This window comes from Pogona vitticeps, chromosome 2 (genome assembly GCF_051106095.1).
Source record: "Pogona vitticeps strain Pit_001003342236 chromosome 2, PviZW2.1, whole genome shotgun sequence".
Lineage (NCBI taxonomy): Eukaryota > Metazoa > Chordata > Lepidosauria > Squamata > Agamidae > Pogona > Pogona vitticeps.
In genome coordinates, this window is record NC_135784.1 from 213,335,388 (window position 1) to 213,407,476 (window position 72,089).

Sequence of the window (72,089 nt, forward strand, 5' to 3'; positions counted from 1 at the left end):
TTTAATATTCATTGAATTTTGCCTTTTCATGATGTCCCTTAATTGTGTCATTTTTATCTCCCAAGAAGGTTGAGGCTTGATTTGATCTAGGGATCCAGCTCTAGCTTAGGGCATATATGGGAGGCTAGGTAGCATGTATTGTTGTAGCCCTAAACTAATCTGTTGCCTTCAGGAATAATGGAATAAGATTACCCTGGTAGGAAAACAAATCCATATCCACCCTTTAAAACGCTAGTTATTTTAGAATATATTTTCTGTAATGGGTTAATAACACGTCTTCTTTCACCTGTAGAAATAGCATTAACATTCCCCACATTTAAGAGACATAATAAAGCATGTATCTTCTTCTCCTTCATAGCAGAGTAGACATTATTTCCCTTTTCATGCTGAAGAAGTGCTATAAAAATCTGTTTGGTAGGCAGAATCTATATTGGATTTCTCCAATATTCTTTTTAGTACTATGGAATATGAATCAATCAGATTTCTACCTGGAATGTGCCTTTTGTCACAGATGTATACTTTCTCCTTTTGTTGTATAACCTGTGGTATCTTGTTGATCTTTGCAAATCACAGAGCCAGTTCCAGCCAAGCCTAAGCACCTTCTTGACTGGGGTAACACTGATGAAAAGGTGGATATTGTGGAACTCCAAATCCCATTTGTCTCCACCTGGCCAGTGGAAAGACATTATAGGAACAGGAGTGACAAATGTCTGGAGAATGAAAGGTTTCCTACTGCTGTTCTAAACTTACAAAGACAGTTCTAGGCTTCAACATAAGCTATAGATTTCAGGAAATCTCACCCATGTCTAATTTATGATGTGGACAGGCTGTCTCAGCATGGCAAAATAGCATGATAAGGTTTTTGTCACCACCATGAGAGTTCTCACTTTTAGTGAGAGAATGAAAAGTCAAGCATTTTTTCCTAGAGATATGCACTAGCACAAAAATTCAGATTCAAAATACAGACGTTGAACTTGGAATTACAGGCTTTAAGATTTATAATTCGGAATTTTAAAATGTTTGAATTTCCAGATATCCAGAACTCTATTAGACTCAATGTGAATACTACGTACAGTCATTACTTTCCCCTTTAAAAAAAACGCAAAAAGGCAAAATATTTTAAAGGATATTTCTGCATCTTCTGACACTTTCTTAATGATGTTGCCAAACAAATGGAGTCCACACCAACAGTCAGCAGTGGTTAGGTATTAGGAAATCACTATAATGGATATACTGATTGAACCCTGAACAGTGGGAATGCCAGCAGGAAATGCCAGGAGCATTGGGGAAGCAGAAGACAGGTGGCATTGGGGAGTGGGCAAATACATTGGGCAGAACTGGAGGGCAGAATGGAGCAGCAGATAGCCTGTGGTGGAAGAGAACTGTGTCAACAGCATGGGGCACAGCACAGTTGAGATAGTGAAGACAATATTGAAGTAGCAGTTGGCAGAATGAAAAAGGTAGAAGAGGACATCAGACTGAAGCATGGCATACCTGCAAGCACCTTGATAACAATGCAGCAACAACCAGAAGCTGGCATGGATTTGTCGAGAACAAATCCTGCCAGACTAATCTTATCTCACTTTTTGATTGGGTAACCACCCTAGTAGGAAGTGAGAAACTGTAGATGTAATATATCTTGACTTCAGCAAAGCTTTTGACAAAGTGCCCAATGATAGTCTGATTAGCAATCCAACTAGGTATGGGCTGGACAGAGCAACTATCAGGTGGATACACAGTTGGTTTCAGAATCATACTCAGAGACTACTTGTCAATGGCTTCCTTTCAAACCGGGAGGAGCTAACAAGTGGAGTAGCGCAAGGCTCAATCCTGGGTCCTGTGTTCTTCAACATTTTTTTAACAACCTGGAAGAGAGGGTGCAAAGAATGTTTATGAAATATGTGGATGGCACAGAATTAGATGGAATAGCTAGTACCCTGGAAGACGGAAACAAAAATTGGAAAAAAAATTTGATAGACTCGAGCACTGAACTGAAAACAACAGAATGAAAATTAAGCCGTCTAAGTGCAAATTTCTATACCTAGGGAGGAAAAACAAATACCCAGTTACAAGATGAAGGGTATTTGGCTCAGTAACACCATGAGAGAGAATTTTTAAAAATTGTTCTGGATCACAAGTTGAATATGAGCCACCAGTGAAATATGACTGCAAAAAAAGACAAATGCAGTTACAGGTTAAATATAGGCTCCAAATCCTGTGAAGTACTAGTTCCCCTCTATTCAGTACTTGTTAGGCCTCATCTAGAGTATTGTGTTCAGTTCTGGACACCACACTTTAAGAAGGATGCTGACAAACTGGAACAAGTTCGGAAGAGTGCAACAAGGATGATCAGAAGACTGGAAACCAAGCTTTGTGAGGAAAAACTTAAAGAACTGGACATTAGCCTTGAGAAAAGAAGACTGGGGGGGAAATATGATAGCTTTTTTTCAAACACTTGAAATATTGTCATACAAAGAAGTGGCAGGATCTGTTCTTGATCATCCCAAAGTGCAGGACATGTAATCATGGCCCAAGTTACAAGAAGCCAAATTTTGGCTGAACATCAGGAAAAATGTCTGAAACACTACAGGAGTACAACAATGGGAACCAATTAACTCAGGAGCTAGTGAGTGCTCCAATGCTGATAGCATTTAATAAAAAATTAGACAATGATTTGTCAGATGTGTGTACTTTGATTTAGATCGTAAGTTCTTAATGTGTGCTCCATGCAGCCCGGTGGAAGGAATGTGACATTTCTTGCCATTGCACAGATAGTCAGAAGTGAGAGAGTCGGAGTCAGTAAGCCGCCTAGAGTGGTCTTAACCAACCAGATAGGCAGGATATAAAATAAATAAATAAATAAATAAATAAATAAATAAATAAATAAATAAATAAATAAATAAATAAATAAATAAATAAATAAATAAATAAATAAATAAATAAATGTCAGTGTGAGTTTTGACGGACTTCATGATTGTGCTGCTTCTTCAATTTCTGTTAATAAAACCAATTGGTTATTGTCAGATAAAATAACTTTTCAATATTATCGCAGTAAATTTCATAACAATACATTTTGGCTGAGCCTCAGAATGGATCGCTGGCTAAATCTGAAACATAAAAGAACTGATGCTGTTGATGAGGGTGGAACATATTCAAAGCAAAATGAAGCTTCTTCCAGTCATCTTCAAAATTGTTGCCATTATAGCAAGGAATATCTGTCGATGAGACCCTTCAAGAGAAACATTCAATAAATATTTGATGCACTTTTGGGTTTTAAATCATGAGTAAAGTCTTGGTGGCCCACAGCAACAAAATATATTTAAAGGAGGTCCATGGTAAAGAAAAGGTTTAGAACCACAGATTTAGATTCCTTTGTTGCGCAGGAATTGAACTCAATGGTATTAAGTGCTTGGTCATTATTCTATGATTATTGTGAACAGAGTATGTCATTCTGTCTTACTTAAAGGGGAGTTCAAGGAAGCCTGGAAATGGTTTCTTTTGTGGAGCTAGGCACATATATATACAGCAGACTGATTGCTCATAAAGATGTGAATAACGCAATAGATACTGGGATGTTGTTCCTGGGGACATTTTGTGGTTGGTTCCACCAGTCCCTTCTGAGGTGGATGAACTTGGTTAGGCTAGCCTACTTAGAAGCTGCTGTTCCAGGCAGTTTTTCACAATATTGATTTTTGGCCTGGAACAAGCAGTGGAATGTTGTTCCTGAGGGTATTTCATAGATCAGTGGTCCCCAACCTTGGGCCTCCAGATATTCTTGGGCTTCAACTCCCAGAAATCCTGGCCAGCAGAGGTGCTGGTGAAGGCTTCTGGGACTTGTGGTCCAAGAACATCTGGAGGCCCAAGGTTGGGGACCACTGTCACAGATGGTTGTATCAGTCCCTTCTAGCTGGATGGGTCTAGCCAATTTGGTTCAGCTGTTGTACTTGGAAGTCTCCATTTTGGGCTGCTTTTTGCAATATCCATTTTCTGTCTGGAATGAATACCTGCATGTTGTTCCTGTAGATGATGTGTGGCTTGCTGCATCTGTTTCATCTAGTGGCACATGTCTTGTGAATTTGGTTATGTTATCCTACTCAGAAGTTGCCATTCCAGGTCATTGTGTTCCATTCTGGCAGGTCTGGGAAGAATAAAGGGTTAATGAAACAGTAACATTAATTGGATTTGCTATCTAAAATATTCTTTGGATTTTTGTCCAGCACATCCCACTGTCCTTGTCATCAGTTTTTATTAAGAAGTCCTTATCCTGTCCCGTTCAACTCTGGCTTTCTTTCTTTCTTTCTTTCTTTCTTTCTTTCTTTCTTTCTTTCTTTCTTTCTTTCTTCATGCATTCATGCATTCATGCATGCATTCATTCATGCATTCATGCATTCATTCATTCATGCTCCACTGTTCTCCTTACAAAGGATCAAAAGCAGCTTACCTCATTAAAAAGACAACATTTAAAAGCTAAACAGTAAATATACAAATATTTAAAAGAAATTCAGGGAAAGTGCCTGAAGAGAAAATTCTTCGTCTGCTTGCAGAAAAACAAGATGAGCCCAGCCTGGCCTTCCATGGGAGAGAGTTCCAGAGTCTTAGAGCAGTGACAGAGAAGGCCCTCTCCCATGATCCTATCAAACACATTTGTGAGGGAGATGGAACAAAGAGAAAATATATTAAAAATCCATTTCCTGAAACAAGGTATTCAAGTAATTTACACAAAATAATTAACTACCTAACCTTGTATTCACAGACATGTGTTGCTTTTTATATTAGCACTGTAATGAACTGAAGTCTATAAGAAACTATGAAAGTGTATAGCTTGAAGAAAAGGACTTGACAGGAGTGTGATGTTATCAATCAGGGAGCCATGTTCCTTCTATTCAGTCTTGTTAAAATTCTTATTGTTCTTGGCTGTGACCTGCTGTGATCACCATTTTAGCTTAATGAAAATTAATCTCTTATTTAAAAGATCTAAGCATAAATCTCATGATGAAACTGCTTAAAGTGAATATTGATGCCATATTTATGAATTATAGATGGCTCAGAGAGTTAGATACCTGGCTGGGAGTTCAATTCCCCACTGTGTCTCCTGTGAGTAGATCCAGACTGTGTGTCCTTGGCCAAGCTGCACAGTCCTGGGGCGCCCCCAGAAGAAGGAAATGGCAAACCACTTCTGAATATTCTTTACCTAGAAAACCTTAGAAAGTGTTGCCATATGTCAGAATCGACTTGACAGCACATAATCATCATCATTGCAATTTATTCACTTACGTTAACAAGAATATTAAAAAAGAAAAAGAAACCTATATATAAGGATATAAACCTGATAACAGGCTTTCACCTGTTATCAGTTGAATCCCTCATTATGGATTTTAAATCTAGACTTGATGTAGATGAGGTTTATGCCAGCCAGTATTTTGGCCCAGCTGGGAATAGGGATGTAAATCTTCACTTGTCATGTCCTCACACATGGGGAAGAAGAACCGCTAAATTACCTCTTCACTCCACAAGACACCAAGGGATTTTATTAATCTCATGACAAGAGAAGAGAATGAGAACTAATTATGAGCAAATGAAGCAGATTTATGCAAATAACATAGACTGTCAGAAATGTAAGGCTAGAAGGGGCCCCAAGAGTCACTGCATCCAAGCCCCTGGATGAAGTAGAAAAAAAATCACTTTTGTGCAAATAATATAACTTGCACATAGTGAGGACGGTCATTACTTTGCCGTGTGCACTTTTAAGGAATGGATACCTCAGGATGGTTTACTCCATATAAATCAACCAGTCATTAGGAGTGTGATGTTTATGTGTGTGCTATGCTTCTCAAAAAAAAAGGACACTATTCTTCTGCAGAGACAGAGATGAGGAAAAAAGTGTTCCATGTCTCACTCTTGTGTTGAAGCAAGAAATCGCAAAGGACTTGAACATTCCTTGTAAGGATGTTTCTGTCAAATAGCGATAAACTAAAAGGTAAGCAGCCTGCTAAACAGGCGAAAACATAAAGCTCCCCCCACTCCCCACCAGCAATTTCCTCGTCAGAAGAGGAGGACTGGCTGGACTATAGGTCCTGGTGGGAAAAACTTAGTGTCCCTGAGAGGTAAAGGGCTCAAGTTAGAGGTGCTGATAGATCTGTTGTTAGGAGGTCATGTAGGGACTCTAAGGCCCAAAAGCTGGCAGAACATAAGAGGATGGGAGATGCTGTTTTGTCTCAAATTGCTATTTTAGAAGGAGAGCGGTCCAGCCCGGCTGGGGTCTCCTCAACAACAATCACCCCAGCTAGGCCAAGAAGTGGAATCCTGACTGCAATGCAACAGCAAGGGCGGCCCCGGATGGTGTCGTCTGGCACGCAGACCCTTGAGGATGATGCTGAGGGAGGAAGCAGTGTGTGCCAACCGGCTCAGAGGGCAGAAGCTCTGGCCAGAGAGTTATCAGTGGCATCTGCAAGAATGCAAGCAGGTGAGGGTATCATTGCACTGGGCATGACACAAACAAACTTGGCCGTGGGGTACCGGGAGCCAGATGGTGCTGGTCCTTTCAGCCTCTCCTTTGCAAGCACCACTGTCAGGGATGCCAGTAGCAACTGAGAATAGTGGGAATTTTACAACTGGTGTAAGTAAAGCTATGCAGGCTAGGGCAGTGGAGGCAGCTGGACCAGTAGTTCCAGAAACTGTTCCTGATACAGGATACAACTCTGTGGCATGGTGTACATTGCCTGAAAGTGATCAGTCACTGCCACTTGGTGATCACCTTTTGCCTGCTACAGTTGAAAAAATTTGTTGAGGAAAATGTGTAGATGTTTTCAAGCTTTTGAACAGAGAGAGAGGATAAGAAAAAGGATGAAGATGAAGAGAGAGAGAGAGAGAGAGAGAGAGAAGCTGTAACCATGTAAGCCAGGCCATTATTGGGTGAACTGGTTGCCCGGCTTCTTTATATATGCAGGAACAATAGGATGTGCCCAGCCGGAAAGGGCTCTGTCACTTATCTAATACATGGACATTATTAACAGGGCATATATAGACTTCTCAGGAGTTGCATGGTTGTTCTATGATGAGGGGTTTTGTATGTGCCTGGCGCTGTGCCCCAGCATGCCCTGGGATGTCCCCCATGATGCATTATGACTGCAGACCATGACACCTGAACTCCCGATATTAGGGGACAGATTTGACAGTGGACATTCGGTTCAATGGGCACGAATATATGCATCCTGCTCAGTAGCAGGCCAAGTGGCTCAGCCTCGCTTGGTTTGCTAGGATTACAACACCCAAGGGTCCTGCAGCCCAAAACAGTGTAGATTCAAGCATTACTGCTCCAGTTGTGGTGGACCCCATCCATCTGCAACCTCTTTTAAGAGGAAGCAAGGGAGAACGGGGGGATGGGAGCCCAGAAGTGGGTGCAAGCCTCTCCCTGGCCCTTCAAACACTCAAAAAAGGCCCCAGTCCAATTAAAATAGTGGTTTTGGATCAGTGGCTACAGGCTTACTCTAACAGAACAGCAGCTAAATTTTTGAGTGAGGGATTTAGGAATGGTTTTCACATTCCAGCCATGGGTGACTGGATAGCCATATGGTCAGAAAATCTGAGGTCTTTTAGAGGCTAAGAGGACATAGTGAGGGCAAAATTTACTAAGGAGGTTGCAGAGAGACAAGTATTAGGTCCTTTCAAGTCCCCACCAGTTGTGCATCTTTGGGTGTCCTCTCTAGGGGTTATTCCCAAGAAGGTAGCGGGTGAATTTAGGTTGATTCACCATTTGTCTTATCCAGCTGGAGAATCAGTAAATGATAGGATCCCCCAGGATCTGTGCACCATCTGTTATACATTGTTTGATGCGGCGGTGTGCATGGTTTGGAAGGAAGGAATTGGGGCCAAGTTGGGGAAATCCAACATAAAATCTGCTTTTCAGCTCCTCCCAGTGCAGCCTGATGACTTTGACCTTTTGGGTTTTGCTTTTCAAGGGAATTATTATATAGATAGGTCATTACCTATGGGATGCTCAATATCTTGTTCAGCTTTTGAGTGATTTAGCACATTTTTGCAATGGATAATCAGGTGGCAGATGAGCAGGGCAAGAGTCGTCCATTATTTGGATGATTTTTGTTTATTTTGTGGGAGGTGTTATGGCGGCATTTCAGAAATTGCCGCAAGAACTGGGCGTACCCATGGCTGAAGAGAAGACCTAGGGTCCCTGCCAGGTTCTAGCCTTTTGGGGCATTGAGTTAGATATTGTCTCATAAGCTAGTAGGCTTCCAACAGAGAAATTGGATGATTTGAAAGGGTGGTTGCACAGTATGCTAGCCTGGAAGGAAGTCACACTGCGACAATTACAGGAAGTGGTGGGCCATCTTAACTTTGTTTGCAAAGGTAGACCTTTCTTGCATAGCTTATGTGATGTTATGAAGGACCTCACAACACCCCCATCACAGGAGAAGATTGTCATTTGAAATGAAGGAGGATTTGAAGGTTTGGGTACAATTTTTGGAGAAGTTCAATGGAACCTCCTTCTGGACAGAAAAACTTTGCTTAGAGTCTGACCTACAGGTTCAGACTGATGCAGCAGGGTCACAGGGCTATGGTATATTCTTAAAGGGAAAGCGATGTGCTGGGACATGGCCTTCAGAGTGCCATGGAGCAGGCATCACCAAGGACCTTACTTTTTTGGAGCTGTTTCGAAGAGTAGGAACCTTGTGGCTATGGGCTGAGTGGGCTAATTCTGTGGTCACTTTCTGATGTGATAATCAGGCAGTGGTACACATTGTTAACTCATTGACATCTAGGTTGCAAAGAGTGATGGTGTTAGTTAGGCCCCTCATGTTGAGGTGCTTACAGTACAACATAGTTTTCCAAGCTTGGCAAGTCCCTGGGATTGATAATGCCATTGCTGATGCCCTGTCCCATCAACAGATGGACCAGTTCAGGGTGTTGGCACTGGGAGTGAGGGCCCATCAGGACGTCCTACCAGACGAGGTATGGAATCTTGGAGGGCTGAGGCTTACAGGGCCATGAGCTTATCGGTGGTACCGAGCACTCAACATAGCTATATGGTGGTGTCCAACTAGTATTTTGCCTTTTGTGAAAGGGAGGGCCTAGGACACGAGTGGCCAGCCTCAGACAACCAGCTGATAAAGTCTGCAATTCACTTCCACAGGAAGGGTTTAGCCCCTAGATCCATTCAGGGTAGGATGGTGGCTCTGGCCTTTTATGCTACGCCCAAGGCTGTAAAGGATTCTCAATTGACTTCCGTATTCAGAAGATGATTGAGGGGTGAAGTAGGGAGTGAGTTGAGCCCAGCAATAATCGTACACCAATATCACCTGCTATTCTTGCTAAGTTAGGGAAAATGTGGGGATGGGTGTGCAAGGACCAATTTGAGGCTTACCTCTTTAGAGCTGCGACTCATAGCTTTCTTCGGAGCTTTAAGAATAAGTGAGCTGGTGGCAGCATCCAGACATGACACATCTCTATTCTCTTTGCAGAGGAAGGATGTAGTATTGTTAGAGCACCAGGTTGCTAAACAGACCAAGATCAAAAACAGACCAATTAGGAAAAGGTCAAGTGTTATTAGGGAGATGTTCAGATTTTGAAATTTGTCCTGTAAGGGCTACACATGAGTACGTACAGCTTAGGGGTGAGAAAATAGGATCTTTTTTGATACACGGGGATGCATCACCATTAACAAAATACCAGTTTTGGAAAGTTACATCCCAAGCCTTATGCAAGGCCGGGATACAGGGCTATTGTTTTGGGACACATTCTTTTCAAATTTGTGCTGCATCCATGGCTGCAGCTCTTGGGTATACAGTAGAGGACATCAAGAAAGTTGGCAGATGGTCATCGCACAAATATCGGGCTTATGTTCACCCATTGCCGCAGTGTTAGGTTCTGCTGCGTTGCTTGTTCTTTTTGTTGTTGCAGATCTGGAGAAGCCCTTGGCTTGAGTTCAAGTTCCGTTGTGTGGGCACAGTTACATTTTTTGAACAGCCAGGTATGCCAGCTGGACCAGTTGGGGTCACAATCTGGGCTTTGGTGAGGTGGCAACTTTGGAATGGAAGGGATGGAGAGGCATGTTCTCAGAAGGACACCAGCAGAGGTTTAGTTGAGAGGAGGGGAAGCTGGGGACCCCAGAGGATGTGGAGCAGCTAGATTTTGGAGACCCGGATGGGGCAAGCTTGGGGTACCACAGCTATGGAATACACGGAGGCGTGCTGTACGGTAAGTCAGTGAACTTTCGTATAGGGATTTGATTGGTGGTCTGGGCCAGAAGGTCTAGGCTGACTCTGGTCATGGACCAGTCTCAGGCACTATGGTAGGCCCCCTTGTAAAAGCGGAAGTTTGGGTTATAAATAAGTTAATAAAGTTGTGGCCCTAATTATCCCAAATACACCCCATTCGTGAATCATTCCCTTGTTTAACAATGAAATGGTGTTACTAAGGGTTGGTTTAAGATGCAGTTAACTGCCACAATGTACTGCTACAACAAACTGAGACAAATTCTCTAGCAAGGTTTTTGAAAATAACACATTCACTATTCTTATAGTACAATGCCAGCCCATATTGTGACTTATTTCATGCATCCAATGAATTGAATCAGAAGTCAGCCACCTTAACTCAATGCACAAGCAAATTAAGTGGGCTATTTATTTTCTCCTTTCTTAATCTTTAAATTACAAGTTTATTTATCATTTATTGCTATATTCCATAGTTCTTTGTACCATTCTTCAATTTGCAATTCAGTTTTTAATTTCCATTGCCTAGCAATAATCAGTCTAGCTGCTGTTAATAAATTAGTTATCAATTCTTTAGTCATTTTGTCATATTCCACATTCTCATATATTGTTAACAAAGCAATCTCAGCATTACATTCTATATCTTTTCGACACATACAGCTTAATCCTTTAAAAATTTGTTTCCAAAATCTTTGCACTTTTTCACATTCCCACCACATATGAAAGTATGTACCAACTTCTTTCTTGCATTTCCAACAAACATTTGGATGATCGGCATTAATCTTGTTTAATTTTAATGGTGTTAAATACCATCTGAAACTGAGTTTTTTTTTTTTAAAAAAATCCCCTTATTCGCCCTGACATAAATCTTAAAACCTCATTTTCCATATCTTCCTCCATTCTTCTTCATTTATTCTTTTTCCAATGTATTGTTCCCACACTATTTTCAATCCCTCTTTCTCACTTTCTTCTTCCTCTAAATTAAGAAGTAAATTTTACTCACAGTACTGTACCTTTTACTGAGTCAGTCATCTGAATGTCCTCATATGACAATAGAAATTGTTCATACTTTGTATATTCTCTATCTTTATTATATTTATTTACCCATTCCTTAGTCCATCTTTCTAGTTGTATATAATTCAACCATGAAATACTCTTGTTCTGAAATGTTTGTTTCATTAGATCTATCGATCTCTTTTTTTTATACAACCAATCTTTCAATCTAATCACTTTTTTTCTCTAAATAAATCCATAAATCCACATACACTTTCATATTGGTAGGAAAGAGAAATTTGGAGAGGGAAGTTTCCTATTCCCATGTGAAATTTTAATGTCAGTGAAGACCCTGGAAGCACGATTTTCTTGCTTGGAAGTAGCAACTTCTTCTCTACATGTCCATAGCTTCCAACAAGGACAAAGTGTGCTAGTTCATAGCAGAGGGGCAAGGCCTCCTCCTCTTTGTATAGTAGACAACATTCCCTCTAAGCTGTGTGGCCGTGCCGTGCTGCATTGCTGCCATGCAGCTGATTCAGTGTTGCTACCCAATTGCTTCCAGTCACATCCAGAACCCCATGGGTGGGGCAGGACCCCTGCCCAGCACTATCAGAAAATTGGAAGGAACATTGGTGGTAGGTAGTGTCTGGATCGGCTTAGGGCAGGACACATTCTAGAACAGGGATAGGTAAGCTTAGTGGAATGGTTTTTTTTTCCAGCTCAAGGGCCATACTTGCCCCCTTGTCACCAAAAGTAACCAGAAGCTCATGCCCAGCTTGGAAAAACACCAATCTGTTTAAACAAGGCATTTTTAAAAAACCAAATATATATTATTTTTGTTGTTGCTATTTTTCTAAACGGCACTCCGACATGGCATGGAGCTGCCTGGGTGGGGACTCTTTTCCCACCCACCCGAACACAGACAGGCAGGGAGCCTTGTAAGAGGACAGGCAGGCTTGGCTCAATACCAGCCTTCAAAGGAATTCTGTTGCCTGCTCCATCCTCTTCCCTGTCTGACAACCCACCCTCCCACCCAGGGTAAGGATGAGAGTAGCTGGTCACTTCGGGGTGGGATGGGAATTTTTGACCTGCACCCAGTTGGCTCCATGGCTGCAGGTGGTTTTTTGCCCATTCCATTCTTATCCCAAAGGATCACAAGGGAGCTAAATAGGTCACTGGCTGTTTGGTCACGATGGCGGGTAGTGCGAAACAGGGTAGGTTCAGGTGAGTTTGAGAGTGAGCACGCACAGGGAGCAAGGGATCCCTCCTCTCAGAATTGCATTTACAGAGGTTTGGCTGAGAGGAGGGAAAACAAGGAGACCCCAGGGGATGCTGGACACTTATAGTCTAGACTCGGGTAGAGGGCAGCCCCGGATACTCCGGGTGGGTGGCCAAGAGGGTGCTGGACAGTTCAACAGCACCCTCTCAGGTAGGAATTCCTGTGGGCAGAGGTCTGGACTGATTGGTCAAGAATGATGAGGGTTCCATTTCTGTTACCACTATGGCTGGCCCCCTTGTAAAAAGGGTAGTTAAAATTTTAAATAAATACAGTTATGGCCCTAGATTTAACCCATATTACTGTTTCTTGTCTCGTTATTTCAGGTTGGGTGGGCAAAGGAGGCATAGGACACAAGACTTGTCTTAAGAGATACTTGCATCTCTGAAGGCATGTTTTCCCATTTTAAAATAGAATAAAATTGAGAGCTCCAGGATCCACAAAAACAGCAGCAGGGTACATATTCTTCCCACCTCTATACTTGACCTTCCTCTGACCTAGCACATCATTTTCTCAAATTATACCATATAATCAAAGAAATCAATGTCAAATTCTGACCTTAACAAAGGGTATGGTCTGTGGGGGAAACCTAGGTAATAGCTGTCACACTGCAGAAAAGTCTCTCACCAAATTTTAAACTCTGATAAATGAAGTCACTTCTGGAAGTTCCTACTTCCAAACTGGCACATACCATCCTCAGACTAAACTCTCCTATGGTACCAAGTCTTAGAGTGAGCCACATAACTGTTTTCCAAAGATAAGTGAGAGAATCTGCTCTCCCCTTGATTACCCGTTATAATGGTGAAATGCAATCTGTCTGACTCCCTTTTAACAAAGAATTGTGTCCACAGCCTTTTGTCATTTATCTGACAAGTCCCTCTGAAATCAGTAGGACTTAAATCTGAGTAAACATTTAGAGGACTGTATTGTTCAGCTATGAAATACTAACTATTACCATACGAAATCAATAACATATAGCAGCGATGGCGAACCTATGCACACGTGCCATAGCTGGCACACAGAGCTCTCTCTGTGGGCACATAAGCCATAAGTCACCATAGAGAAATACTTACCTGTCCTCTGATCCCGGATTTCAGCACTCCCCGCTGCTGGTGTAGTGGTGCAGCACAAGGGTGCAATGGCAACCATTACCGGTCTAGCCCAATGGGGGGAATTGGAGGACCAGTAAGTATTTATTTGTGAATACCGCACATAGAAAAAAAAGACAAGCATTTAACACTTGCAGTGCAGGAGCAGTTGTTTTTTCTAAACTAAAACCTTAGTATTTGGGTTTTAAGTGCAGTGTTGGCACTTTGAAATAAATAAGTTGATTTTGTGTTGCAGTTTGGGCACTCAGGCTCAAAAAGGTTCACCATCATTGACATATAGAGTCAAGTGCCTACTTAAATAGGCTTATTTCCTCTGAAAATATGTGTTTTCCATTTATCTTTTCTCTTACTACACTACATTTTCAAGTCTGAATTCTGCTGTGTGCCTAATACGTTGCCTTTGATAAACAAAATTAATAATTCACAAGGTAAGAAAATGCACGTGTAGTTTTTTTGTTAAAAAAATCTGACAGGTTGTGCTTATCCCTTGTTTTGGAAATGGTAAAACGCCTGGGACTGGAGGTAGATGAAATGATTAAATAAAGACGAGGTAAGGCTGCAGCAGAAACCTGTTTGCAGGTGTGTAGAAAATGCAAGCCTTGTCTCGTTTAAATAGGTTGTTTTCAAAATGTTCTGTAACAATTTAAACCCTTTTCTTAACTTTTTTTTACAGAAAATGAGCATGTACACAATTCTTGCAAAATTCATAAATGTATGAAGTAGATGCACTAATAGTTAAATGTGCCACATCTATGGAGTCTTCCTTCCCTTTATTTGAGGGGTAAAATCCTTGTCAGACAGTCCTCACCACAAATTCAGATTTTATAGGAAATCAGCCTGGAAGATGAGAAATGTTGTGTGTGTGTGTGGTATAAGGAAAGCAAAGAAAGAGAAGTGTGACAATAAAGCAAGGGGACAGCGGTAGAGATGTTCATCTTCCCTTATCTCACCTCACATATAAGCAGAAGGAATAGGAGTACATTTTCGCTGTAATGGTGAGGGTTAGCAAGTATACATTACTGAAACAACAATGTCTACATTGGCTCAGGACAAATAGTATAGTTGGTACATTTAACATTTATGTTGTTTTTGTGAGGTAACTGAATTGTTGTATGTCACATTTCATGATGCTCAAAATGTTCTATATCTTGGGGTAAAAAAAAGAAATCTCTATAAGTGAGGACCCATGGTGGAAATTCTACTATCTAGCTGTTATGGCTTCCCTCTAATTCATGCTCTATTCATGCCCAAATAGAGTAGTCCTAGAACAAGCTGGAATTTTTAACATGTATACATTACTGAAACAGTGACGTTTACATTGGCTCGGGCATGAGAATGGCTGATGGTCGGATTCCAAAAGATCTCCTATACGGAGAATTAGTGCCGGGAAAGCACTCCAGAGGGAGACCACAGTTGCGATACAAGGATATCCGCAAGCAGGATCTGAAGGCCTTAGGAATGGACCTCAACAGATGGAAAACCTTGACATCTGAGCATTCAGCCTGGAGGCAGGCAGTAGAGCATGGCTTCTCCCAATTTGAAGAGACCCTTATTCAGCAGGCCAAGGCAAAGGAGCAATCCTGAAATCAGCAGGGAGCTGGACAGGGGGGATATTGTATTTGTCTTCAGTGTGGAAGGAATTGTCACTCTCAAATTGGCCTTCTCAGCCACACTAGATGCTGTTCCAAGACCTCTATTCAGAGCACGTTACCATAGTCTCTTGAGACTGAAGGATGCCTACTATTAATGGTGAGGGATTGCCTGTCCCACTTGGTAGATAACTTGTATTGCTAAGAACAGTGTGTAGAAATTGGCCCAGTTCACTCAATTATGCAAATTGCACGGATGATCCAAATCAGGAAGACTGCTTCTTTGTTTAAAGGTTTAAAGCATTGGATGGTTTGTTTTCCTACTTTTAAATAATTAGTCAGTTATTTTCTGTTTGCTGTGTCTGTGCGTGCTTTATGTCTCAAAGAAGAAAGACACTAAAGTGCTATGAAAGGTACAAAGACATTATAGGAGGATATCTCTCTCCCTTCCCCCTCTTAAGTGGAGATGAAGAATCTCATAGGGCTTTAAAATTCCTCACGGAAGAGCAGTCTCATAATTTGAAGACTGCCTAGATCAGGGGTCTCAAACTCAATTTACCTGGGGGCCGCTGGAGGCAGAGTCTGGGTTAGGCTGGGCTGCATCAGATTTTCTGCTAAGTGGAGCAAGAGCCCGAGGAAGCTGCCCAGGAGTTTCCTTAGCCTGGCTGGGGCTCTGAAGAGGAGGAGGAGGGGGGGCGTGCGAGCCCTCATCACCAGCCACGACCCCCTCTGGCTCCTTCTCCACTACGACCACCACCACCACCAGCAGGACAAAGAAGCAGAGAAGGGAATCGCCTTGCCAAAGGAGAAAATCCCCCATCAGTACCCGTGAAATTAAACAGAACACACATACATACACACACACACACACACGAGGTCCGGCAACCTTCCTCTGAGGGCCCCCTCAAAAAAAGGCACACTCAGGAGGCGGAGCTTGACTGCAGTGAAGCCAGCAGCTCCTGGCAAACAGCTCCCAGGAGAAGTTGGAGCCACCCAGCCTGTCGTCCCTCTGGAAAGGGGGGGATGGAAGGGGAGGCCAGGAGAGGTCATCCCGAACCAGATGGTGAGCCCAGAAGGTAGAAGATTTGGCAGCAACCGGGTCTTTCTTCCCTCTGAAAATTCACCCATGCACAGACTGGAGACAGAAGGCCATCTTATGGCAGAAAGCTGCACAAAACTCCACCCCCAAATTTCCAAGGAAGAACAGAAATACAGCTGAAAATACACAACAGCAAAATAAGCCTTTGATTTATGAATAACCTCATTAAAATGTAAAAGAAACTAAAGGGAAAACACCTGACCGAAAGAAGAAAGAGGAAGCAGTGAGCCGTGCATGCCAGCTTGTTTTTTTTTTTTCAAAGCAAACTGACTGATAAACAGCAAGTTTATAATTAGCAAGCTGGCTCAAGGTCATTCAGATACACAGTGAGACGGAAAAATTTTGTGTTTCTGGAAAAAAATCCCAGAGGAAATACTACTCAATAGGGACTGAAATCTTGTCAATGCTGTATAATCTGGACTTTTTTCACTAGTTTGAGTGGGACTTTGAAAATAAAATCTTGTCTTTGGAGCAGGAGGTATAAGCTTTTGGGAATAAAAAACAGGCGATGAATCATCAGTGTGGCGACATAGATTGAAGAGTGGGAGAAGCCAGTCAAATGGGACTTTGATAATAGACGTGTCTTTGGTTTTGGAAGGAAGAATAAATCCCTGGGAGTAACGGACAGTAAATTATCAGCTTATCAGCGAGAGGAACTTAACAGAACAGACGGAGGACCTAAGAAAATCAGGTCTGGAGTTATTAAAGAACTACGACGGTTTTTCTTTTTAGGAGAGACTGTTTGATGCCTACTTTGGACTCTCTTTTGGCTGGACTGTGTGGATTTTGAGAATATTGCTATAATATCTGGACAAGGAGGGGGAGGATATACCTAGGGGAGGTTTTTGATGATGGGTGTGGTTTGTTGGTAAAATAGTGGAATCCAAAAAAAAATATTATTTATACAAACCATATGTATTGGAAAGATGGAAATGACCCCTGAAAATGTTAAATATCAACGGTTGGGAATGTTGCCAGACAAAGAATGGATGGTTACCATGCAAATGACAATAATAACAGGATTTCAGCAGGTAAATGAGCACCTTAACCAGGTAGAAGATCTGATGAAAGAGAAACCATCAGAGGTGAAACAACAACTGAATGAAACTGTAGTAACTCCAGAACAGTTTTTATTGAGAGCGATGCCAGGTAACATAGATGAGATTAAGAGTTACCATGTGAGCTACTCAGCTATAATAGTTAGAAAAGGTGATGTTAAAAATCAGACTACTGTCCTGGATTTAATTTTATCTCCCCCAAACTGGAAGAAAATAGAGGCACAGAAATGAGAGAAGGGTACTGAGAAAATATGGGAAGTGCCAGAAATGGATATCTTTCCAGACAGGCTGAATGAGTGTCCAAGGCAGAAGGAAAATGAAAGAGGGGATGTATTTTATAATTGGTCTCGATTTCTTGATAGAGTTGGAATAACTTAGATTTAAATTAAAACATGAATATAAGCTGATATGTAGAGGGTAACCAAACAGTATACAGATATATATATATGAGAATATAAAGTTGTTTTTGCATTGAATAATGAATAGATCAGAAGCATGTATACTTAATATGAATAGAGTGGATGATCGTATATTCTGTGTTCTCCTATCCTCAAAACCCTTTTCCCATCCCTCACATTTCCTTTTACCTTTTGTATTCCCTACCCTATTCCTAGTAGTTTAAAAATAAAAAAAAATATTAAAAGAAAAAGGCACACTCAGCAGCAGCAGCTACGCCCACCATAACAGAGGATCAAACTTTGCCAGGCAAGCCCAGGCAGCCTCCAGAGCCGAGGCGGCTGAAGCAGGACAAGGAGGAGGAGGAGGAGGAAGCACCGCCGGGTGCTGAGGCGGCCACTAGCTGGGCTGGTGCTGGAGGTACCAAGAGAGAAAGAGAGCCAGACAGCCGCTTCCCTGGAAGAGGCCCCAGCGGCTGCTGTTGGTGGCTTGGAGGTGCTCTTCAAGGATGGGCCGGGAGTGAGCTGCGCTCTCCGGCATCACTCAGTGGCAGCTCGGGCAATCAGGGAAAAGGGCCAGCAGCATGCCTCGCTCACCGGCTCTCCCCCAAAACAGCATCTCTTGCACCCTCCATCCAGAACTGCAGCCTGCCAGCCGGCAGACAGGCTGCAGTTCCAGATGGAGGGTGCAAGAGGCGCTGTCTTGGGAGAGAGCTGGCGAGTGAGGCGAGGCTTTTTTTGACTCTTGACAACAGAGGATGTGTGGGCACTTCAGGGGGGCAGGCAAGGCGGGGGCCCCAAACTATCATCCAGCAGACCACAAATGGCCACATATTTGAGACCCCTGGCCTAGATCAACAAGACAGAATTTCCAGAAGCATTTTTTCCATTCCATAATAGCACTCAAGAAAAAGAAGGAAAAAAAAATAGATACACATACTGTAGATACCTGCATGACTCCAATAGAAATCTGTAAAAAATGATGCTTTTTAGATTGCAATCAGTTCTGATTATTAGGTTAGAAGTGTTAAAAAGAAGCAAATAAAAGATAGCACAAGTAAAGGTAATAATACAGACAGATATAAGAACTGATAAAACAAAGAGGCAATGGACTCCACCTAACCAAGGCTGGTGATCACCTTTTTCTGGTCAGGAGAATATTGCCCACTGCTGCAGAGGTCTTTCTATTTTATCTAAGTTGAGCCCTGCTGTGTTTGATGTACCTAATCTTGTTCTTTTGTCCTAGTTTGTCTCCAGAACTTTTGGTGTACTCTATAGTCCTTGTGCTCTGATGTCTCTATGGCTGCATAATCAGTTTGAATGGGAGAATACTGCACATATGGTCCCGATCTATTAGACACTTGGGTCTGGTTTGGTCTAGGTGTCCTTATAAATTCAAATCTTTTATGGTCATTCTTGTGTGGCTGTCTCCCAGCATTCAAGTGTTGAATTAAAGCCCAATTTAGATATATCTCTGATGCTGAAACTTTCATTTTGTAGAGAAACTGTTGTCTTCTTTTTCCATATACTGTACCATGAATAGAGATGTAGGAATTTCATTTCAGTTTGATTATATAAGTTTTTTCCCAAAAATATATCTTAAACTACTTCATATTCAGAATAGAGACCCATCTTTTCAGGAGCAGAATTTTGAGCTCAACTCTTAAAGGTGGTTTTGAATTCCTGCACATTCAAACGTGTGACTGCTGAATTAGGTTTGACAACACTTTTCTCTGAGAAGCGATCCCTCTTGAACACATATGTACTGGGTACGTCCACTCAGGGCTGAGAACAGTTGTAGCTATAAAATTTGGCCAGTACAGGGGTGGGGAATCACCTCAGCTCTTTTTTATAGAGTTTGTTAAATTTTGCTAATCATCTATATAGGCCAATAGGAATAAATGACTCCCACTTGTTGAGATTACGGCTACAATCTAGTTACTTTCTACTGCACTAATAGCAATCCCAACATTTCTTTTAAAAACTACATGTGTAGGGACTATCCATCTTGTATGAAAGCAAAATTAAACTTCTGAGAGCTTCCTGGGAGCACCCTACACTTCAAAACACACCACATGTTAAAAGAAATTGCTGCAGTTTTGATGCCATGCTCTTGAAGTTCACCAGTATGGTGGCACATAGGTTTGCATGCTGTAGAAATAGGTAGGACGTCCCAGAGCTTATGCCTTTCCCCATGTTAGTATAGCTCACATTCCATCAAGCAGAGCCTCTACGGCTGACCTCAGTGGCCTATAGACGGCACAAACTGTAGACAGTGTCCCCTCACATCAGTCCAAACCTGGCAGGGATAGGGGCAGAAGCTATATTCAAGAAAACACTAGATGCACAATCATCTTGTAACTACAGTACTCATCAGGAATAATTGACACCTCTTATTACAAATGATTACCCCAAAATGGTAGGAGTTATTCTATAAAATACATGTTGGTCACTTGACAAACTGCAGCATCAAGTGTAAATGAGCCATCACAGAGTTAGCAGAATGGAATATCATTAAATATTGCCTGACATGATTTACTTTTTGATAGAACAGATCCACACATTCAGATACCAGTAACTAATTATACCAGAACTGTGTATCGAGCCACCTCTTCCCTGTGTGGAACCAGATTTTGGAGTATATTTAATTGGTCTCTTTCCCTTGTTTCTACTAGGAACGTTGTAAGAAAATATGAAACAGGGCTACATTTTGTATAAGTCATCCTCTGATAAAAAGCAAGGGGGAAAAGGAAAAAATAATACTCTTCTCTGATGAGACTTTTCCTGTTTCACTTACTCTCACTTTTATGATGTCCCACTGGGTTGCAGAGACAGGAGGTGATCTATGCTTTCCCTGTAACCTGACACATTCAATCCATTTGTTATAATGCTTCAGATTTACCACAGTCAGTAAGACACTGTCCAAAGAGAAAATGTAACTCATGCTACAAGCCACCCTCTTAATGTCTCACCATCTTGTTCATCTCTTTTGCTTGCTTTACTTTGGGAGCAAAATGATGCAATGCAGGAACATACTCTAGCTACATCTATACAAAAGGTCCTTTTTCCAAAGGGCCTATTATAGGAACCATGTTCGGGCTTCAGATTTATTAAGGATTTAAACAAGATTTTAAGTGCAATTAGTGTTGTAAGGATTTCATATGCCACAGTTTAGATGTTCCAAATTAACAACATTAAAATCTGTCAGTGCAAGGCAGGAGAGAGTGAAGGGTAAAGAGGTCAGTGAAAAGGGAGGGATTATTATTCATTTGAGTTGCAATGGAAGTTGAAAGAGATCATCATCGTCATCATCAACTGCAAAGCTGGAAGAGCCCATATGGATCATATGGTCCAGCCCGTGTAAGGGAGACACAGTGAGGAATCGAGCGCCCAATCTCGGGCTCTGCAGCCAGAGACCTAAACCACTGAGCTATCCAGTTTTGTGTATTAGGGATATCACTTTTGATTGGAGGTTAGGAATGTATATTGCTAAGGTTCAGGAGACAGAAACTTTGATTATATCCTTAGCAAAAGGGTTTTCAACTGTTTAGTTTAAGTCAATAAATCAACCAATAGGAACCCAACTGATTGGAAGAAAAGGTAAATATTTAATAAGAGAGAGCGAGAGAGTGGTGTAGTGGATAGAGTGATGGCCTAGGATTCAGGTGATTCAGGTTCAAATCCCTGTTTAGGTACAGGGGCATGTGGAGATGGCAGTGGCAAATCATTCCTTGAACATCTCACATACCTTGAACACCCTAAATCAGAAATGACTTGACAGCATATAACAACCACAACTTAGGAAGCTAGTGGCTAGTGCTAGTGCAGAAGGGAGAGAAGTACACCCCTTGTCTTGGTCCACAAATAGCTCACATCACTTTTGAAGTCAGTCTGAGGCCTAACTTATGCTTGAAAGAGAGTTTAGTCCTTCCAGGCCCATAACCACCTCAGTTTAAATATCCCCTGAGTCACCTCATGCAACATTCCATTAACCTAAGCATCAGTGTCCAAATTCACAAACATTATTCCATGTAGAGGAAACTACTAGAAAACTGTATTTTCTTTTCAGCAATCAGTTGTCAGAAAACGTTTCTGTAAGCTTCCTAATTCTAACCGTATGGGAAAGGGAAAGGCCACAGTTGCTCGGTGACATGACACAACTATCGTGTGTAAGGTACAATTGTCTTAGTTTTCACTCAAGCATTATTTAAGAATTTTTCATTATGGCTTCCCTCGACTGATTTTTGCCTAGTCACTTACTACTGTGCTTCAGTTGTGAGATAGGACCAGAATCCTCCAAAACACCAACTCTTCGCAGGGGCCCTATGACCCCCTGGGGAGGAGATCCTGGCACTTTTGAAAGGGGCCTCAGACTGGAAACAGTCCTTCACACACCATCCTGTAAGGTTTGTTACGTGACTTATACAATTCTGATTTGCCCTATATTGCTTTCATTTTATGTTTATGGCCATGACCAAAAAAGTGGTTAAGAATGGCTGCTCTAAAACATAATGATTTCAACATAAAGAAGGCATTCCATGTGTATTTGTATATCTGGTTACTTTCTTGTTCTATATGTCCACATCACTTTTGAGCCCGGGTGTTTTTGGCCTCACTGCATCTGCTCACTGTTCAGATACTAGCCTCTAATGCAAGCCTCCCCGCCCTTATTCATGCACAGGAGTATCCTTAATTTCATATTTTAAATGTTCAGAATATTACAGGAGCATAAAACAAGATCACTTTCTATGTTGGAAGAGACCATTTTGACTCAAATAGTACTGGGTACTTTGGAATGTTTGGAATTCAGGGCTCTGAGACTAATCTCACACTTTTCCTGGCAGGATGTTCCATGAAAGTCAATCAGACTTACATCTGAGTAGACATCTAGAGTCGTATACTACACTTCTGGCTAGGGACCACTAGTGTTTATTAATGCTATGGTAATCACTCTATTTCTTTTATGCTTATAAGCTTAATAATGTTGCCATATCACCTAATTCTGGCTAAATCCCCAGAGCAAAAGTGAAGTAAGAAAATGCTTAGAAAGATCAGAACCAGCAGAGAAGAAGGGAGAATTGATTCTGCTACATTCAATTTGATTCTCATCTACATGGAACAGATGGGGCAGCTTTGGGAGAGTTGTTTCATGTATCACACTCACACGGCATTTCCGACATTATCAGCGTGAATTAGCAATTCCCTAGTTTTCCACCTTGGCTTGCTCCCTTACTTGCATTTTGAACTGGTGAAGAAAGAAATCTAGTTTTCACAATTGCTCATGGTGTTTCTTCTCCAGTCTCTCTCACCAGAACATTGATCCATGTTCCTGCTACGGCAAAAGGGGAACTTTAGTGAGACAGATACAATTGGTTTGCCCAATCACCCATCTCGTGATCAAACCTCAGATTATTACTTTAGAATTATGTGCACCTGCTGTCACAACAAATCTAGGAAGGAGATTTGGAAAAGTCTCAGCTAATCATCACAAGAAAGTCAGTGTTTAAAAAAGAAAAGAAAGCTCTATTGGTGGAGAAAGGCAAACATTAGCAATAGCCAAAGGAAAACTGTAGATTTTGCTGTTTCATTGGGGTAGAAGGTGATTCCCACCGGATTTAGAAGATGGGAAAAGTTGCCCAAAAGTGACTGCCTCCATTCAGCCTATGGGAGAACCCACTGGGATAACCAATATACTCAAAGATTCTGCTGGAAGCAAAGGACAAGATGATCCATGCCATGTTTAAAAATGACTAAGTCACAAATGACTCTAATTTTGGAGGTGGAACATTAGTTCTAAGGAAGTAGACCAGCACAGAGGATAAACACTGCTCTGCCTCCCAGCTCCTCCCCACTACTATAAGGTGGCACAATTATATGTTCATCCCACATTGCAACAACTAGCTACTTTACTTAGAGCTATATTGAAAGATGAAAGCATCCTTAAAAGGACAAAGTTTCTTCATGTGAAGCAACTTACACAGTCCAACTTGACCAGGATGGTGGTGATTCCAGTTAAAATTAGACCAGGGGCTCAGCACTACAATACCAACTTGCAGGCAAATGTTTTCCGGTTCCATCTCTGGCATCTCCCGGTTGGACTGGGGAGTACCCTGTCTCAAACACTGAAAAGTGTCTGCCAGTTGGTGGGTCAACCAAAGGTGAGAAAAGTGTGGCCCTGGACAGTAGGTAAATGAGACAGTGAGCCAGGTTGCATGTAGGAAAAGGTATAGAAGTGGGAATTTCTCCTACCATGTGTGGGGCTTCTGACAGCAATACAGATCTTTTGTATAAAATATTTGTGGCAAAAACAGTACCAGAAAATTTGGAGACGTGAAGATCATAAGCTGTAACTGTGTTCTCAGTATGTTAGTCTAGGAGTTATGAATTGTCTGCCTTTCTTAAAAGACAAATTCTATTTTAAGCTGCATTGACAAAAATATAGTCTCCAAATCCCATGAGGTACTATTTCCCCTCTATTCAGCACTGGTTAGTCCTCATCTAAAGTACTGTGTCCAGGACACCACACTTTAAGAAGTTCAGAGGACGGCAATCAGGGAACTAGAAACTAGAGATGGGGGCAAACCGCCAAAATGGCGGTTCGTCATGGGTCGTCAACCTTGATGACCAACGAACTGCAAATTTCCCCCTGGCAAACCAACAAACCATTCCATTGGGTCTTTTTTTTCTTTTAGACAGCCCGTGGGACTATCTAAAAAAGAAATCTGAGACACTCTATCAGAAGCACTACGGGAACAGCCAAGAGACTATGTAAAACAAAGCTGGGGATTAATATATTCTTGGGCCCAGAAGAAGACAGGAGTTTAGGGTGAAACTTATGATATATGTATGAACTAATTAGTATACATTGCAAACTGATAGGGAGAATAGAGGGGTTAACGAGGCTGGAATCTTTGACTCCAAAGGGGGGTGGGGGGATCTCAAATAGAGGGGTCTACAAGTTTTTTCTTTCCGTAAAGGTAGTTGGTTCTTTCTTTTTGTTTTTGTCCTTTTTGTATCTTTTTTTCTTTCTTAGTGCTTTATGGTTTTTTGTATGTCAGAAATGAACAATAAAAAAATAAAAAAATTAAAATAAAAAAAATAAAAAAGAATGCTGAGCCTCCAGTACTCATAGCCTGCCCCTGCCTCTTTCCCACTGCCACTTACCCTGTCCTGCTTCCTCCTCCTGCTCCACTGCTGACAAAACCGAAGCTAGGCTGTCAGAATGGTTTCTTTTCCAGCAGCCTAGCTTCTATTCCATTGCAAACAACAGCGGGGAGGGCTTTCCTTTGGGCGAGCCTGACTGAAGCAATTCGCCATCACCACTGTTTGCAAAGACAGTGGGGGGGGGGCAGCAGAATTCCTTCAGTCAGGCTCCCCCTGTCTATGCTGCAGAGGCATAGAAAGACAAGGGAAGCCTGATCAAAGTATCTTTGTAAACAGAGGAGCGAGATTTCCTTTTGAGCACGCTGCCCAAAAGGGAAAAGCCCTCTCTGCCTATGCCCCTATGGAAAGCAGAGAGAGGAAGACAAAGAGACAAATATAAAAGGGTTATATTCATTGCCTTGTATTTCTCAGAGTCTCTGGACCACATGAATATGAAGCGACAAATATCTGACGAATCAGCAATATTCATTAAATGCATATTGCTGTTCTTTTTTATATTCATCCCCATGTCCGCTGGAAACCAAGACTGAATGAACTGGGCATGTTTAGCCTTGAGAAAAGACTGAGGGAAGATGGGATAATACTTTTCAAATACTTGAAATGTAGTCATACAGAGGAGTGGCAGGATCTGTTCTCAATCATCCCAGAGTGCAGGTCACATAAGAATGGGCTCAAGCTACAGGAAGCCAGATCTAGGCTGAATATTAGGAAAAACTTCTTAACTGTTAGAGCAGTACAACAATGGAACCAATTACGTTGGAAGGTGGTGAGGTGGACAACCATCTGCTTTGATTTGGATTCCTGCATTGTGCAAGGGATTGGACTCAAAGGCATTATAGGCCTATTCCAACTCAATTATTCTAGCCTGAATGGGAAAGCATATTGGGTGAACTTTAACAAAAGATTCTCAACGATCTGAAGTGCAACCTTTTGTTCATTTACTTGACAGACCAAGGAGGATCTGTCAGTCACAGGCACTCCAGCAGATGACCAAATTTATGCACCTTGGAGGGTGAGGGAACTACCCTGGAGTTGCATTCCATCATGTCCTTCCTGTACTATGCAGCTGCCTATTTTCATCCCTTTTTATGGAGGCTGATTGGAAAGAGCCCATTGCAGACTAGTGACTCACATAGAGATGCAACAAATCCCATCACTCATGTTGCAGCCATGGCACTATTACTTTCCCCAAATGGAATCTGACTGGAAGGAGGCAAAGCAAGAAACCCAGTTAGCCTCCAGTTCAGGTAGGTACTTTGGATCTGTTGTTTCTCCATTTTGTTTCTTAAGGCATATTATCCCTCTCTCTTGGCACAGTAAGGTGACTCACTGCTTTTATATGTGAATCAAGGCCTACTGAAATTCCTCAGGGTCATCTCCATACTGTCGTATCTAAGCTTGATAAGCTATGCTGCTGTTATAAAAGCTTGTGTCTTTGGCCTATTTTTCTTTTCTTGTTACTTGTTCCTGGCAGAGTTTCCCATTGTGTAAACTCCTCGACTATCAGCTGTTTGCACAATATAAAACCTACAGGGGGTATTTTTCACAGCAGGGAGTTCAGTTTTATCAAAGTTTTTAGTATCATGTTGGTTTGTTAAGGCTGCGACCACAATGAAGCTCCATTCTGTGTTAAGGAAACTTAACAATAGCTATTCACTGCTCACACCAGGACCTCTGGAGTTCAAGTGGCCTTAGAGGCTCAGAAACTTACTTGTTTCCTTCAAGCACTACAGAGAGCACTGCTCGGAAAGAACAGGCTTTCTGACCTTGATCCACTGTTAGAGTTCTTTCTTCTCTCCACCCCTAGTCTTCGATAATGTGGTGATGCCTCAGTGCTTGGATCTAAAGGTTACATACATTGAGCATAGACAAACCTTGCTGTCTGAATAGTTCCCACCACAATTTCCATTAGCCATGACCAGCCTGACACATGGTCAAGGATGATAGGAGGTGTTGTCCAACATATCTGGAGAACAGCAGATTGATGAAAGCTGGTGCAATGCTTGTAATCCAACAATTAGCCTGACATATCTGATTCATTGAGAAGAGTATACTCATGCAATACCACTCAGACCCACTCATTTCCTGAAGCAACACAAATAATGATATCATGGCCAACCACTTTCTGTTTTCTTGCTTCATCTACAAAGTGTACATTTCCTTGTAGTCAGTAAATTGTCCTGGGGACTATGGTGTAAGGTTGACATATACTAAATTCACAAGTTGGCACTAGGAGCAGAGACAAATAGCCAGTATGGAAGAATGAAGGTTCATTTGCAGTTTTACTTCAGCATTGTCTCATCCAGTAGTTCCCTGCGTTAGGTCCCCGTATGTTCTTGGACTGAAATTCCAAGAAACCTTCACTACTGGCTCTGCTGGCCAGGATTTCTGGGAGTTCGAGTCCAAGAATATATGGGGAACTAAGTTTGGGAACTACTTTTCTAGTCCCATTAAGGGACTATGTAGCAGGACTATCCATATGGTTAGAAAGGAACACTTAGTCCTGCACCCTTCTTCATTACCTCCATGTGATGAAGAAAAGAAGTCTTTATGCCATCTAAAGATGATTTGACACTGTTAGCAAAACTAGATACATCATTATTGTCCTGTTGGACTATCTTTGAACCATGGGCTAATAGTGAAAGGATCCAGAGTAGTCACTGCCATGTCAATGCAATGGGAGAATCTTAACAAAGTATACAAGGGGCATCAATTCTATACAAAATGAATGAGGGGGGAAACCACCTATGTAGTGACTGGAATTAAGCAAATCATTCCACCAGCAATTTAGAAGTTTTGACATCTGTATCAGTATGACAGCAAATTCACCTAACACTTCTGACCCCTGTCCCTCAAATTACCTTTGGCAGAAAATTGGTGCTGATCTTTCCTCCCTTGGTTATCAATCTTACCTGGTGTTTTCTGGATGTTTTAGACTCAAATTCCCATCAGTCAACAATCAGACATGCGGGGGGTTGTAGCTCCAAAGAACTGTTGGGCATCAGGGTTAGGATCAGCAGCTTGGAACATATAAAGGGAAATGTAAGACTTTGCATATAAAAAGATGTATGTGGGGAAACCATGGCAAATCACAAAGGCCTGTTCTGTGCAAGTCATCAAGTGATGACATGAGGATTATAAATGGAACTGCCACCTTAGAGCTGGAAAAGCAGAAGTTCCTGAAACACCTGAGTGGGAGGAAGTAGATGGAGAACAACTTGCCGTAGAATATCAGTGACTTGCTAAGGCTGCACCAGTTCTATCCAAGCATGCTAGCTGACTGATTCCATCAATGTTCAGTGAGGCTGCAAAGATGTATCTGAGAGAGTGGACAGGTGGGAGCCACTATCCATGTAATTTCCCACCAGGGACATACAGTGGGAGATTTCACCCCCTCCAAAAGGAGAGTAGGCTGTTGACTAGAAAACTTATTTGCAGGTTGCAGCTTAATCAAAGAAGTCATGGTGACAACAAAGGCAGACCTTACAGCTTTAAACTCCTCCTCTTTAGTGCCAGGTCAGTGGCAGGAGGAATATCACTCATGAAGGATTTGGTTCTGGATAAAGGCACTGACTTGACTTACATTATGGATAACTAGTTGAAAGAAGGGGGAGGAGCTCATCTCATCCAGCTCTGCCCACTAGGTTACTCTGTAGTACAACAAGCAAGGACTGAAAGGTGCAGAGAAGTGGTTGCATTGTATAAAACCTCACTCTTGCTAATCAGATACCCCATCCAAGTGTCTGCCAGTTTTGAAAGTACGTTCCTGGAGTCGGCTGGCTAGAACAATTGGTTTACTGTCCATCAGCACTCCACCTACCTTGCTATTGTTTCCTTTCCCAAGCTATGCCAGGCAATATCTGCTCTAGCCTATTCAGAGGAATGTCTGTCCATCCACAAATATCAGATGCAGAGCAACAGCACCTTTCCAAACTCTGCAATGCCTCCTACATGATGGTACTGGGGAAAGTATGCCAGATCCATCCACTGCTTGCTGTGAGCAATTTGCTATGTACTTTGCAGACAACGTGTGTGTGTTTTTTTCTTGGCGGGGACTCTAATGTCGTTGATCAGGCTGGTGTAACTGTTTTGGAATTCTTTTCAGCTTGTCAGTCACAAGGATGTGAACAGAGTATACGGAATGGATACTATCCGTTTACTCTGTCCTTGCCCCTTGTAGACAATTGGGACTAGTCAAGCTGACCTTTGTCCCTTGTAGTTAATAATAATTATAATAACTGTGTGGCCTCAAATCTGACATATGGTGACCCTTTTCAGGGTTTTCTAGGTAGAGAGTACTCAGAAGAGGTTTACCATTCCCTTCTTCTGAGAGCATCCTGGAAATGTGCAGCATGCCCAAAGTCACGCGGGCTGGCTTTTCTGGACTCATACCTGTAACGGCCTCCTTCTACCTCACAAAGGAAGGTCGCTACGTCACTCCACTGTTACACTTCTGGTAGTCTGCCACCAACCATTCCCTGCAATAAGTATCTTCAGGCCGGAATGGATTTCAAACAAAATAACTAAAGTTTATTGATTGGTACATTAAGATTGGTATAACAAATAAATCAGGTAATCACATAAAGAAAGGCTCTAGCTCACACAGACTCATATCTCCACACAATCTGATCACTATCTCATCTCAACACTCACAGATCCTGATCCGACCCTCACACACGTACACACCCCTATATATCCCAGCTCCTCCCCTGATGTCCCGCCTTCCGACCACCATTGGATGTTAACACTCCAGCCTAAACCTTGACGGACAGGTGACATCATAGCTGTTTGTAACAATACCCTCTGGCTCCACGGCCAGATACTTAAATCACTGAGCTATCCAGACAACTCTTGTGGTTAGGGAAGGTGATAAATGATTCCTTACAAGATGGAGCTCTCCCTTCCTCTCTAAGGGAAGTCATTGTAGAATCTCAGTTAAAGAAACCTGAGTTCATTCCAGAAGTTTTGATAAATTGCAGGCCAGTGTCAAATGTTCAATTTTTGACTGAGGTAGTAGAGAAGGAGGTAATTTTGCAACTCCAGTCACTCCTATACAGTGGTGCCCCGCATAGCGCCGATAATCCGTTCCGGATAAATCGTCGCTATCCGGAAACGTCGCTATACGGGGCAAAAAAACCCATAGGAATGCATTAAACTCCGTTTAATGCGTTCCTATGGGGGATAAACTCACCGCTAAGCGGGAATCCTCCATAGGGCCGCCATTTTCACCGCCTCGGTAAGCGAGGAATCGGCGCGAAAACGCTGCGGGTGGCCATTTTCTTGATCCGGCGGCCATTTTGGAACAGCCAATCAGCTGTTCTAAGACATCGCAATGCGAAGATCGGTAAGCGTTTCGCAATGTGATGTTTACCCTATTTAAACATTGCAATGTGATCGCAAAAGCAATCGCAAAAAACGCATCGCTATGCGGATTTGTCATTAAACAGTGTGCTCATTAAGCGAGGCACCACTGTATTATGTTGATTCTCTGGACCCATTCCATTGGGCTTTTGGCCATGATATGGGACTGAGACTGCTTTGGAAGTCACCTATACTGAGAACTGGGTGAAGGGACAGCAATCATATCAGCCCTCATGGACAGCTTGTGATACCATTGATCATCACGGTATCTTGTTAAACTGCCTCACTATCCTGGGCTTTAGGATCACATTATTAAGAAACATTCTAATCCTTCCTGTCACAACATACCGGTACTCAAAAAGTGATGCTGAAGGAGTACTATTCAACACCATGGACCTTTCCACATAATGTTTCTCAGGGCTCTTAGGCAGGTGAGGTTTATACCACGCTCACCCTTGCAGTGACAGGAGTGTTTGAATTAGCAATAAAGAAGAATTTTCATGCATTTTTAAAAAATTGTAGATTGGTGCCAAAATGGAATGGACTTTTCGTAGAATTATAGAATCATAGAATAATTGAGCTGGATGGGGCCTGTAAAGCAATCGAGTCCAACCCCCTGCTCAACGCTTGACTCAGTACTTCCAAAATGGATATGAACAAGAAACAAACTAATTTGTCTCAGCTCTAGTTCAGTTTTGTGCCTGTTCTACTTAATTTTGGAGTGTTTTACAATGACCCTCTCTGCTTCTGCATGAAATGTTTCCATCCATAAGAAGTCATACATCTATGCTGAGTATTACTGATAGGCTTCTGTGTAAGGCTTCAGTTTAAGTTTTTTTAAAAAATGCCCTATTCAAAAGAAAGCTTATGTGATCCTCAGCAGAAATGCTGCTGGAGGAAGCCTTAATATACGCTGCACATAACAAGCCTGCCTTAGCCCTTGAAAAGATACTCTTCATTATGAATCATTCAGTCCTGGAGCTAGCTAGTGGTGAATCATACCACAATACTTATGAAGTACATTATGAGGTTTGTTCAACATCTCTTTGCTTTTATAGGATGGTGTTAGAGAATGTCCTTTCCCTCTTTCAGTCTGAGAATAATTGAGGTCTAATTATTCTGATTTATTATTAATATGTGGCACTAGTATTCTTCAACTATACTATTACATTTCCCACATTTCACTTCTTACAATCTGGCTAGCAGTTCCCACTTCTCTCACTGAAATGGGGAAACTGTTATAAACAGCCAACATTTCAGGAAAACATATCTGCAGTGGCACCTACATCAATTCTGGTGTCATGATTAGAAGACCTTTCAAAATGGCATTTGATTTCTAAGGAGATCATGTTAAAATGCCTTTACAATGTTAAGTTCAGCACAGCTTGTATTATTCTGGCCCCCATCTCTTTCCTTTTGGCAGCTCATTCGTCATATGCTTTAGCCAAAGAGAGATTTTGCTATTCTTAAACAGCCCAAGCAGCACTGGTTTACAAGGAAAAACGGGAATGTTATAAACACTGAGTTGGAGGCAATTTCCCGCCTTCAATCATTTACTACCAAGGTTTTGGCTGGGTTTCTCTGTGTTTTATGTTTTGTGTGGAACCAGCCAAAGATCCCGTAAAACATCCCAAGGCTGCGCGAGGAGCTTTATATAATAACACAGTGTACCATTTATCTGAATTTACAAGATCACAATTTGACAAGGGACAGTGGATTCATTTCTGTGCACAAAAAGGACGGTTTTCTTTGTAGTTGTTTGTTCGATACAGAAGTACGCAGCGTACATTTATTAATTTAGATGAGGAAATGACACTCGGAATGGCACACTCTGTGGTCAAATGGTTCTAGAAATTTCAGCACCTACATGTCTCCTGCAAAACAGCACCAGAAATGTATAATGTCCAAGAGGTAAGTAGGAAGATTGATTGATAGATTGATTGATTTACAGCTGACTTAGAGTTCAACACTACTCTAAGTAGTTTACATACAAAAACAATAAACCAAACATAAATAACAACAACAAAACCCACACACACCAATTTTAAGAACACAAATACAGTAACTAAATTAACTCCAAGTGATGATAGACTACGAGAGTCCCAATAGAAACAACATATGATAGGATGCCCTTAAAAACGTACTGAAATATTGGAGTCTTAAGCATCCTTTTAAATGATGGAAGGGAGGAAGCCTGATGAACTTCCACCAAGAGCCCATTCATCATCTATCTGGGCAGCTCCACACCCTCTTACAACATTTCTTTCCCACTCTGTGGAACAAGGACACACCTGGGACAAAACCAAGCAAAAAAGAAACACTGCTGATCCTAGATATAGATGTATTTTTATACCCCTGTAATACACAAGGTAAAACAAGTTTGATGCAGGTCCTCTTTTTGTCTTCTTAGAGTTTCATGGCTGGTGCTCATCTCTGATTCTGTCGTTTGCTGCCTCTGTAATAGTACCATGTTGAAGGATGTGGCAAAAGCCTGGGGAGTGTGTACATTTCCAGCATATATGAACATGCATTTTGCTTTTTTCTCAAAAGTAAAAATACTGTGGATTGAGAACCATAGAACCCCTATAATACAAGAACCAAGCCTACTGGGCCTGACAGCCAGGTACTTCAGGCAGATACATGAGGTCTCTGAACTTTGCATTGCAGCAGAAGAAAGTGGTTGATAGAGACCAAGACATCAGACTTCACATGCCCTTAGAACAATTTGACTCTTTCCAGGTTTACAGTGTATGATTGTCCCCACATGTGCATGTTCCTGTGCATGTGTATACCACATCTATACCAAAGAGATCTGGTTGTTTCTATAAAAAAGCAACTCAGCTGTATGCTAGCCATGCATGGGTGTCTTCCACATGAGCTATAGGTCTTCAGTGCCCCATCCCAGTGGGCAATAGCAACATAAGAACAGGCATTTTCTAAATGGGCGGTGGGATAGATTTTATTTCCTCAACACATGCTGGTATCATCACAGCTATAGTTTTCAGTATAATATACATAGAGAAAACAAAAGTGCAAATTTCAGTTCAGGATGTGTTCTCTTTTCAGAATACCTTAGTGAGGGCTGAATTATTCTCCTGCTTATTTATGGCTGATGTTTTGACATTTGTGCACTGACAGCTGCCAAAACATCTTGAATATTTCATTTTTCCCAGATTTTTTTAAAAATAACAGTTTATTCTGATGATTGCATGTAATTACTCTAGACACAAACATTTATTTTAGCTCTGCCTAATTAGGCTAGCAAAATATCCTATGAATTGAACAAGAGCTAAATAAAGTTTGGCAGTAAAAGAGGTCTTTTAAAATGATTTTTAATGCAAACACACCACAGTTTTAAACCGAAACAATAAATATATATCCCAACACAGGTGATACCTCTATAGACCACTAAAAAAAATCATCCTACAATAAAGGAGCTTCTGTGGATTAAAACACCATTCATCAGATTTGTACCACTGTGAAGAAATTAAAGTCCAAAACCTAAGGTCTAAACATGCATGGCAAAATGGATTTAGCCAGGAAAGTTGCTCTTAGATGTTAAGTCCAGCAGTTCTTGGCAAAATGGGTTTCAGCAGGCTTGTCTCTTAGGTGTAAGTCAGGAGTCTGGTTGCTGTATTATGATTAGATCCAAGGTAGCTGTGGAATGAGTGTAACAACCCAGTTCTCCAAACAAATACTGCATTGTGGCTATATCCACTGATGGAAAAGGCTTCAGGAGTAAACCTCGAGGAAAAATCTGGACCCAGAGTCCTGGAGGTAGTTCGTGTCATTCTGGCAACTCCTGCGACGTCGCTGGAACCAGTTGTATTGGCTCTTGCGTTTCCATTGGACTATTTCAGCAACGTGGAGAGGGGGGATTTGCTGCTTGGGTAACAGCCTATCCTTCATATGATTTTACCCAGGCTTCATGCTCTGGAGAGGACACTCCAGCTCAGAGCACGTTACCATAGTCTCTCAAGACTGAAGGATGCCTAAGAAGAAGTTTTGGACAAAAATATATCATGACCTCCCCCCACCCACAGTCATGTTTTAAACTCAAACAAACAAAAAACTTGGTTTTGGCCGGAATTCTGTTGGTATTTGTGTAAGATTTTGTGCATCTTGTTGATAGATGAGGTATTGGGGCAACATTACATGCCTGGCCATATGTCAAAATGTGTAAGTGCCCTAAGAGCTTGTGATGGAGCTGAGAAGAACACAGCATATATCACATGGCTGACTAGCTCTTCTCCAACATCAACAAGCTCCCAGTGACAGGTGCCCCAGCAGAAGGACTGCCCACCACTGGTAATGAGGGAGACCAGAATAGAATTCAGGTTGGTGGGAGGTGGCCCACCAATAATGAGAGATGCCTGATGAGGAGGGAGACAGGAGTGGAGCTTAAGAAATAAAAGGTGGAGAGCCTTTTATTTCTTGGCGATAGCTTGGAGACAGCCATCAGTGGAGTAAGGGGACAAGTTGGATAAGGAGGATGAGTGGGTGGATGCCAGACCACCTCAGGGCCAGTAACACTGGAAGTTTTCATGCAATAACAGACTAGCCCCTACAAGCCTCAGCCTGACCACAGGACACCCCTCCCAGAGGGGTCTCCACAGGACACCCCTCCCAGAGATTCACCACCATGCCCCAGACTGACACAGAAACAAGGGTAGAGAAGGAAGAGGCAGGCTGAGCATCTCTGGCAACAGGTGAGCATGGCCCCAAGCCCCTAGGGTCAATTGGTGAGGGCTGAGGTGTGGACTCCAAAACACTGAGTGAATTGAAATCAGGTACAATTGTGGAAGGACACCACAAACCACTCCTGCACTAAACTTAAGGGGACTACAGGTATAAGACTGGGGAAGAGGAGGCCCCAAAGGAATGTGCGGCACATGGGACTCGAGTGCAGGTTTCACCCAGCAATATTTTATTTGTTTATTTCTTTTATTTATAGGTCTCCTTTCTCCCGATAAGACAGTAAGAGATCTGTGCCTTTCTGGATCAACCTAGACTAAGCAGGGAGTTCTTTGGCTATCTAGCAGCCATTCTCAACAGGAATTATATGGCCTCCTGGGAACCCCTGACACATTTGAAAGGGGCCACGGACCAGAAACAATACTTCACACACCACCTTATAAGGTTTACTTTATTATTATTACAGTCCATAACCAGCAAAAGACATGCAGATTGAATTTATAAGGCAGTCACAATGCTAATACAGAGGAAAAAGATAAAAGAAAGTTACAGCTTAAAATCATTACCCATTAAATCTTTATGTATCTTGCATGCAGCTGTGAGAAATTTTGCACAAGTAAATGTAGTCTGAGGATTAAGGCCTAAAAGTAGTTTGTGTAAGATCTCTGTTTCAGGACAGCCTGAAAACTGATTAAGCAGAGGGAGAATAAGCGTTAACAAGTGGCTCATGATAAAAACCAGTGGTGTAACATGATGTGTGTGGTTGATTCTACTCTGCTGTTACTGCAAGGACAAACCCTCCCTGCCATAGGGATATTTTTATACCTCCCACTGGTAACCTCTGAGAGAACAGCATGCCATCTACAAGTTAGTGAAAAGGCCCTGTGGTGGATCAGCAACTCCAGGAGAGAGAGGTAGGCAGACAGAACTGCAACGTATCTGGATGTTATCTGCTGTGAGAAAATTGGGGTATCTACTAATATTGCCTTATCTCTCTATGTCAAACACCTTCAGTTTGGCAAATGTACTTGCCTTTCCAGTCTCATTGTAAGAAGACACTGTGGGGAGAAGCCTATCGGCATCAACTTCTGATATACTGCTTTTAGCCAAAGAGAGCAGAAGTGGTCTTGAAGAATTAAATGTTAATTCTTGGGAGTAGAGATTTAACTTGAAATTGATGGAGGCAAGACTTACTCCAGCTTCTATTTTGAGTAGGCCAGATTCTTGGCATAAGCTGGTGTTTGAAACACATCTGGGCATTTGGAAGACTGCCACCTTATAAGGTTCATTATGTGACTTATACAACCCTGATTCGGCCTACATGTCTTTCATATTGTGTTTATGGCCGTAGCTGAAAAAGGTTGAGGATGGCTGCTCTGTAGCTCTAATGACTCTTCTTTTACACTTCTCAAAGCTTCACTGGGTAAGGTAGTGTGTGTATTGCCTTCAGCAAAATCTTGAATCTTTAACCAGATCAGCCTCAGCCTTAGAGGAACAGCAGCAGGATTCTGACTATCATATTTTAATCCATATTGCCTGTTTCAGTCATATTTTAATGAGCAAAGAACTATATTTAATTTCCAGTTCATTACATCTCCCCATTATTTCAACGTTTCCAATTCATTAGATCTCCTCATTATTTCAATGTCCCTGTTTTAATGCAACAGTTCCTATTTTATTATCATAGTATCTGATCATTGACTCAAATTAATCTGTTCAACCTAATCAATCATGAGACATTTCCACACAAAATACAGAAAGCCATCCTACACTTGAGCTGAGAGGAATGCAGACTAGTTTGCCTTCACAGGTAATAGTGGGAGTAAACCTACCCCTATTGTAAGAAGAGGCCCATTTGAGGATGAAAAGCAATCAGAAGGCAGCAGTGGCACCCTGGACAGAGTCTGAGAGAGAAGGCAGGCAATCGTGGTCACCACCACGAAAGAGGCAGAATCTTGTCCAGGACTACTTCCAGGCTGGAGAATATCCTAAGGCTGCCATCTGCCTTCACTGTAGGTATCAAATGAGGAAAAGCAAATAGCCATGAGATTGTTCAACCACCCTAGGCGATACTGGTCCCTGAAATGGGATGGGAGAACAGATTGGTACCTTATTTCAGGCTGAAAAAATATATTGGCTCTGAGTTCAGTTAGGAAAGTTTGCTCTGAGAAGTATGCTAAGGAAGTCAAAGAACTTGAGATACTAAAGAAAATGCGCCTGCCAGGCATTTGAATTCTGAAAGTTTTAAGGTGTCTGGCAAGACACCTTATGTACATATCTGCATAAAACTTCCTCGAATATCAAGCAAACTAAGTGAAAAAAGCATGATTACCATAGAGGATAATTTTGCTCTTGGGAGATATACCTTCTCTTTGCTTTTTAAGGGAATGATCAGACAGGGTCTTAGTCTGCTGTTTGGTCCACTACAGGAACCAGCTGGTACATTCTTGAAGATGGCAATCGGATAACATTTTGGTGGAGTGAATTAGCCTGCCCCCAGAGTGGTCCTTCTCGTACCTTTCTAGCCCCTGTCAAGAGGCTTCTATTTTTTTTATTTTTATGTTTTTGTGTGGGTAGCATCACTCTACTTTGGTTTCTCTCCAGAGGGTGCAATCACTGGGAAGGGACTGAAGGAAGCCTTCCTCCTTCAATCTGCCAATATCATAAAGTGGCTTAACACGAGAGCTGTCTCATGATAACAGGCACACTTCCTCAGCTATGTGGAAGTGTTTAATTTCCAAAGGCATTCTCTCCTCTCTCTCTCTCTCTCTCTCTCTCTCTCTGTGTGTGTGTGTGTGTCTGTCTGTCTGTCTGTCTGTCTGTCTATGTGTATGTGTGTGGTTTGGCTTTTGAAAAGGATCAAGTGGAGCAGTGGCTGCAGCAAGAGGAGACAGGAGGGAGATTTCCAAAGGCAGCAGAGGGAAGCTGCCCTTGGAAAGCAGAACCTTCCTGTGCTTGGCTTTTTAAAAGGGACAAGTGGAAGGAGGGAAAGTTTTGTTTGCTTTTCTTGACTGGCTCTTTGAGAGAAAAGCAAACAATTTAGCCCCCTCATTATCTCCTCCTCTCTCTTTTCACTTGCTGATAGTAAGCTGATGGAGACAAAATAGGGTCACTTCGGGTCTGTGTTCCATTTGGAAGTGAAGATTGCAGCAAATAGTATACGGGACCTCTTAGCAACCCATTTAGCCTGCTCCAGCCTGCTCCAAAATGCACATGTAGACAAGCCCTAAGTAGCCCAGAGTAGATCTTTAATCATAATGAATTCAAGGAAGAGCATAGGTCTTAATAGAAGGAGGAAATACTAAAAAGGTTCCTGAAGTATTGAGACTTGTAACAATAGCTGTCTGAGATTAAATGTTTGGTAAATGAAATCACAGTCCTCGATTAAGTGTTGGAGTGCTGATCTCTGATAGATTTTGATTAATGCTCGCTTTCGCCTCTTCTCTCCTAGGAGGAGCTAGAGAAGTGCAAAACAGTCCATTCCTGCAGCTGCGCAGCCAAACTATATTGCATTTGTTGTTTGAAAATATTGCTGTATGTAACATCTTCTTATAAATATTTCTGAACATTTGTTTATCCTGAAAGGTTTCCAAATTAGCAGTGTCTGTAACACAGTTCCCCCACCTGCCACAGATACTGCAGAGACCTCAGTTTTAATAACAGGATGAGTTACAACAGAATTGGCTACCCACAGTCCCAATTTAGTTCATTCTGAAATATCTACAAAATGGTAGCTAGAAACATGAAATGTCTGATTTCCCTACTTAAATAAATTGGTGGGTGGCATCTTGAAATTAGTTTCTTCACAGTCCCAAGAGTTAGTTGTGTGTTCCAAATGATCCCTGAAACACCAAGAGAAAAGGCAGAATTTTTCATGGATATTACAGGGTTCCTTTAAGAACTGGGTGAATTACGTTTGAAACTGTCTTTTGGGAGCCATTTATTTGCTTGTACCAAAATATCTCTAAGATGGTAAGAGGCAGGAATACAAAATTAAGCTCAGATACTACAAAGTCCTAGTTTAGGTAAATCAGTTCCCCTAAAACCCCTGAGTTTATTACTTGCCCCTACATTTCGCTGAAACATTAAGCACTAGAAGCACAATATTTTGAATAGATGTTATTGAATTCCTAACTCTAATAACTGGATTAGGTATATCTCAAAATTAGGTTCCTCAGACCCCCTTTTGTTCATTTGCTCCTGCTGCTTCTGTTTTCAAGGAACATGCCCAAAATGAGAGTTGTAAAATGGAAATTTGAACAGGCACTTCTATTTACTAATGGAAATAACTTGCTTATTTATATCTTGAAATCATTTCCCCCCAAACCCTAACTAGGTCCACTGACAATTTTCTTTTGGTAGCACCTGATCATAGGCATTTCCTACACTATTCTGAGAAGCTGGCACAAGCCACTGTGAAAGACAGAATTTGTGAGGTGGGAGACAAGGCAGCAGGTACTGAGGGATAGTGGGACCTCCCCTTTTTTAACACAGGGTGAGCGCTGGAATGAGTGAATACTAAGGATTTAAATCCTCACTTGTATTGTCCTTGCAGGCAAAGATGATGAATTAAAAACAATATTTTCCTCATGAGTGAGGATTGCAAGAAATTTCCAGACGTGCCCAGTACAGTCTTTGACAATAATGATATTTTGTGTAGAACTTCTAATTTTTGCACAGAATTGCCCATATTGTACAAATTGTCCAGAGGTTGGTTGCCTGCTATTTTTTTTTAAAATTGAAACATTGGATGGGCTATTGCTATCCTTCTTAACAATCATTCAGTTTATCCATGCTTGTTCTCTCTCTCCCACTTACTCACCCTCATTCACTCTATATGTGTCTGCATGTGCTCAACTGTGTGCATTTTGCCTCTGAAATGAAAAGGACACCAGGCCTCTGTAACTCAAATTGCAAAGATTATGTGGGTGGTGGGTGGGAGAGTCCTTTGTTTGGCTTTGGGAGGTGGTGAAAAATCTTGTAGGATTTAATATTCCTTGTTAGTGATTTTGTGGGTTTTTTTTCACAGTTGAAGCAGTCTAAATCAACAGAATTTTGTGATTCTCCCTCCCCCTCATCCCTAGGGAGTACTAGCCTGAATCAGCACAGGGAAGGAGGAGAAAAAAAGGACTCGGGTGTGTGTGTGTGTGAAGTAGTTAATAGAACACTAGGTTCTTAACTAAGGCAAAGCTGGGTACCTTTGCTAATCTTTATATGTGTGCGTGCATGTGCACATTATTGTATTTGAGTTTAAAACATCTCTGTCACATTTTCTGCCCTCATAGTGCCACTGAAGCCATTAGAATCTCATAATAACAGTAAAAAATTGTTCATCCTTTACAACCTAATAAAATTAAGCTAAAAACCAGAATGGTCCAAATGAAACACAACCAACAAAAAGCAGGAGAATGCCCAGCAGCGATGTATTTTTTAAAAGAAAAAAAAGCAACTAACTCCATGACTACTTCCAAAAGCATTCCAAGCAATACCAAAGACATTTTAAAAGTCCATATAAACTTTTATACTAAAAGAAAAGACAGCAAATAATATCTCTATCTTTGACCCTAGCCCATTCATCACTATACTGCATTCCCCTTTTCCGTCCCTTCGTAACTCAGTGCACATACCTACAACTATACCATACCATACCATACCCCAAAGGTAGAGAAGACAGTATCTCCCATAGTCCATAGACTCTAACTTCCATAATCCCTAACCATTTTCCATTCTGGCTGGAATTGATGGGACTGGAGAAGACGACACCAGGACAACACCAGTTTTATGGGAGGTTGTTTCTACACTAAGCCGAAGTCTGAATGAAAACTGCACTCCTGGGTGTTGTGACATGGAAGTCCATCTGCTGAAATGGCATCCCAGTTTGCAAAAGCTGATGACATGTGAAGCTTGTTAATCTTCAAGCTATGGTGAGACTCTTAGTAGTTTTTGCTATAACAAGATAACACTTTAACCCCATGGATACCAATTTCAGTGTATGCATTTACAAGGTATGGCTGCAATTCTGGGAAAATACTTAGGTCAGTCAGTCAAGTTTATTGTATTAGCTAAAAGCCGTCACAATTGTTTAAAATACAGATATGGTCAATTAAAATCATGATAAAACCATAGACAAATAAAATAATAAGAGACCCCTCATATCTGAGAATCTCCCACACAATTGATCGCAATGGCTTTCAGAAAATTAGCCCGGGTGTTTCTGGCCGCTTTTGCGAATAGCGCTGTTCTATACGTAACATAAGGGTCACAATCCAAGAGCAACCTGACCACCTTTGTCTGAGGGCTTTCCTCCTGTAGAGCAGCCAGAATGTTACCCAGGAGCTTTTCTCGAGGGTTCTGATATAGCTGACAATAGAGTAAATAATGGAGAACATCCTCTATCTCACCTGCTCCGCAGATGCACACCCTTAGATGTTTAGGGACATTCATGTACCTGCCATCTAAGACAGCGGTTGGCATCGTTTGGAAGCGGAGTTCTGTGAAAGCAGTTCTCAAGGGGGCAAAAGTAAGTGCATCTAGATATTGCGCCCTTGAGTGGTTTGTTTTCAACAGGCGGTACCAGTGGGAGAAACCTGAAGAGTGGATTAAGGCCAAGTCCTGGTCATTATCCGATTTATAGAGCCAATCTCTCAACATTCTTTTAACCTCAGAAAAAATGAAAATGTCTGTAGAGAGGGATTTAGATTTTAGTAGGTTTTGAGCTGAAGTTGCCCAGCCGCCACTCTTCCATTGCTCTATCATACAGCGTTTGGGTAGGCGGTGGTCAGGCATATCCATCACCCTCTTATAATAAGAGAATATGGCTAAGGTTGCTCTGGCTTTGATGGATACCATACCTGTCTCTGTTCTGAGGTGAGCTGCTGGGGTCCCCTGGGGTGCCACGAGGATGTGTCTGAGAAATTTATTCTGTCCTACTTCAAGATGATGTAGGTTGTTCTGATTCATACCCCAGATCTCAATACCATAAAGCATTTGTGAGATGACCCTCCCGGAAAATACTTTTAAAGCTGGGGTTACTAGTTTGCCACCTTTAGAATGAAAGAATTTGACCAGAGCATGGCTAGATTTCTGAACCGATATTTTCATGCTCTGTATCTGGGGTTTCCAGCAGTTTTTCTCATCGAAATGCACTCCCAGGTATTTGAAGGTCTGGACTTGTTCTATTTTGTTTTCGCCTATAGTCCAGTTGAATTTGGGGGGATGCTTTCCAAAAATCATCACTTTAGATTTTGTGTAATTTATTTTTAGTTGCTCTAGGTGGCTAAACTCTTGGAGCTTATTTAAGCTTCGTTTCAATCCCTTTTTGTTCATTGATAATAGAACAATGTCATCAGCATATATGAGACATGCAATCTTATAGTTCCCAATTGAGGGGGGGAAATGGTCTGGATGGTTTAAGGCTGTTACAATATTATTAATATAAAAGTTAAAAAGTAGGGGTGCGAGTAAGCATCCTTGTTTTACCCCTTTGTTGGTGTGAATTTCCTCTGTCAGCCTTCCATCTGTGCTAATCTTTACCCTCAATGTTGTGTTGGAGTATAGTTCTTGTATTAGAGCTAGGAGTCTCTTATCAATGTTGGTCTCTGTGAGCTTATCCCACAGGCGGTTTCTGGTGATTGTGTCGAATGCAGAGGAGAAGTCAATAAAAGCCGTGAACAGCCATTTGAATGGCCTGGAGGTGTATTTGCACACGAGATGATGTAGCACGTAGATTTGATCTACTGTGCTATGCCCCTTCCTAAAACCTGCTTGTTCCTGATGAAGGATGTTATTTTCCTCCATCCATTTAGTCAGCTTCTGGGAAAGAAGGCGGGTATAAAGCTTGGAGCTAATATCCAGTAAGCTGATTGGGCGGTAATTCTGGGGGGTAGATTTGTCTCCTTTTTTGTAGATTGGGAAGATTATGCTCTGCCTCCACCCATCAGGAAAGATTCCTGTAGCATTAATGTGGGAGAAGAGCTGTGCTAGGACTGGGGCCCACCATTCCGGGTTATTCTTATACACCTCTGGTGGGATCATGTCCTCGCCGGGTGCTTTATCTGTTGCTAGGGCATCGATAAGTTTGTACACTTCCCGTTCTGAAACTGGGGGCCATTCGGGTGTAGAGTTTAGTAGAGTCTGGAGGGTTCTCACTTTTTGTGGCCCAGTGTTTGCATCACTATTGAAAATAGTTTGAAAGTAGTGGCACCAGGCATTTGCTGTGATGCAGCCATTTGGTGCAGGATTGGGACCTATATCCATAGCTGAGACCATACTCCAGAATTTTCGCTCTTTCTTTTCCAGCACAGCCTGCCCTAGTTCCTCCCACTGGGCTGACATGAATGCCCATTTCTTTTGTTTTAAAAGTTCCTTATATTTTGAGCGGTAGCGAGCCAGCGCCTCCAGATTCGATTTTGAGTGCATCTTCCTCGTCTTCCTTGTTAAATGGGCTAGATGCTTTTTGGTTAGTCTACATTCTTGGTCATACCATCCCCGTCTATGTGGGGCTAGGGAAGACTCCTGTGGCTTTTTAGTTAATAGAGGTCTTAAGTTAAAATTGATACAGTTGGTGCCTTCTATTGGATCCCTATGTCCGATTACAATATCCCTATGTGCACTCAGCAGATGTGGGTTGTTTAGCTGTTCCCGAATTGTTTGGTCAACAAGGGGGGACCATTTTAAGCGTTTCCCTACAATCATAGTTCTCTCTGCCCAATCAGCCGATGGTGGGGGCAACTGTGGAGTTGTCAGGGGGATGGAGAGACAGATGGGTAGGTGGTCACTATCGGGTCGGTCTAATATATTGTATTTTGTCTCCTGGGACACCAGCCTAGGGGAGCAAAATATATAGTCAACGACACTCCCTGCCCGACTATTAAGGAAGGTGAAATATCCTTTTGAGTCGTCCTGAGAGCTGCCGTGTAGGCAAATTAGTTCTAGGCCAGACATTGTCTCGGCTAGCTTCCTACCTTGTTTGTTGAGGACTTTGTCCAAAGAGTGTCGGTCAGATAGGAAGGGTTCATTAAACTCTAGGTCTGAATCAACTGCTGTCTCAGTTGATCCAGGGCCAACTCTGGCATTAAAGTCTCCACACAAAATTACAGCTGCTTTCGGGTGCAAAAACTCACAGTGGTTGATGGCTTCTTCCAATTCATGCCAAAAAGAGGTGAGATTTTCTGTTTTACCGGGTGGACAATAGGCATTGATGCATATTAGTGCCTCCAACCCATTTCCCCATGTTCCCCTTACCAATGCTTAGGAATGAGTCCCATTAGAATAGTGCTTCACAATAATGGGGCAGCAATCAAAACAGATTGATTGATTGATTGATTGATTGATTGATTGATTGATTGATTGATTGATTGATTGATTGATTGATTGATTGATTATCAAGGACTTACCCATCAAATGTATAAGAACATGCATAAAATGGGTCCATAAAATGTGTCCAGTATTTTGAGATACAGATTTTCATTGAAAATACAAGTGTGCATAGTTTTCTCGCCCACTTTCTGTAACAGCAGTGAGCGCTAGCCATTATGTAAGCATTTCTATAAACAAATGACTGAATGCAATTAAAGTTTGTTGTGTGGGGTTTTTTTTAAAGAGTTCATTATCCTTTCAGCATTACCATGACAGAATACAGGTCAATTTGCAAACTAATTTGACATTATCTCCCTTCTCCCAGACAGATAAGGGAGCTGTCACTCAGGTGACAGGACTGAGTGCCAGTAAGTATGGATCTATTTATAACATCTATCTTTGTCATCCAGAGGGCCTGGTACTCTTAGGGGAAATTGGAAGATCCAATTATGAGGCCATCTGGTGTTTTGATTTTTAGTTGTAAATCTACACCTTCCATTCATAGCAGCTGCCTGCAGTTGAGAGAACAGCTTTTCAGCTATTTTATTGCCTCTTGCAGTAAGCTGCTAAAAACATCTGTCTGTTCCAGCTGCTAAAGAGGTGGCAGCTAAACTTTAGGTTCCCTGGGCTGCAGCTTTGCTGGGTGACTGGATTCTCCTTCCTGTTGAAACAGGCCTGGAAAGGTTACCATTGAAGTTAGCCAAAAATGAACTTGGAAGCCCAGTTTAGCCTAAAATGAATGTGGATGTTCTGTTTCAGTACTTAGGAAATTTCAAGGGAAGAGAAATCTCTGGACAAATGAAATATTTCAAGGGCATGCATTTGTAGGGTTTTGTTAAATACTGGCGTAGACAATGGATAAGACCCTTTATTAACATGCTTTAATGTCTCTAAGGACATTGCTTGTAGGACCATTGTATACTTTTTATGGCAAAAAATCCGGTCAACAGATGATTATACAAGAAGCTATGGACAATACAGGTACCTTGACAGGCATGCCTGTATGAGATACAATTTTTTAGCACTGTAACTTTTTAAACAAAAAGTTCAGTACATCTTTAAAGTGTAATAAATTAGGTAGCTCTCATGTGTCAAAATGTGAAGATATGTGAGAATGTGCTTATTTTTGGAGACCGGCTTGACGCTGTGATGAGACAGAAGCAGGAGGACAGAGCACTGTTCCCTGGGCTGAATTCTGACCTGTTTGGGACACTCCAGGGTGTTGAAACCACCCCGAAGAAGTGGTGAACTGGGGGGAAGCCTGTTGATCATGGGGGGACGGCGGTCATCCTCGCTTGATCCAGGAAATTCCCCAATCAGCCAACGGGCAGAAACAAGCAGCTAGGAAGCTTGCATGCAAGTCATCGGCAGCCGGCAATAAGAGAAGCAACAATCAGCCATTCAACATTGGTGTTATTATCTGGTGAGATATATTTTTACAACTAACTGCTTATGATTACCCCTGGAGAAGGCAATTCCTATATACAGAAAAAAGAATCTTCTATCAATCTCATCATTTGTAGAGCAGCAGAAAATCTGGAGAGAGGGATAGTTGATGCAAAGAAAATAATTCAAAGATGAATGGGGCTAACTACTCAGTTAAATACATTTAAAATATATTTTAAAAATATTATAACTTGGCATTATAAATTTTAAGAAACTTTTCTCATAAGCTGTTATCAGTCAAGCAGCAAGTCTGGAGTTATTATCTTATGTTTTGACTATCTGAAGTCTTTTGGCATAATGCCCAAAACAGTGACCTTGAGCATTCTACTGCTGTTTAAAGCTTGGAAAGTTGCTTTTTATTTCCTTTTGATTTTTTCATGTCTGGCTGGAACATAGACAAATTAACCCTAAAGTGGATCTTTTTTAACTGTACTTTGGGAATCAGTATATTGGGCCAGAGTGAACTTTTTGGAATCACCTCCAGGGACTTGGAATTTCAGTTTCGGCCAATGCAGAATTGCGGGAACTAGGCTACCAGGACATGGATAGAAACACTGAATTTGACTGTGAAATTTGGGGGTTTTGAGCCTCAGTTTAAGCCTATTTGGCTAAAGTAGATCCTCTGAAACTGCCCTGGGAGCTGGAAGTGTTTGCATTTGACTAGCTGGCATAAACCTGTGGGAATTAGGTCATCAGGCCACAGATATAACCATTGCATTGTACCTTGGCACTTTGGGGGTTTAAATTTTGGTTCAGGTCTATTTAGCCAAAGTGGACTCTCTGAACTGACTCTGGAGACTTCGAATATCTGTTTGACTGGCATCAATTTGCCAGGGATCAATTAGACCACACATACAATCATTGAACTGGACTGTGATACTTGGGGGTTACAAATCTTGGCTTAAGCCCTTGGGCAACTGGAACAGAATGGCACAACAAGGACAATTTAGGGATGAAACAAAATCTACCCTTCAAACAATCCTATAAATAGTGAGATCCCACTACCAAGAGGCAAAACTATTCAACGAACATCTGAAGAATTATAGTCAACAAGAGACAGGGAATAATGAAAAAAGAAATGAGAGTGTGCCGGATGACGTATGCCAATCAAAAGAGGAGCTGGAGGAAATTAATGGGGAAAACCTAAGAGAAACAACTTCAATCTTGGATCCAAGGAGAGTATTAAGGGAAGACAAGGGGAGAAAATCAGCAAAATTGATTTTAAAAAGTCCGGAAGATCTATTGTAGACCAAGTGCATAAAGAACTAGTGGAGATAAATCAGATGCACAAAATGGTTTCAGAGAGCATGAAAGATGTCAGAATGCTTAGAGAGTCAGAAACAAAAAGTAAAAAAAGAGAAATAAGAGAGGCAATTACTTAAAAAGATGAAAAGGGGGAAAATAGGAAGGGGGCCTTTAATATTGAAAAGCATATATATATCTAACTTTGGGAATTGTAAAGGAGCATATCTTTTATATTTAAAAGGAGAATTAAATTGAAATAAGGGAGCACTAACCAGGGTAAAGACGTAATATGGTGGGTTTTCTTTTTAGGTAAATTAAACTAGATATAAGGTTGGGGCATGGATCTGGAACTACTTTTATTAAGAATGTTACTAGAAGATCTTGAAAATATTGTACACTATGAAAGTAATATTATGGTAGTAGCCAATATTATATACTAAAATATGTACATTAATGGTTTGAATGTTTGAAAGATGTCTGGAATTTGGGGGGACAATTGGGAAGGCACTGAGATGTAAAAAACCAAATAATTGTGAGCAGATCATGTAACACGATGTTTGACAAGCACAAATCAAATGTAGATAGAGTGAAAAATTAATAAAATGTGTTTTAAAAAAGAGAATGTGCTTATTTTGACACCCAGATAACAAATATGGATGCTTCTTTCGTGGAAATTGGTAATTCCTTTATAATTAGCAGAGTTTAAAATGCAAGGAACAACGGATCAGAAAAAGCATAAGAGAATAGTTCAGGTCTCAGAACTGCTCCCTTTCACAAGTAGCACCTTATATAATAAAAGTTACTCTAAAAACATATTAAGTAGAAAAAAGTAGAAAAAGTACCTGAAATAAAAAAAAGTATCTTTACTTACAGTTTTGATTTTTACTTACATTCAGAAATACTTTTTTTTAAAAAGGGAAAGAAAAGAAACTACAGTTTCAAGTGGGCTGGGAGACTGAAATCCACCATGATGGCCATATGATTAGGTCAGGAGCACAGGGCTACATGTCTTCTCTGGTCAAATGTCAGAGAGGAAGAGAGACAGCAAACAAACAACTGGAAATGAAACAAACAAAACAAACAGAGGAGAGGCAAGACAGAGGTGAGAAAGAGAACTTGGCTAATTGGTTACTGGCAAGGCACAGTTATGTCAGTTATGTTAGATTGAGAAGCCTTCTTCCCACTGAAACCTAGTGTAAGGTTGCATGCAAGATTGTTCATTTCTCCAATAATTCTCATCTAAATATTACAGGGGCCACAAGTCAATGATATGTAATTTCTTTGGAGCAGAAGGTCCCAGATTCCATCTGAAAAATTTCCAGGTACAGCTAGGAAAAAATACTGCCTTAGAAACTGAAGAGTCACTGCCAATCAACATAGAGTTAGTTGGACTAATATTCTGGCCAGAGCTTGGAAATGATTTGGGGTTGGGGGTGGGGAAATACAAACAACTGGGAAATTCTGGGAGCTGTAGTTCAAAAAAGTATTCTATGCCTATTTCGGAGTCTGGCTCAGTATAAGCCAGCTTTGTATATTTCTCTCTTCCATCACTGAATTCATTAATGAAGGAGTGAACCTCTCCACAATAGCCCAGTGCTTCAGTTAGACCTACATTGAGTTGCTGAACATGGTTGTTCTGTCTGCTATCTTGGTGCTGTTAACACCATGGCAACAAAAAAGCCTTGAGGAAAATCACGTTATGTGTTTGTTTGTCCTTTCCCATCTCAACACTGATTCTTTACCTAGCCTACATTCACTATTGGATAGTGGAGCCCTTAGGGCAAGGACTAACTTTTTGTTTGCTGTGTTTGTCTTCTGTCTGGTGTGATGCCTCCAAATGCTAACCCAACAGAAATTCATTAAAACTGGGTCATTTCTAAATAGCCAGAAACCATTTGAAACTCATTTGCATAACAACTTCAACTTTATGGCTGTGCTTCATCAACTACACCTGTTTCAGTATGCATAAAGGTACTCCACTCCTCCACCTCTCCCACCAACACCTCCACCTCTCATTTTGTCCTCCCCAACCTTTCATTGCTACAGCTGATTGAAAATTTTTTGCTTTGCTTTTGTGTGAATGCTACCTGAAAAATGAACTGCCCTCCCCATCCCGGAATAAAAATGTGAGACAAGTATCATGGGTTAAAACACGGGCCACACTTTATTGATCATAATTCAATGTTGCCATCCTTTGGCAAAAGGGGGCCTATCGTAGTGCAGAATCAGGTTAAATCACAGAGGTCTCAAAGTACCCCTTACTCAACAAATGGGTGAGTCCCCTGCCCCAAGTTCTCGCAGTCTTAAAGACAGTGAGAACCCAGCCAGCCACAATTTGGTGACCCCCGGACCTCAAGCCATCTTTTACTTGTTGACTGTTGGTTCGGTTGTGGCTCAGCACATTTTCCCCCCAAGTACTATAATTGCATGATCCACAGCACTGGGAGGTCCAATGGGCTGTTAGGTTACCTGAGTTTGCAATGGGACTCACCAGAAAAACCTGTTTTATCTGCACTACCCACCACGGCATAGGAACTAGCCCAGCTAAGTCCCATGCCTGCCATCGAGCCTATCAAGCTCAGCAAACAGTTCCCCTTGATGTCTTCTAAGAAGATACCCAAACCTAAATTGGACAGCTGTACACCATCAATCCGAAAAAACTCAGTCCTATCCAATCAGATCCTCTGGTGACCAATCATTGATCCAAGGCCACTGGAGACTGCTCTGCAGACCTCTCAGTTAACACTCCTGCATGATGTGTTAATGGAGAAAAAAAACCCTGGTGTCTCTCCATTCCAGCTGAGGGATGATCGTTCTCAAAACAATCTGCGTGGCTGGAGATGTGGCCTTCAACCATTTCTGGTTGCGTAAAACATCCAGGCTCAATGACTTACCAGAATGCCTGGCCAAATCATTGCCACAGATGTATTACCAACAAATCTAGTGGAGACTGGCCAAAGGCCACCACCCTGCACAGCTGACTCCACAGCACTCCGTGTAGCCCTCTCCATACGACGTGCGCTCTGGCTCCAAGGCCCAGGTTGCTCCCCCATGGGGCAACAGCAGCATATCCCTCTGCCCAGTATACATAGCTGTGGCCCGAAATCAAAATGTACCTCCACCTCACGACTCTATGAGACCTGCAAAGACTCCTACCTAGACATTAGGGAGTGTTCTAATGTATCTACGATAGGAGGATGAAGACGACTGACCCAAACGCTTAATTTCCTCCATGCTGTAATCCAGGGCTGCCTCAGTGGAAGCTGCACCAATTCTAAATGAGTGTGTGCCGAACCTCATTCCCCAGACTCCAACCCTATCCAATGCTACATCCGTCAGTTTCCAGAAATGATACTTCGTCAGTGACGAATTATTTTCATGTTTAAAGAAATAACCTTGGTCTTGTCCTCTAACCTCCAAATATGCTATTGTGGCTCTCACAGGACAGATGCTTTCCATGTGACAATGCACTAGTGCGAGTTGGGCACCCTTACCTAGTTGATCTGCCTTGGATCGTCGAATAAGAATTTGCACCATCCCGTCTTCAACCCTAACATCCTGCCATTGCAAAGCTACCCTAGCCTTGCCATTCGTTCCAGAAGCTGTTACCGGTACCTTGTTAATCCTAAGGGTCCCAGAAACTGTCAACAGTGACGCTGCTCTAAATAGAACCATTTCATACTCATCCCTACTCAAAAACTCCCACTCCTTACAAATGTGTTCTAACAACATAGGTGATATAGGGTCCCTGGTGTCCTGCACTCTAACCCTCTCCTTGGACCATCCTTCAAACATTTTCTTAATGAGGTAATCTGACAAATAATCCCTATAGTCATTAACCCTAACGTAAAAGGCAAATGCTGACAACTTACCCTGTATAGTTCCAGATGCCAATCCCTTTCTATTCAAATACATGATAAATTGCTGCAGATGATCCACTAGCACCGGCCAAACCAGCTCCAAGTTACCCAGCTTTCTAAATTCCTGAACTCTATACCCACAGCCAAGTACCCCTTCCATGTCCTTGGTGCAAGAGCCAAGCCTATTGTTCTTTCTGCATCTTCACACCAATTTGCCAGACCTCTGGGGGCAGAATGTCTGGGAACTCCTTGGCTACTGGGTCTAGCTCCCTGAACAGCTTGATCTGTTGGTGCTACAATGCATCAGCTAGTCTATTTTCTATACCCGGTATGTGTAGAGCCTACACTAGGATGTTAAATTGCAGGGCCCGTAACATGAATGCCCTAACAATTTCATGACCAGCTCTGAATGCAATGTAAGCTTGTTTATGATGTAAATAACTGCCTGATTGTCACACCAAAAGTGCACCACAGAGTTTGACCACTCCTCTGCCCATAGCCAAAGTGTACCTACTACTTGGAAGAATTCTAAGAATGTTAAATCCCTGGTAATGCCGTTCTGATGCCAATCCTCAGGCCATGTGCTGGCACACCACCTACGTCTAAAATAAATTCCAAACCCTAGAGAATATGCCACTTCTGATTTGACCTGAAAGTCTGCTTTCATCCCTATTTCACCTTCCAGAAAGATATCCGATTAAACCCTGTCAAAAACTGACTCCACACCAGTAGATTTTCCCTCATAATACGTGTGACCCTCGTCCTATGCAAGGGATGTTGCAGGCCCTTCATGGCATTGCAAAGCCAGCACAAAAATGTGTGCCTGGGTGCAACCACTCTGCAAGCGAAGTTTAAATGTCCCACAATCTCCTGGAGCTCACACTGAGACACCTTTCGTTACTGCAACAGTACGGCTATCTTGATCCTAAGGTCGGCTAATTTGTTTTGGAGTAGCCATGATATCTGCTGTATAGTATCCAGCTCAATGCCCAAGAATGGAAGGGACGTGGCTGGTCCCTCTGTTTTTTCCTCCACCAGGAGTAAACTCAGCTCCTCTGTCATTAATTGAAATCTACATTTTCCTGAATTCCTTTCTCCACAGAAAAGGTAATCATCTAAATAATGAGCCATAGACTTACAGCCCACCTTACTCCTAAACTTCCACTCGACAAATGAGCTGAACCGTTCGAATACAGCACAAAACACTGAGCAGGGCATAAGTAAAGCTCTATCAATGTAAAAAAATCCCTGAAAATGAAATCCCCAGGTCAAAGACTTGCAGATAAACTGGCAAAATCTAAAACACTGATTTTATATCACATTTTGCCAGCTCTGCCCCCACACCACACTTTTTTACCATGCAAACCGCCTCATCAAAGGAGGTGTAGTGCACGGTACAAAGTTCCTGTGGGATGGCATCATTGACTTATGCTTCCTTCAGATAGGACAAGTGGTGAATTAATCTGAACTTGCCCTGGGCCTTTTTTTGGTACTATACCCAAAGGCAAAACTCTCAAATTCTCCAAAGGAGCCGTTGTGAAGTGCCCAAGCACTCTCCCTTCTTTTATTTCCTTATTTATCTTATCCTGGACAACACCTTCCATTCCGTGCACCAGTCTGAGGGTTTGTGCAAAAAATGCCATATGCTCACCTATTGCTGGGATCTTAAATCTATACTTAAAGCCTTCCAAGAAGTGATTAGCATCTTCTCTGCAGGGGTAGGTCCTCAGCCATGCTTCTAGGGCTGTAACCTTAATTAGGCTGAGTCCTTTTTCCAGGGATACCCCTGCTACTGCTGGGTTTTTTGCCTCCTCCTGTGCCCTTGTTCTGGCGTTGAGCCCTGGCCCTGAAACATGATGTGTTTGGGTGCTGACCCCTACATGCAGAACACTTATGCCTGAAATTTCATGGTTTCCTGGTACAAAGTTATACTCCCAAAAGAGCAGGCAGGGTTGAACCACCTGCCCCACTCTGATGTGGGGATTTTGACCCAGGGTGACTTTCCTATTCAGGTGCCCACTATCAAACCTATCCCCTACATTGGGTCTGGCTGGAGTCATGTGCTGGAGCCATAGACATGGCAGGGGCTCATCTCAACAAAGATTTGGGTGAATCGCACTCCTCATATGGAACTATTCCTCATAATGAAGCCACACCTGCCAGCAAAATCCACATATGCCCTATAAATCAAATTCAGGTATTGGAAAAGAGATTGTGCCCGCCATGGCTGGGCCTTGACAACCACCCTAGTGTAAATCATAAACCCAGGTAGCCAATTACACCATGTGCTATCAGGTTTCTTCCTCCTCTGTTTCTCCTTCTCTTTATCATCTTCCTTGTCAAGATCCTTTTTCTCTACATTTCTATTTAATAACTCAAATAAATACACATATATTATCTTTTCATATCTTTTCTTGCATTGCCAGGGTGAGATGATTGTCCAAGGGCATTGAGTAGTCACCATATGGCAACACTTGTAAAAGCACTGTGTTATAATCCATATCAGGAACCAACGGGTAAGGCCAAACCCCATGCCAGTCATAGTGTTAAACTAGGCTGGTACTGTAAACTGAGGGTATGGTGTAGCCCATCCACCAAACTGCGTGCTGGAACACAGCCACAGAGTGTTGGGAGGACTGCCACTCTACATGTCGTATGGTGTATAAACTGTGGGGTTAAATTGTCCACCGCCTGCCCAAGGCCAGGTGGGGATCAGTGAATAGGTGCCCATTGCAATGGCCAACTCACCTGATGAAGTTGTCACCACACTTGATTCCTCCCTGGCATATAGCCTGTCAGAGCTGGCCTCATTCGCTTCATCCTGCCTATCTTGGATCATGGTCACTGGTTCAGGTGTCGCAGGGGTTAACAACCTTCTTCAGCCCGCTGAGGTCATGAGAATCTGCAATGCATCTGGGCATCCCTTCAGGCTGCTGCTCCACCTTGAGAATAGCAAATCTAGCCATTAGATCATCAGTTATTGCCTTAAATTTGGCCCTATGATGGCTCTTGGCATCCCTGGCTGATCTGTGTGGCTGCACCTCACATGGCTGTGGAGCTTACCTTGCCAGCCATTCAGCCTCCAATGCAGGAATCTTTTCCTGCAGCTGCTGCCAGATAGGCCAGGATTTCTCATCAGAAGAGGACTGGGGGGGAGAGACACTTGGGGAACTGGCCTTTTCTTGGCAGGCTGTTTCCCCTTTTTATTGCCCTGACCCTACTGAGATGCCATTATGTGTCTAGTGCTCAAAATGAAAAGAAGCACAGAATTGTCTCAAAAGTACCACTGCCAAGTCAGATAGTAATTATTACATATGCACCAATAAAGAAGGGGGGGTAACCAATTGATGGTTCTCAGCTATGCTCCTCCATTAAGAACACAAGCCAGACTATGTGGTAATTACCAGCTAGTCAAACCACATAAGCGTTATTAATTGTTCCTATTTTAATTGATTTTGTAATTGCAGTGAATTAAATTCCTTGATCCCTTTAAATAACTTACCAATTCAATAACCCCCAAGTAGGAAGTAAGTCCACAATCAATTTAATTAACAATTCAGGACTCAACCCTTATTTCCTCAACTATCCTTAATGGATACCAATCTCAATTCCTTCACTGGTGCTCTATTCCCAGTTAATTAATTGTTCTTTCTGATCAAGGAAAACTCCTAATTAATTGCTTTTATATATAATAACTTCTCAAATTTAAAATACTCTAATTTATTCAATTTTATTAATTATTTATTGCAAAAACAATTAATATTTATATTAAAATTGTTATAATTTAATATTTAGATATTTATTTTATTAATATCTTAAATTCATTTAATTTATTTTATTGTACCGTGGTGCCCCGCATAGCAACATTAATCCATTCCAGGATTAACATTGCTATCCAGAATCGTCGCTAAACGGAAAGAAAAACCCCATAGGAACGCATTAAACTCTGTTTAATGTGTTCCTATGGGGGGAAAACTCACCGTTGAGCTGATTTTAGACTATGCTGGCTGAAGGACTGGTTTGTCAGTTCATAGGGAGCAAATTCGTAGTTTGTTGTACATCAACTTTGACGGATTTTGGCAGTTTGTCCCCATCTCTGTTAATAACTATTGTCTAAATTCTGGGGAAAAAAGGACACTGCACTGAATTCTGTCAGAAAATCAATAAAGATGTTAACAGTAACATTGGCCACAACTGCTAGGTTTCTTTAAGCAGTCATGCAAGTATTAAACTGGTTGAATGATATCTTAGAGAAAGCAAAGCAAAACATGCTGCTTATATACCACCCCATAGCACTTAAAGCACTCTCTGGGTTGTTTATAAGTTAACTATGCAGGCTACACATTGCTCTCTTCCCATGAGCTGGGTACTCATTTTACTGACCTCAGAAGGATAGAAGGATGAGTCAACAGCTTTGGTTGCAGTCCGACTTAGGTCCAACTTGACAGGAAGTCCCGCAATTCAGTCCCCATCCCTGACTGAGAGTGTATGAACTTTACATTTTGACATCAAGAAGCAGTGGTTTTGGAATGAACAAACTGTTACATTTCCAAATCATCTTCATTGTATGTAAGTCTGAATTTTTACAGTTGTTCTCTGCCATGTTTTTAGTCTGATCCTGGTGTGAATAACAAAACAAACAGATGCAACATTATGAACGAATGATAGTGAAAAGAGAATTGATATCAAGCGATCTTTTAGATTCACTATTGAAAATAAATTTTAAAAAATCTTCAACTCATGAATTCTGACATTCCTAAGCAACATTTAGGGACTGATGAATTGACGTGTAAAGGAAAGAGGATAATTAATTAGGAAAGTGCAATCTTTTTTAGAAATATGTGGAATTCACTGAATAATGTCATATCCAGATAGTTCTAAATATATCCAAATCTGAATTTGATAATTCTGAATATCTGCAATAATTACTCCTAATATTCCAAATCCTATTTATTCCTATTAGAAAGCAAAAGGCTAGATTTCTGCTTGCTAAGGGAAGAGGGAAATCTATTTCTTAGGCATCCTGAAGTGATTTATTGAGCAATAAAACTTTGACACTCTGGCACCAAGGGCAGAAAACTCATTGTCTCATTATGCAGGTCCTGAACCTACAAGTGCATCGACTGGTGAGCATTAGGAACATAAACAGCAGCACCTGCCAAGCTAAGTCGCTTTCCTTCAAAACTAAGAACTGATTAGAAGAAACACTAGACACTTGCCCTTTCCTCTCCCAACTTTCTGTAACTGTTACTTGAAGCACTTGTCCCAATCTACCTTATGGTAGTGCTGGCTATGAGTTGCTTTTGTGTTGTCTGTCTGAAGTCAGTATTGCTCGACTGAGCCTTGTGGTGCAGTGGTTAAACTACAGTCCTGCAACCAAAACTCTGCTCAGTCCCAGGAAGCTGGCTAGACGTTGACTCAGCCTTCCTTGGTAAATCGAGTACCCAGCGCTTTTGGGGTGTGTGCGTGAAGAGGCAATGTGTAGCCTGCATAATTAAATTGTAAACCACTCAGAGAATGCTTTAAGTATTATGGGGCAGTAAATAAGCAGCACACTTTCCATTGTGTAGCACAGAGTTTTCATCTATTTTGTGTATTCAGGTGCAAAAAATATGTCCCTTCAACAGCCAAGGTCTTTCATCTTGGACATAATCTTTTTTCAACTCCTGGTAGACATGCATAGCAGCACTACCCTCGGATTGTGGCTAGAGAGACACAATTGAAACACACAACATGCCCACCCCCAATGTGCTCAGCCACTGCACCACACAATAGCCATATCTGTCCTTTTTGAAGCACCCATTTTGGCCAGTGGTTGCCTGCCACATGCATGCTGAGTCCAAATTGATGTGCCTTTCTCCCTAGCACATTAGAATCCAGCGTATATTCACTCCAACAGGCTGGCAGAAATAACTCCTGATGTATGGTAGCACAATCATTCCGGCTGATAATGCATATCACCCCCATATACTCCAGGGAAATGTAGGAAAAGAGATCATTTTTCTTGGGGGTTTTTAAATATTGTCATACTTTCATGAATTTTCCCCCGTTGCATCATTTCAGCTGTCAAAAGCATTGCTCGAGGCACAGAGCACTCAAGAGTTTGAAACTTACAAAGTCCCCATCATGTCGCACCAGTATAAATTTGTTTCGTATGCATGCTGCCAAAAGATCTGCTCTGGTAAGGCGAAAGCATAATTGATCTCTAAACGAATGCAGAAAAATAACCACAGATTTCTTTCTCGTACCTAAGAATATCATTCATAATCTCCAGCCCTTGGGGTTCCTCAGAATCATTCCTGCTGGGATTTTTAGTTGAGTAGTAAAATGGCTACTGGTGAGGGATGTATCTGAGGACCTTCGTCACAAGGAGGTGTAAATGTGGCCATCCACAGATGAGCACACAATGCACAAGGACACTGAATCATGTCATTGGGTATGTTACTACAGTTCAAATACAGCAGCAATTTTGGGTCTCATTTTAACAGCCCCTCTTCCTATAGCACTTCATTTTCCACTGTAAAAGAGAATATCTTCTATTGGTGAAACTGGAAGAAACTAGAGGAATTTACTAAGAAACAGAATGTATATCTAGTTCCTTGGGCAGGTATAACCCCTTTGCTCTTAGTATTCCTTTTTATAGATGGGAGTGAGATAAGGTCCTCATCTTAAATTCAGAATCTAGGCCTCTTAAGATAGGGCAAGGAAAGAAGTCCCAGTAAAGCTGTTGGCACTCAGAGTAGAAAAGAGTGACACAGATGAACCAATGGAAAGCCACTATGGTGTAATAGACAGAGTGTTGGACTAGAATTCAGGAGACCTGGGTTCAAATCTCCCTTCAGCCATGGAAACTCACTGGGTGTGGCAGCAGTAAACCTATCCTTGAACATCTCACATTGTTCAAAACCCCCATTAGTCTTGAAATGTGATGGCACATGACAGTCACAAATGAACTAATAGTCTGAGCTGGTTTAACACAGCTTTCCCTGCTTCTTACATCATTTGGCCTTATCAAGTAAATTCCCAAGCCAATATGTATTTTAAGTGCTTGAAAATCATACTTTTGTTTGTGGAATGCTGAGACTTTAATCAGATTGTGTGTGGAAACCTGGTATTTGCACAACATTCATAATGTATTTTTATTATAGCCTGTACTTTTACTAAAGAGCGATATGATTCATGCATTTCATTCAGCCGTTTCTAAAACACAAAACCTCCATTTGATTACTCATTGCTACAAGACTGCAATGAGAGTTAAAATGATGTGTGTGGCTTAGCTAAAAGCCTTTGTTTTCTTTGGAACCTACACACAAAACTAGCATGTTAAGGGCCTGGTTTAAGTAGAAACGCAAAAAAAAAAAAATTGCTTTAAAAAAAACTTTTCTTCACCAAACATAAAGGTCAGCTAGTACATATATTCATTGTACCCTAAAAATCCAGTAGGAGTTTGTCTGCATTGATTCAAAGGATGAGGAGATAGTGAAATAAATACCTGGCTCAGGTTCCACCCCAATTAGCCAGGCCTGACACACAAAGGCTGATGAGGCTAGACCTAACACATCCAAACCTGGGCAGACCCAACACCCCTAAACCTAAGGTCTCCATACCTGCTCCCATTTTGGCAGCTTCTGGGCCTGGTCCCAGAATTGGTACAGGCTGCCCTCCTCTAGGAGATCTGTGATCCTCCCCCTGCCACACCTTAGAACTGCAGAGCTAAAAGAGAGTCCAACTCTTGTCAGGAGGCAGAGTGGAGAATCGAACTCCCACCTTCTGACTCCGCAGCCAGATATCTGAACCACTGAGCTATCCAGCAGTTGTGGCATTCCAATGCCAGCAGCATGCCCATTAGGGGTCCCAGAAGAGGTGGTGAGAAGTGCCGGGGATTTACTCCTTTAAAGCTTCTTATTTGGTGGGAAAGTGTGCAGTCTGGAGGGAATTACTTCTGGATCAGCAGCATAAGATGCCTCAGTGGATGGGACAATGCCACTGGGAGCAATCTTTGGCTTAACCTTCTGGTTGTTCATGAGATCTCCATACAAGAGCAGCAAAAATATTAAGGTTTGCATCTCTTTCTCTTTTTTAATGGAATATGTGCATGCATTTGCCTTGTACATTAATAGATAGTACGACTCAGTATTTATGGCAGGCCTGCCCTTCCATCGGGCAGAGTGAAGTGACTGCCTCACAGAACAAATGCTGAGTAACTGCTGCGGTAGCATCTGTACAGAACCTCACAAACTCTCTGCTTCCTTTCCCCCACTCCGTCAGAGGACAAAGCTGTGTACTGTATATGATAGAACTTTCCTGAGTCCCCTCATTAGCCTGCTGCCTCTGGCCCACTGTCAATGCTGTCCCATTGTCAATGCTGAAATAAGCTTAAGTTTCCAGTTCTGTCAGCTTCTGGGCTGGGATGGAGACACTGTCTTGTCCTCCGGCAATGAAATGGCCCAAGATGGCTTTGATTTAGAACAGGAGTGGGCCATCCTTAGAGGTTTGGAAGCTGCAAACACCCATTGCTGGTACTGGAATGGATGCATATGTTCTTATGCCTCCCCCCCCCCAAAAAAAAAAAATTATTAGCAATTTTTGAAATTCAAAAAGCCCACTTGTGCCATCTAATGGTCACTTTTTAAAATAAATAAATGGGCCACAGCCCTAAAAAAACAAATATGGCAGTCCTAAAAACACATGGTGGGTTTTTTTTTTGAGCCAGTTTTTCCCTTGGTTTGTTTTAACTGGTGAGGAGGGTACAGGAGAGTTTTAGGGCCCTGAAGGCCACACAGTTTGTGGACTTCATGTTGCCCACGAAGTTTGAGCATGATAATGTTCGAATGGAACATCAGTACATGTAGTAAGTAATCTATACCAGATGCAGGCAGAGATTTGGACAACTAGATTATCTGGAGTGCTTCTCCTTTCTTGTCTTTTCTAGGTCTCAATGCATATTGGCAATCTTGGGCTTCCTTCCTTCATAACTCTTCCTTCTGAGGTCACTTCATGTTCCTTTTCCTTCTAGAGAGAGGATCACAGAACGTGGTTGCCAGCAGACCCTGTAAAAATGGAACCCAGCTGTGGAGAGCCGTGGGTTTAGACACTTTGTAGATGAAGAGGAGCTCACCTATACTACAGATTTTATTGGGGGGCACTCCCTACTCTGGTCACAAGCTAGATATGTTTCCATAATACATTCAAAGATTTTTTCCTGCCTATTTTAATCTTTTTAAAAGGATATCAGTCAACAATAGATAATAAGTTTTTCATATTTTGCTTGGTATCACTGTGCATAATGATTACTTCTATATAACAGCCACGAATTCAACACTGGGCTATTACACTCTGTCAGTGTAAACACCAAATAATTTTAACAGATAACAATATACTGTGCAAACCTCTACTGTTATCTGTAAATGCTTTTGACTGACCAATCATCTCTTATGACATAAGACTCTCAATTAGGGTAAATGTCCCTCTTTACCAGAATGGTGCCTTTAATCAATGGGATTGAAAAAGAAAAGGTAATTTTGCAATATTAAAAAAGGAGGAGCATGGTCCTGTTATTTTCTGTATTGTTCACTGTTCTTAACTTAAACTAAATTCACATCATAGGCAAAATTAGATCTCGACTGGATCTGTAGATTTATTTTTGTACATTTCTCTCCCCCCTTCTCGATAACCCTGAAAATCATGATCTTATCAGAAGAGTGCTGTCAAAATTACATTTAATGCAATATTACAAATGCATAGCTTTGTTGGAAGAAATTACTAATTACATAGTGTGGATAGGCAGCAAATGGGACATGTTTACGCTACCTCATTTGTGACTGCTGCTTCAGGAAACTTCACCTTAATTTACCTCATCATTTCAGAAAATTGCTGCCAGACCTGACAGAATCTCTCTCCAATTTGCAAACTATTATTTGTTGTTAGCTCCATAATGGAGTTTTCATCCATGTGGGCCTTATTCTGCTTTCAGGTCCTTCTCACTTTATATGAAGCAAACATGCAGACTCGGGGGAGGGAATGAGGATTGGTCCATTTTGATGAAAGGCAAATCTGAATACAGCTAGACCTAGCTCCAGAATGGTAGTATCCCTCTCACATAGCAGTGCTGCTCATAATGTTTTACTTGGCACAAACTTGTCTTTTTAAAAGCTGTGAACCTATGAAGAATCCTTGTTTTCAAAACAGAATACTATTAGTCCATCTCAACAAAATTGCCTTGGGAATTATGGAATCCTTCCTTCCTGGGCATCCATCTTTCCCCTTGATACCATCTCTGTTATCCTAAAAGTACAGTGGTGCCTCACATTATGATGTTAATTCATTCCAGCGAAATCGCTGTAGAACGAAAACATCGTAAAGCAAAATTAAAAAGCCCATAGAAATGCATTAAAACCTGTTTAATGCGTTCCGATGGGCTTAAAACTCACCGTCCAGCGAAGATCCTCCATAGGGCAGCCATTTTCGCGGCTTGTCTTGCGAGGAATCCGTCCCTAAACACAGTGGGGAGCCATTTTATTTACCCAGCGGCCATTTTGAAACTGCTGATCAGCTGTAGGAAAATCATTGTTTTGCGAAGAATCGGTTCCCGAAACAGGGAACCGATCATCACAAAGCGAAATTCCTCCATAGGAAACATCGTTTTGCGATCGCAAAAAGTTCATCGTAATGTGATTTCGTCGTTAAACGAAGCGATCGTAATGCGAGGCACCACTGTACAATGAGAAATGAGTTCCATTGCTCTGTGGATAAACGTGTGGGGACTATCAGAAAACCATGGCTGCTCAGATAACTCTTGTATGAGTGTTTATGTTTTGTTTTTCTTTTAATTTGCAATGCAATGAAATTTCAGGGACCAAAATAAAAACAGCTGATACTTCGGGGGGGGGGAACAGAAAAGATATCTCAAAGCTGCTAAGAGGACTAGAAAGGAAGGCTCAGACAACAGGGACCACCCTTAGACATCATTAGCTGTGTGGACTCAAGTGTTTGCCCAGCCATGTTGTGTTTGTAGTACCAGACCTGCATCTCAGATATAATAGCAGTAGAAACCATCAACCAGTTAAAAAGATATCTAGTATACAAAGAACCATGTACATGCAGAGGGTACACTTTACTCATGAACTGCTGGATAGCTCAGTGGTTTAGGTATAAAGCCGAACATCCTGAGGCTGGGAGTTCAGTTTTCTACTCTGCCTTCTTGACAAGGGCTGATGATCCATAGGTTCCCTTCCAGCTCTGTAGTTCTAAGATTACTGTGATTAGTATATTATTATCTTTATTTTGTGTGGTGTACACAGGGACTGGCCAGAGAACAAGAAAATGTAGGGGGGGAGGATAAACACGGAACACCACATTTCAGTCAAGAATAATTTGATATAAGGGGAAGTAAGTACTGAGAGCCGGAAGGTGATGGGGGCCACTCAGCTGGGCAGGATGATCTATTATGTTTAAAATTGCCTCTAAGATCATTGCTCAAGGCCCACACATTTTCCTGAGATTAAAGCTCTAAGAAATGTAAGAATGTATGCACCATTAGCCACCTGCCTGGCTTAGAGAGAATATTGCTCTGTTCCTCCAGATATACAACCAGTGACAAGTTTACTATTGAACTCGAGTGGGGACATAAGGCATTACAGAGGATAACCATCACAGTTGAACATTTCCACTCTGTTATTATTTCTCCCATGTTGCTTCTCCAACCAGCCCTTCAAGTTATTGGATATTGTTTTACTGTTTTCCCCCTCCTACATCAGCCTTTGGAGCTTGGCTCCTTTGCTGTGGTTATGACAATGGCGTCAATTTTAAACAATGCCTAAATGGAAACAGCGGCTGTAAAATCTCTTCTTGTAAGTCTGAGTCTACATTCGGGAGCCTTATTATAACTCTTGTCCTCCAGCAAAATTGTCAAAATAACAATACTTACCATACAAGAAATAAACAGTAACTGGTCTCTAGTTAGCTGACTGGATAGCTTTGCCTGTTAGGTATCTGGCTGCAGAGTGGAAGGTTAGGAATTTGGTTCTCCAGGGTGCCTCCTGGGAGAAGAGCCGTCCTGTAAAGTCTTGGGCAAGCTGCAGAGAGCCCCCAGAAGAAGGGAATGGTAAACTGCGTCTGTATCTTCTCAACCTGGAAAACCTTGCATTGTTGTAGTTGTAATTGTACTTAGTTGTAGTTGTAATATTAGTACTTATTATTATCAGAAATGTTTTGGCAGTTTTCTTTTTTTTTTTTTTCCTGACCAAACAGGGGTTTGGCACTTCTCAGCCCCACCTCCTCCAGCAGGTGCCCACTTAGAAGCAGTTGTTGGAGGAGGTGGGGTCGGGGATTGCAGGATGCTGCTTCTGAGTGTGTGCTGCTGGAGAAGGCAGGTCTGGGAAGCAGCTACTACTTGTCTAACCAAAAAAATAAACTGGCACGCACCACCAAACTGGTGGTTCATGCCCAGCTCTAGTTGTTGTTTTTATTGTTGTTGTTGTCATCGTCATCCGGATCGGTCTATTAATTAAAGTCTGGTTTAGACAGATACATGTTCCCAGAGGGAGAAACGGGATGGCAAGTCTAAGACCCACACCTAACATTTGTGTTCCTTCAGATCTTCTCACCTAGTAAACTGAGGCAGGAGTGAGAAATATGTGGCTTTCTAAAGGGTATTCAAAATATTTGCTTAGCCCTTCATTTGTTAATGGTCAGAGTAATGTGGTCTGCCACAGACCACTTTGATCATGTTGCCCGTGCCTCAGTTCAGACGCTAAACAGGGTCAGGGCTGGATAGGATAGGAGAACACGAAGTGTACGAAGAATCTTGAGGTGGTGGGGGGAAGGAAACAATCCAGCTTGAAACCATGCAGAGCTTATTGTGAGAGAATTAATCATTACCTGTTGTCTGCTAAAGATCTTCTTAACCAACACACCCTATTGTTGTCCTCCCAGACACACTTTCACTGACAACAGTTTTAAACTCACCCGAGAGAACAAGAGAACAGTCCTCTGTTCATTGGAAGAAATGTATTTAGATGTATGAAAACTTATGAAAAATAAAAATAGTAGTTTAAAAGGTGCTACAAGTCCTTACATGTTTGCTTGTTTGTTTCTTTAATTTATATGCCCCCCACACTACCCAAGGGTCTCTGTGAGGCTTACAATAATTTAACTACAGTACATTAAAAATATTTTAAAAAAACAAAATATAATTAAAAATACAGTGCTCTAAAAATTGCCATCAGGACCCACAGTTGATATTATTTCAATTAAAAACCCTCTGAAACAGGAAGGTTTTGACCTGGCACTGAAACATCACCAATGTCGGTGCCAGACAAATCTCCCCCCCAGGGGGGGGCGTTCCATAGTTTGGGGGCAGCTGCCAAAAAGGCCCTTTGTCTGCAAGCCATCCCTCTGACCTCCTTGAGGGATGGCTCTTTCAGGAGAGCCCCCTGGCTAGATCTTAATTGCCCGGTAGGCTCATATGGAAGGAGGTGGTCCTTCAGGTATCCAGGGCCTGAGCCAATCAAGGCTTTATATATCAAAACAAATACTTTGAATTGGGCCCAGGCAGCGACTGGTAGCCAATGTAATTTATTCAGAATTGACCTGATGTGTTCCCTAGTGGCCCCACAACTCACCAGCCATGCAGCTCGATTCTGAAACAGTTGCAGCTGCCAGACCATCTTCAAAGGCAGCCTCAAGTACAATGCATTGCAGTAATCTACATGGGATGTTACCAGTCTATGCGTAACTGTCATGAGACTGCCCGTTCAGGTAGGGCTGTAGCTGGTATAATTTCTGCAGCTGAAGGAGGGAACCCCTGGCCACTGAGTCGACCTGGGCTTCCAGAGTTAGACTGGGGTCCAGGAGCACCCCCAGGCTGCGGACCCTGTCCCTTAGGGGGAGTGCAACCCCATTCAGGGCAGGGAAATGGCCCTCCAGTCTGTCCAACAAAGCACACACTAACAGCACTTCCATCTTGTCTGGATTGAGTTTCAATTTATTAACCCTCATCCAGTCCATTATCAGGTCCAGACACGAGTTCAGCACAGAAACCCCCTCACCTGGATTGGTGGAAAACGAGAGGAAAAGCTGAGTGTCGTCAGCATATTGCTGACTCCTCAGCCCAAACCTCATGATGAACTCTCCCAGCTGTTCCATGTAGATGTTAAACAGCATGGGGGACAGATGGTCAAGGGTCGAGCTGAGTGGTGGTAGAATGGACAGATCCAAGCACCCTGTTCACATCCTCAGGTCTCAACAATTAAAACTCATCCATTAATACTTGACCTAAGCAGAGCACACTGGACACGTCCTCTGATTCTGCACTAATGGTGGAATCCCACCCACTGTGAATCTGAGCAATTTTACCCTCAAAAGGAATGGCAGATTCATCACAGTGAGCTGATGAGCAGTCCGGGACCTCCATCAGATTGCTTGGTTGAAGAAGATCCTGGACTACCCGAACCAGCTCTGCTGGATGACATTCTGAGGAAGCAATACAGATGGTGAAATATTGCAGTTTCACCAGCCGTATTGCCCTGGATCCATTCCAGTTGGGCTTCAGGCTGTACCAGGGTACAGAAATGGCATTGGTCACCCTGTTGGGTGAACTGCTGAGGGAGGCTGACAGGAGCAAAATGTCTTTATTGGTCCTCCTTGATATCTCAGCCACCTTCGATACCGTCGACCACGGTATCCTCCTGGGGAAGCTCTCTGAGCTGGGAATCGGTGGCTTGGTGCTCACCTGGTTCTGATCCTTCTTGGAGGACCATCCTCAAAGAGTACAGCTTGGAGAGTGAGTTTCGGCCCCATGGAGCCTCAATTGTGGGGTTCCATAGGACTCTATTATCTTCCCATTACTATTTAATATCTTCATGAGGCCACTGGGTGGGGTCATCAGGGGGTGTGGGGCTTTGTGCCAACAGTACGCTGATGACACCCAGTTCTACATCTCCTTTTCTGCAACCACAGTGGATGCCGTTCTTTCCCTTCAGTGCTGCCTGGAGGCTGTATTGCCATGGATGCAGGAGAATGGGCTGAGACTGAACCTGGACAAGACAGAGGTCCTGAGGGTGGGTGGCCCCTCCATTGGTGGTTTGGGAAACTCCCTCTCTTTGGGGGCAGTGACTCTCACCGCACAGAGTGAGGTTCACAGCTTGAGGGTCCATCTGGACCCGGCGCTCACTATAGAAACTCAGGTGGCATCAGTGGTCTTGTCCGCCTATTTCCATCTTGGCAGATTGCCCAGCTGCATTCCTATCTTGATGTTGGGGCTCTCACCACTTTGGTGCATGCACTTTTAATCTCAAGATTAGACTACTGCAATGCGCTCTACGTGGGGCTACCTTTGAGATTGATGCGGAAACTTCAAATGGTGGAGAATGCAGACTTCTCAATGGGACGAGAAAATATCAGCATATTTCCCACACTCTGGCTGCCTTGCATTGGCTGCCCGTTCATTTCTGCATCAATTTCAAAGTGTTAATGATGACATATAAAGCCCTAAATGGTTTAGGACCACGATATCTAGCAGAATGCTTCCTCCCACCTAGATCTACTCAAATCACTCGTTCTAGCCAGGAAGAGTGGCTGAGGGGCCTAATGCCGAAGAAAGCTCAGAGAGAAAGAACAAGAAACCAGGCCTTCTCGGCAGTGGTCCCTCTCCTTTGGAACAGTCTCCCTTCAGATATCTGTCTGGCTCCTTCACTGGGTGTTTTTAAGGGCCAACTTAAGACCTGGCTCTTTATGCAGGCTTTCCCTCTTGTCATCACTTGATTATTTTTTATCTCTTCTCCATGTTGAACGATATTACTATTGTTCTTCTCTATTTTATTGTATCACTTTTATGCCATTTTTACTGTTAGCCACCCAGAGTAGATGGGTCTAAATGGGTGAGGGTATAAATTTAAACAAACAAACAAATAAATAAATAGCCACAAAATAAGCCTGATAATGGGCTCTAAGTCATGCTCAATCAGACTCCCAGAGGGATTTCCTCCACCTGCACTCTAGCCATCTCCCCTCTCCAGCCATCTCCCCATAGTTCAGATGTATACCAAGGAGCTGTCTGGGCTCTGTGTGAAGTGAGATGGCACTTAGGCACAATCGTGTCAACTGCCCAGGTCATCTCCTTATTCCATAGGGTGACATGAGCTTATTAGCGCCAACCATATCAGATGGATAATCCCCCAGAGCATTCAGGAAACCATCTGGATCCATTAGCCTCCGAGGGCGGATCATCTTAATAGATCCCCCACCCTTGAATTTGACCAGGAATTGGTCTGACCATGACAATGGGGTCATGACCAGCCCCTCCACATCCAAACCACCATCTTCTAGTCCCATTGAAAAAAACAGGTCCAAAGTATGGCCTTTCTCATGTGTCGGGCTGATGACTCATTGAGACAGCCCCATGGCTTTCATGGCAGCCATGAAGTCCTGAGCAGCCCCAGTCAAGGCAGCCTTGGCATAGATGTTGAGGTCCCTCAGCACCAACAGCCTGGAAGTCCTCAACACCAGGTCTGAGACTACCTCCATCAGCTCAGGCAGGGAGACTGTTGGTACGCAGCAGGGTGGGTGGTACACCAACAGAATCCCCAATCTGTCTCATAAGCTCAATACACAATACAGGCCCTCAAGACCTCCTTTCAAAGGGATAGGAAGCCTGGTCAAGGAGACAGAACTCCTATAGACTATAGCAATTCTCCCTCCCCGACACTCTGAGTGACATTGGTGCTGGATCGAGTGCTCAGGTGGACACAGCTGGGAGAGTGGAGCACCACCCTCCTCTCCCACCCAGGTCTCAGTAATGCACAGGTCAGCACTCTCATCCAGAATTACATCATGGATGAGGGCAGTCTTATTTTGTACTGTTCATCAACAACACTGTGTGGCTCAAGGGTTTGCTGATATGGTCACCTGATACCATCTGGTTGGTGGTAGGTCTAGAAGAGGGGATAGATGTAAGATATCTAACCTCTCTTCTCCTATGTGGCCATGTTCTACCCCCACCACAATTCTTTCTCCTGCCCAGCACCACCTCAATGGCTGCCCCCTCAAACGCCCTTCCCCCTTCCTGTTCAGATCCACTGTGGGTCTCTACTTACTCAACCTGATGGCAACTGACAACCAAATCACAATAAAGCCCCTTCTCCCCCTGAGTCAGGTGGCTGGTGTTGGGGGGGGTAGTAAGGGCCCAGAGGTAGTAAGGGCCCAGTCCTGCAAGGCAGTGGGAGTCCAAGCCAAGCTCCCCCAGGAAGGCTGGCAGCTGGCAGGAGCACAGCCACCCTGTCTCTCACTCAGAGCCTGTGGCGTGGCAAATGATGGGGATTCCCTCGAAGGCATGAATATTTGTCCGGCAGGGCCCAGGCACAGTCTCTGGCTTCTCCTGCTGAGCCAGGTGGCTAGTTTCTTTTGCACTATAAAAGACCAAGATTACCTTTCCTGCAGAGCTATTGTGAAGCAATATAAGACTCAGTATAAGAAAATGTCCATTATTCCTATTCTTATAAATGCTTATGTTCCTCACCATTAATAACACTAGATGGTGCTGAGGGGAATTCAAATCCAACAAGCTCTGGAGGACCATGAATCCTCACTCTTATTCTCAGTTGAACACATGAAGTTTCCTCTTTCATACCTTCTGCATGAAGGTCAGAAGCTGCAGAGAAGAGTATGTTTGGGCTATGGTCCCTATACAGTACCTTACATTTTGAGGTTGCGTAGAGGTGAACACCTGAACAGAGCTAATTTTGCCTTTGTATTAAAAGTGCCTTTTAGTCACTTCTGCAAACATGAAGGACACAAAAATTTCTTCTTATGAGTCAAGCTGTATAAAAGAACAGAGGTAACAAACAACCTTGTCCATGAACGGAACTGGATGGCATTAAAGGATGAGATCAGTGGTGGAAAGATTGTATTTTATAAAAATAATATTGAGCCATAACAAGGTCTTTAAAGGATCCAATTACTCTTGTTAATAATACAGAAGGTAAGGGATGTGTTGGCACCATCACGGATAAAATTGCACTGACCTGTGTCAATTTCATATCCATTCCAAGAACTCCTGTAATTTCTGCTGTGGTCCTGTCATAGGTTGTTTTGTTACAATCCATCCGTTTCCATGGGAACACCTTGTGAGACATGTTGATAGCATCATGTTATGTCCTGATGTCAGTATTAACTCACATCTTTGTATCTCCAATATTTCTCGATGATCTCTGGCTTCTGACTGGAACAATGTAACTAATTAAATTGGATTGACACAGGCTCTGAGAGCTTACTCAGAATGTGCTCATAGTGTTTAAGCAGTGATTTGACAAGGTACCCCCTTTCATTAAAAAAAACCCTTATATATCTATATCTCCAATGCACTGACCAATATCCTATAGACTGAATATATTGCATCTTCATATGATGCCTCTGAGCGGTTTTAGCTGGGAAGGAGCTGCAGTAAATGCCTGTCAATCAACTTTGTAACAGCCAATAGTTTCCTCTCCACCTCAGATCATTCCCCTGCCTTTTTTACAGGTGGTCATAGTTCAAGTTAGTGTTCTGTCAGTGAGTTACGTCAGTGGTCCCCAACCTTAGGCCTCGAGATGTTCTTGGACTACAACTCCCAGAAGCCTTCATCAGCACCTCTGCTGGCCAGGATTTCTGGGAGTTGAAGTCCAAGAACATCTGGAGGCCCAAGGTTGGGGACCACTGAGTTACGTAACCCGTCAGTTTGTTAATAATGAAGTAAACAGAGAAATTATTAGCTGACCCTTAAGCAGCCAGTGAAATTTCCATGGAATCCAGAGTGAGTGTAGTAGAGACTGAAGGCCCTGAAGTTGATTCCAGGACAAAGCAGACCTGTTTGCTCTTTTATCTCCTCTTGATGTCAAAAGGAAATAACCTGGGCAGGGATGTGGACTCAAGTTTCAGGACTCACTGTCAATACAGACTTAAGTCACACCAGGGAGTTTGTATTTAATAGGGACTTGGGGCTTGGAACTCAGGATTTGGTACCAACAACTTGGTCTTGGGACTTGAACCCAAAGATATGCCAACATCCCTGCCATTGGGATGCACATGTTTTGCAAACCTCTAGTGTCTGCCTGGAGCATGGTCAAAAGGACCTGCTTTTACAGTAACTTGTTGGTCCATGACAGAGTCAAAGCATTCTCTATGTCTTCCCTACTAACATCCAGCACCCCAGACGCTTCTTCACTCTTCACTTCCTATCTGAAGATGTGTTTCACCTGAATCTGCTCAACAATTCACACATGCACATAATAATCCAGTAATCCAGTACTACAAGAGATATTTGTGCTTTTAGGGGAGAATGGTTGGCCTTTTAAGATCTCTAGTTGTAAATTTCCCTATATCTTTATAAGATACAGAGTTCCATTATGCCGTAAATCATGATGCCAGTGCAATCTCAAGGCTGCACTCCTTTACCCACTGATCTAGGAGAAGGTCCCACTGAACTGAGCTGTGTCATATGTCTCTTAAAAACTGACTTCTCCACATCAGACGAATGTAATGGCTAGCATCCCATTGCCAAGAAAGTGGGGTGGAAGAAAAATTGAACACGTATTCCCATACCAGCAGGCTTCCTGTTGTGTGACTAGTCACATGATCAGACTTGCAACCAATGTGAGAACAGGTGCACAACAAGGAGTTTGCCAGAGTAAAGTCAGGGGCAATTTCCCTTCCTTTCCATGTTTAGACAACAAGATACTAGCTTATGGCTGTCTTGATTCCATCCACAGGGAGAAAGGTAGGGTAGAAATTAAATTAAATTAAATTAAATTAAATTAGTAGAAAAGCAAGTAAATTAGTTGCTGAGAATAATAATCATGTGCCATCAAGTTAATTCTAATTTACGACAAACCTTTCTAAGGTTTTCCAGGTTGAGAATATACAGAAGTGATTTACTATTCTCTTCTTCTGGGACGCCTTGGGATGCAGCTTGCCCAAGGTCAACCCCTAACTCCACAGTCACTGAGCTATCCAGCCAGCATTTCCTGGGAACTAATATTTTACACATTGTTCAGATTTTCATTTGACTAAGTTTAATTGATTATCTTTTTAGTCCTCACACTCCTAAACCCACTAAGTTTAAATGAAATGACTTAAATCAAATTAGTAATTTCATCCATAATCAATTGTTGAATGGTTTGGAACTACCAAATGTATCCAGGCCATTAAGAAAAGAACTTTTTTTTGTTTTATTTTTCCGATTTTTTCTTTCTTTTGAGAGAGAGAGAGAGAGAGAGAGAGACTCCAGTTAGTGAAAACTAGTTTTGATAATCTTTTCAATCTTTTGTATTAAAAACAATCTGTGAAAATTACAGGTCACCAAAATATATTTAAAAGATTTAGAAAATATATTCTACAATACAGAAGGTAAGAATTACTTGATAAGCAACCAGACCTAACAAGTGAGCAAGAGAGATGAAACTGGAAGAACATTTATAACAATAATTACACTGTTTGAACTTTGAATTGTTTTGAATGTTTCAGAAATTAATGTGACATCTAAAAGGCTTCAGAAATTGTCTTCCTTTTCTACACTGAACAATTTCAGTTTTGCTACTTTGATATTTTTCATAGCTTTTTTCTAACTAGAGGAACAACCAAAGTATGCGATTTAGAAGCAATTAAAATTTTTATGGCAGCAAGCAGGTTCCAGATAAGGATTTTGCTGCCATCACTCAAGAGACAGTGTGCATGGGAGCAGGAGAGAGTGTGTGGGCCTGCCCAGTCTGGCCATTTTGGGTGTGTGGTGAACTGGAGTACAAAAGGATCTATTGAGGTGGGGGAGAAGTGATGTGACGTTTGGTACGCTCCTCCCATCACCACAGCAAATGAACCTTTATAGCCTGATTAGCTATCAATTATGTCTTGCTGTCACCAAAGCTACCAACATGAATTTGACCCAGCTCCGGGAGGCAGTGGAAGACAGGAGGGCCTGGTGTGCTCTGGTCCATGGGGTCACGAAGAGTCGGACATGACTTAACAACTAAACAAGAACAATGTCTTCTCCCATGCTACAGATCCATTCATGGTTTACATGTTTTACTCACAAGTAATTTTACACAATTTATTTGCGAGTAAGGAGACTGCCAAAAACAGCTCACCAACAGTGACAGGAAGCTGGTGGCAGCTCCAGAGTCCAAGAGGTTCACAGCAGTCTGTCAGCAGCAGCTCCTGCTGCCTCTGCTGCGTCCACCTCCACCACTA